Raw genomic sequence first — 72,089 nt, 5'->3', positions numbered from 1 at the left:
TCAAAATCGTTCCCTTAAAGTTGCACCTCAGCAGTGCAAGAACAGGTGAATTGAACTAAAGTAAATCAATACTTTATAAATCTTCAACGTGACCAATATTCGCTGTGGCATGAAACAATGTTAGCTAGCATCATTTTTATTACTTGAAATTACTAGCCGCAAGAATGTTATTCCTTATTTCGTTAAAGCTTATTTTAAAGGTCATTGAAATGGTAATACGCGTACCAGAAATGTGAGCTACACTTGACCAATTTCGTTCGTTACTCACACTATTTTTTGACGACTACAGCAGAAAAATGCACCTTTGCCAGGTTGTTTATGACTTTTCTTTCGCCTAGCGTACTGGGCTGGCGCTATCTTCCACATCAAAGTATAATATGTAAAAGCAGTGCCCCATTCCTGGAATGCAATTTGCTACGGCCGCTTCGCGCAATCGGACCGCTACCGCTGCGCCTACTGGCGTTTCACTGTCGAGAACGGCGATTAAATTTTCTCGAAGACTAAGGCGCCGACGCAAAGAAAACGGGCAGGCATGTCGCAAAACAAACAGAGCAACAGAAACTTCGCTGGCGGCACTTCTTTTATTTCATTCGTTTGATCCAATACACTCACGGTCGCTTCTCACGAGTAAACACCCTTTTTATGTGCCTGCGGGTGGCATCTCCTTCGTTTGGTCAAACGTATTATTGCCGTGGCTAGCCCCCTTGTTTATACCGTTACGTTTCTGTAAAAGTTGGCCTTTTCCTCATTTCATTTTTTTACCTAATAGCAACGACGCTGTCGGGAAGGAAAGGAAGCCATTCTGTAGGAAGAAAACTTGGTTACGTTTGCTTGCCGTGAGCAGGAGGGAGCTACAATATCTTCTTTCGTTGTTTTCCTTGCTTTGCCGCTGTATTTTTCTTCATGTTCCCTTTTTTTTTTATTCAGTCATCCCTTATGTGCAATAAACCGTCCTCGTGAGCCGACTGCCAGATAATGCGGCAACAAGCTAATGTTCTCACAAGAAATAAACACAATATAAGCAATCTTAGAAGAGCCGCCCAAGAATGTGCTTCGCATTCTCGCATATTGCGGAACCTCGTTTCCCCTACCGTTGCTATCCCGCTGGGCGACGACCGCTTCTCTCTAGGAAACCATTGCAATTCTTAAGCGCTTATTTCGCATCTTTAGTCTTGCTAGTGTAATATTTATTCATCGTACATCTCTTGCGCCATTACAACATCTAAACCCATTTAGAGATTGCTCAAGAAAGAATGCGCGTCTGCTTTTCCAGCTCTTGACAGGCTTTTTCTTATTTCTGTCATCTCTATGTGTAACATTTGTGATCACAGCCTCTAGCAACTTCCGGCGTGGGAGACTCGCTACTTCTACTTAAGCAGCCTCCGTCTTGGGACCACTTGGGGCACGCCACCGCACCGAGCATGGTCATGATGCCGACTTTGTATGCGCAGGCGCTGCTGCTCTCGTCAATCACTTCGGCTGCCTTTCTTGGTGGAACCTGCCCTTCATCTTTTACTCGCAACTGGAATGTCATCGCCTGCCAACTTCCCCTGCCTTCGGACCAAGAAACCATCTCAGCCTCAAGCCCGCCGCTTCTAACCCAAACCGTGCTTTCCACCTGGCCACAGCGAGCAACTTCCGGCGTGGGAGACTCGCTACTTCTACTTAAGCAGCCTCCGTCTTGGGACCACTTGGGGCACGCCACCGCACCGAGCATGGTCATGATGCCGACTTTGTATGCGCAGGTTAGTTACCTACCTTGTGCAAGATGTGTTCGTTCTAGCGACCGAATGTTTATTGCGGTGTCGTGCCCCTTTGACACATTTGATGCCAATCGGAAAGTTTTGTGCCACTTGCTATGTTCATTTTGTGTGAATGCTCACCTCACTTTCCTTTTACTAGCCCTTTCTGGGGACATTGAGCTTAACCCCGGTCCTGTTAATGACATCCCCACTCCGGTATCCCTTGAATCCATTGCTAGCGCCCTGTTCCGTTTAGAAACCTCTCAGAACACCGTTCTGTCTGAGCTCGCTCTAATTCGTGCTACACAGGCCACCATTGAAAACCAGGTCGGCCGTCTATCCACCCGTGTAGACGCCCTTGAGAAAATTGTAGACGTTGATAAATCAAATCACTCGATACCTGCATCTAGTGACAATACTGAAATAATTAAACTCACTTCCCAAATAAACGACCTCGTACAGAAATGCGATGACTCTGAAAACCGCCTTCGCCGGGACAACCTACTTTTTTTCGGTGTTGAGGATGCGCATGATGAAACTTGGGAGCAATCAGAGTCTCGCGTTATTTCACTGTGTGCAGATAAACTTCTAATTTCCATAACCAAACATGACATAGAACGCGCACACAGGCTTGGCCGTTTCCAGGCCGGTAAACACCGACCAATTATAGTAAAACTTGCGCGGTACAAAGATAAGTGTAGTATTCTGTCTGCCGGGCCAAAGCTTAAAGGTACGGCAATTTCTATCCGGGAAGATTTTTCATCGCGCGTCCGGCTTGCAAGGAAAAAGTTGTACGCCTATGCGAAACAAAACAACGCCTCCACTTTCAAGATACGCTTCGATAAACTTCAGATGAATGATAGACAGTTTTTATATGATGTGCAATCAGACTCAGTTTTACAAGTTAAATCCTAGCCATCACTTCAGGCTTGCCCAGCACTCTCCTTTCCCTCCCAGCCGCTACTAAACCCTCTTGAAACATCACGCAATCGCATACTTTCTGTTATACTGGCTAATGTTCGCAGTTACATGTCAAAAAAAGATACCATTGAAGCCCTTCTCGAGGATAATAACACAGACATGGCCATTTTCACTGAGTCTTGGTTAACCCCTGACATAGATAGCACTGAGCTATTACATGCAGATTCCCCCTACACTATTTACAGACGCGATAGGAGGGAACGAAGGGGTGGTGGCGTTCTTGTCTTCACGAAAAACAGCATTCCTTGTTACCAGCTCCCTAACAGTTGTACTCACGAAATTCTTTGTGTGCACATATCCATGCCCACACGCACCTGCATTCTCATATCATGTTATCGCCCACCCGATTGTGACCCTTCCTTTATCGACGAACTTAACACTGTTATTTTAGATGCATCCTCTCAATTCCCGCGTGCTAACTATATTATTTGTGGTGATTTTAACTTTCCGGATATAAACTGGGACACTCTAACAGCATCATCCCGCCAGTCAAAAGATTTCCTTGATTTAGCCTTAAACTTCAACCTTACACAAACAGTAAATTTACCTACACGTGGCTCAAACACCCTTGACCTGGTCCTCACTTCCCAACCCGAATACATTCAGTCTATAGCATGTGTCAATGGGCTGAGTGATCACAGTATTGTACTTTTCAATTTCGAAATCCCAGTTCCAGTCAAACAGCTTTCAATAAAACTAATTCGGGACTACAAAAAAGCTGACTTTTCCATAATTAACACTGAACTGAATATTTTTTTTGAATACCTCAAAGCGACTGCCTTCAGAAGGTCTGTTGATACAAACTGGCTGTTGTACAAGCATAAGCTACTCAGCTTAATCAATAAGCACGTACCTCTTGTGTGTATTCGTGGTGTCATGGGAAAGCCTTGGTACACAAACCAACTAAAAAAACTAGCACAGAAGAAAAAGCGCCTTTTCAGAGTGGCAAAAAAATGTGGTTCCGCCCCTAAATGGAAGAAGTATTTCACCTGCCTGCGCGAGTACAACAGCCTTCTGAAGCTTTCTAAGAAAAAATTTTATCACCAGGATCTTCTCAATATCATCCGTGTAAACCCGAAAAAATTTTGGAAAATACTCGCACCAAATAGAAATCAGTCGCATAACATTACCATAACTAATCCTAATGGGTCCCATGTTCCAGTTGAAAAGCGTTCTGACGTCTTCAATTCATACTTCTCTTCCGTCTTCACTTGTGAATCTTCCACCAACATTCCTGTTTTACCAAGATTTTGCGGCACTGAAATGCCTCCCATTGATGTAACTGCTGAAGGAATCGCAAGCCTAATCAATAAACTTAACATATCTAGCTTCCCCGGACCTGACAACATACCGGTGAAGATACTAAAAGGCACTAACGTCATTTCTAGCCAGATGTTACAAATCATTTTTACCCAGTCTATAGCGAGGGTACTATTCCCAAAGACTGGAAACTAAGCAAAGTAACCCCCGTTTTTAAATCTGGTAAGCGCTCCGACCCATCCAACTATCGCCCGATCTCACTTACATGTATTGCCTGTAAACTTTTAGAACACGTCATTTATTCCCAAATAGCTTCCCACCTCGACAGAAATTCTTTTTTCTTTAGCAAACAACATGGCTTTCGTCCAGGCTTATCATGCGAAACGCAACTTTTCGAATTCACCACAGATCTCCACCTAAACTTAGATTCTTCATTTCAGACTGACGTAATTTACTTAGATTTTTCAAAGGCTTTTGACCGCGTCCCTCATCACCGACTAGTGTCCAAACTTTCATGCCTTCACCTCGACCCACTAATCCTATCATGGATCATTTGCTTCCTGACAGATCGCCTCCAGTTCACCTGTGTTGGCGGTCGCTGTTCAGATACTACCAAAGTAATATCCGGTGTACCACAGGGATCCGTCCTCGGCCCACTCCTTTTTCTAATATACATTAACGACCTTCCAACAGACATATCATCCACAATACGTCTATTCGCCGATGACTGTGTTATTTATCGTCGTGTCACTACTAACACTGACCAATCCATTCTGCAAAATGACCTAAATTCTATTGACAAGTGGTGCTCACGCTGGATGATGGAACTAAATGTCTCCAAATGCAAGTTAATGCATGTATCACGTAAACGCTCTACATCCACATTTCTATACTCTTTGGGCTCTGTGAATTTATCCGAGGTCGACAGTTACCGCTACCTTGGCGTTATCATCACTAACAAACTAAATTGGTCGAACCACATCCAACAAATAAAAACCGATGCTTCAAGACCCCTTAACTATATTAAAAGATCCCTATCCTTGTCTCCTCCGTCGATTCGTAAACTAGCATATGAAATTTTCATCCGTACCAAATTAGAATACGCGTCTACAATTTGGAATCCACATCAAAAGTACTCGACTGACACTTTAGAAGCTACTCAAAATCGTGCCTCCCGCTTTATCTTATCGAATTATGACAACACTATCAGCGTTACTAACTTAAAGTTATCCATTGGTCTACCCCTTTTAGCATCAAGACGCATAATTTCGCAACTCTGCCTATTCCATAAATTGTACTATAACATTCCTGACCTTCGTTCCTCACTTTTATTTCCACCCATTCGCTCATCACATCGTCTATTCAATTCTTTATGTATCCAACGCCTTCATGGTTCTACAAACGCTTTTAACAAATCATTCCTTCCCTCTGCAATAGAACAATGGAACTCGCTCCCGGAATCCATTGTTGTAGAGCGAAACCCTTCGAAATTTCGAGAGTTACTAACCACCCATATTTGCAGCTAATTATGCAAAAACCTGTTCTTTTTAGTGTCTTTTCAGTTGTTGCCTTTTTTCTTCTTTTTTGCTTTGTACATGACTATTCATTCCATGTTTGTATTATTGTTTTGCCTCCCCCTTATGTAATACCCCAAATGGGGCCCTTAAGGGAATAATAAATGATGATGATGATGATTTATGATAGAACTCAAGAAAATCACTTAGCGTAATTTTCTTAACTACATTCCTTAGCACCTGTTTTCTGGTTTCCATATACGTAGATGTATTTTAACATCTTTGCCGACACCACTTTTCTTTGCGGAAAACACACACGCACACGCACGCGCACACACACACGCGCACAGTCTACTGTTTATATACATTATTGCCGTGTGCTACAAGTTACTGCAGATACCTAAGGTCGCTTCTCTTTTTGAGATAAAATGTGGATAATAATCTTCCCTATTTCTTCTGCTATTGAAGAGGAAGCCAGCCTCAGGCTTTTATGACCAAAGCAGTTAAGCATTCCGTCAACCGACGTTTAATCCCACAAAAATGAGCGCGCTTTGTACTGAAAACTCGGAATGAATAGAATGAACTACACAACAGCCTACATTGGTGAATACCAAAAATCGTTGCCGCTTAGGCTTCAAGAAAGCTTTTTATTCATCACTGCATTAGCGTCATTCCTTCAATGGCGAAAGTAAAGGTCCGACTCTCCGTATACCTTTGTACGAAATATAGTCACAAGCTACGACGCGATGTTAGCCCGACACTGAGAACGATTCGTCGTAGACAACTTCGTCACATAACCCTTTAGAAAAACCTGCGCCCTTGCAGCGTAAAGAAATGTCGTAAGCACTGTTTATCAGTTAGAGTAGGTTGGCATTTAGCGCAGTATAAGAGAAACGACATCATCTGTAACAGCATTACATGTAAATAAGTTTTTCTCTTCTTTCTGAGACGTACTTCTATTGCAAAGGAAATAAAAATAAAGGTAGTTCTGCTTAATGAACTACGGAAAAATAGCAAGGCAAAGTTCATGTCACCGAAACGTCAACGGCGACATCATACGCAAGTTTCCCTAACGCCATGACAGGCGACACTTCACCGTGCCGCGACAAGAACCGGGGTAGTCAACTCGTACTAACAAAATAAATAAAATGCGAAAAGCCTCTTCTTAGCCAATCCAAAGGCGGGCCTGGTCCTTATTACGTATTTTAAGTCATCTCATAGTAGTGGCCGTCGTTGTAGTGTGTTGTATAGCATCAACAAAAAAAATCAACTTGACACAGTTCTAGCGCAACGCTCTGTATCATAAGTGCCGACGGTGCTAATTTCTTTACGTTTATTCCACATCAACTTCACTTATAAATGATGCTCGGAGAGTACGTAAACCACAACCACTCAAAAGATTTAACTGAATCGGTAACTTGAAAGGAATATTCGTGGTGAATTACGCGCTCAAAATTCGGTCGCAGTTCAGCGTGGTCAATGTTATCGTCGTTTCCAGCTGAATCACGGTAAATTAGTCTTTGTTTTAAATAGTATTTGCAACACAGCCATCCTCTGTGAATAGTTTCCACTATTGTCGAGCGCTCACAATTCTTTGAGTTGCTACGCTGCTGCATTTTGTCTGGTTGCTATAAGTTAGCGCCTCGTTTTTGGTTATTAAGAAGCTGATGTTTTGGCTAGCTTTCCTTGTACCTTCTCGTCGAACTACGCCCATACTATGAAGAAGAGCCGTCTTTTATTTTAAACCAGAGAGCTACTTCGTTGGAGCAGATGTTTATCAGGACACACTGAATCTGTTTTGATGAGGAATAAGAGACGAAATAACCTTTCAGATATTCAAGCCATTCAAATAGCTAGCATAAATAGATACCAATCAATGCGGATCTGACCATGGCATCTTGTTCAGTCAGGGCTATGCGGTGGCACAAACATATGATATTCGGTAATGAACACGCGATGTTTAGTCTAATAGGCAGCGCTTCTCCATAGCACAGAAATAACATGACGATGAGTTGCTTATCGGAAAACATTATAACGACTTGCATAATAAGACTTCACAGAACCGCAGTTTATCTCACATGATTGCGCTTGCGAAAAACTGCATCATGTACCTTTGCCTCACAGTCAACATGACCAGCTTCGCAAGTTAACCACAATACTCAATTGCAGAACAACACGCAAGTATACCAAGTTAACACATCTCAACCCCTACTTTTTTTATTCGACGGCAGAACCGATCAAAGATTGATGTCAGCGATGAAGATAGGCCCACGAAATAAGACAAACTACGAGTTGCAGCCCTGTTCAAAAATTAGGAAAAAAATAAAAATTTCGGTTGAGTGTACTAAGGACACAGGAGTAAATAGAGGAAATTAGATGTTTTTCTTATGAGTCACAATATATTGACTAAGACTGTTCAAACAACTGTTCTCCCCTTACTTAATAAAACAAAACAAAAAAAGAGTTTTCTCGCTTTCAATGTCACCTTAGGGGTATTGCGAAGAGTATGCGAGCGAATTAGCTGAAAAAGATATCGCAGTTTCATTCACAGTGCTTCGCGGTGATAGGAATAGCTAGAGAGACGTTGCACGTAACAGAAACACAATATAATCTTAGAGACATCATCTTGTTAGTCCTGCTGCCGCTCTGCCAGTTCTTAAGACTCCACGTATCATGCGTCACCACCAGCTGGCACAGACACAACGTGGCCTTGGCGCCTCGGGCGTTGAGTTGCAGCCTTCCTGGCGCATTCTGTTTTTCGTTATTTCTTTGCCGGTCGCTGGTTAGGTATGTTCTTCTTCGGCGTGATAGGTCCTGGGTGGCTGCTCTTCCCCATATGTCCAGACATCACACCATATGTGCGTTCGCCGCACAGGCTCTTTGGCAGCACGCCCATGCTCTTTGGCAGCACGCCAAGGTAGTTGGTTGCCTGTGTGATCTCTGTGCTTCCTATAGAAGCTAACGGTCCATTCCCACTAGGCCGACACGACACCGATTTCTGTCAGGCAACTGTCGGCGAAAGCGTTTTTTCCTTCGTGTCAGCGCCTCTGTCGCACTGTATCGATGCCGACAATCTGGCAACTGTCCGTGGAGAGGTTGGCGTCGGTACAGTGTGACAGAGGCGCCGACGCGAAGGTAAAAACGCTGTCTCCGACAGTCGGCAGACCTAAATCGCTTAGAACGACAGAAAGCTGAGCTAGTTGGTAAGAATTTATTATGCAAAAATGAGGTGAGGCGTGCAGACAGGACACAAGAGTAGACAGGACACTCTTGTGTCCTGCCGGCACGCCCCACCTCTTTTTTCCAAAATCGCTGTCGTGTTGGCCTAGTGTGAATGAGCCCTCTGCGATGCTACCTGCGCTTCCACCAATGAGAAAAGAGCGTTTCGTGACGTGACGCAAAGCTCGGTACCCTGCAGATCTTCTAGATGGTCGGGCCCTCCATGTATCACAGGAGCCGGAATCCACTGATTGCGCTCGCAGTAGCATGGAAGTTTTGCCATTTCGTGGCCACCTTTCTCCTTTCCCTTAGTGAGTCGGTGGTGGCACGAGCATGTGTCGCCACGTCACAACACTGAAATCTCATGGACGAATCTGGAGCCTCCAACCATCAATCGATTCGGTGAGCTCTACATGAGGAGCTCAGACGCCTAGCCCATATATCCCCCCCCCACCTAACGCCTAAATATTCTCACTACGCACTCGTAAATGTCGGGCGATATTTCATCATTTTTGCACTTTGTCATTCGGCTAGACGCAGGCATTGTTGGATTATTAGTTTTCAGAGGAATGGGTCCAAGTTAACGTACAGTACATGCGCTTTCTTTTATTGTTTTATGCTTTTATCATTGTTTTTTACACGTCGACGTGATGAAGGCACCAATTTACCCTACCTAACTGCTGGAGATACGAACTCATGGTGGTGGTGGTGGTGATGTTGAAGCAGGCGGGGTTAGCCTGGCATACATAGCCGGCAATTGTTCCGCCTGATCCTCCTTCGAGTTGAGATCAGGGGTGTGTCACCAGGTGTCGATGAGCCCCGTGTCTCGCAGGAAGGCGATCAGCAGTCGTTGCGCTCTCTTCCTGAATGCCGCGGGCCCTCCAGGGAAAACAACGTCTTCAAAGGTACTGTGCGTGAGACCGCTTTTTTGCAGGTTGTCGACCAACGCTTTTCTTTCTGTGTCAAACTGTGGGCATAGCCAAATGAAATGTTCGATGTCACCAATGTCACCACAGAAAACACAGAGTGGGGAAGCGCGAAGCCCAGTCTTGAATAACCAAGCTGGGGTGTATGCGGAGTCGGTCCTGATGCGGTATAAAAGCGTCGCTTGTTCGCGTGTAAATCCATGAGTCACACAGAATTCGTGTGGATTCTTGTGCATCTGTCTAAAGTGAAGGCAGATTGCATCCTTAGGGTTTTGAAAAGCTTTTGGAGCTTTCACTTTTGGGACGCATGTCAGCGCTAGGCGTGCAAGGGCGTCAGCTTCCTCGTTTCCATCAATTCCTACGTGTGATCGAATCCACTGAAACCTTATGTTAAATCCTTTGCTCGTTAGGTCGTCAATCAGTGCCAGAGACTGTCTTGTAAATTTCTCTAGAGGTAGGCCCCGATGTAATCTTTGTAATGCTGACTTGGAATCCGTCAGCACCACGACATCTCGTGCAGAAAAGGCACGCAGTTTCCGCAAAGCCACGGTGATTGCGGCGCTTTCTACTGTTGTAGAGGAAACTACGCGATCCAGTCGGCCAGACCATGACACATCAAGGGATGGTATGCAGAATGCCGCTGCACAGCTATCTGTTTGTGCGCACACCGAACCGTCTGTGTACACTTGTAGATGGCTTTGAAACACAGTGCTCAAGTGGTCCAGCACAATAAACTTGGCTTCGGCAGTTGAAATGGTGCGTTTCGTCGGTAGGTGGGGTACATTGAGGCTGCAGGTAACGTCCGGAAAAGACCATGGCGGGTCAAGGCGACTTCGTTTAGGCCATTCCAATCCTAAAAATCGGAAGGCGTTCAGCGCCGCATGGAAATGTGAGCGAGTTCTTGATCTTAGCCGCCGGAGGAGCGCCGAGCCTGCGCGTGACTCGCCCAGCCTTAATAGCTGCGTCAGCAAGGCCTGAGATGCCAAGAGGCGGAGTGGAAGAGACTCTGCCTCATTAGTGACTTTCTTGTTTGAAGCCGCCGTTGGAACTCCCATCGCCAAGCGAAGTCCCTTTCTGTGCACTGCCTCCAAGCGCTCGAATTGACTCGATGACGGTGATATCAGAGGGAGCTGATAGAGAATGCGGCTTGTTATCAGTGCAGCGTTCAGTTTAAGCATGGATATAGGATTGTTTCCCCAACGTACACCTGCCAATCGACGAAGTGCGTTGATTCTTTGCACTGATGCAGCCACAACACTTTCGACCGCACCATGCCATAGTAGCTTGTTGTCGATGGTGACGCCCAGGAATCGAACATGAGTTGCACGAAGAATTGAATGCCCTCTGATATTCAGCGTCAGACGTGTTGACTTGCGTCTCACTCCCGGGAAAAGCATGAAGGCTGATTTTTCTGCTGATAAGGATAGGCCAAGCGTCGATAAGTGGCGATCGATAGTGGAGATTGCGGCCTGGGCTATCCGGGCCAAACGTTTGTGTTGGTACCCCGAGATCCAAATGCAGATGTCATCTGCGTAGATGGACATTTTAACTGCCGTCCGACCTACTTTCAGGGCATCTGGAAGGCTGGCCATGCCAACGTTAAAAAGCAAGGGGGATAGGACACTTCCTTGTGGGACGCCGAGGGAAATGCGTCGCTTGACACTCATTATACTTCCCAGCTTAACTTGTACACATCGATCACTGAGAAATTCATGGACGAATCGAAGAGCATTTCCCGAGACGCCCACGGCTCGGAGTCCGTTGATGATGCCTGTAGAAGCACACAGTCGTATGCCTTGGCAACGTCTATAAAGATGGCGAGTGTGGAAAGGCCGTCTACGCGATGGTGCTCGATATGGCTTAGTAGATCCAAGACACTGTCCTGGGCACTCAACCGTGGACGAAATCCGGTCATACATGATGGCAGTCCATTTCCTTGCTCAAGATACCATGTTAACCTCGTACATATTAGTCTTTGCATCAACTTTGATACGCATGATGTTAGCGATACTGGCCGATATGAGGTGAGATTTGCAGGATCCTTTCCGGACTTGAGCACTGGAACCACCCATGCTGTCTTCCACGCTTCTGGGATCTCTCCTGTGCTCCAGACGTGATTAAATATGTCCAGAAGTGCTCGTTTTCGTTCATATGGCAGATTTGTCAGCATCTGATTGCTGATCGAATCGGGACCCACAGCACAGCGTCTTCTTAATTTGCTAAGCGCCAAATCCAACTCACTAAAGGTGAACGGCGTATCCATGGTATGGAATGCTTCAGACAACAGAGGGTTCGATACTCCTGCTGATCTGCCAGATGTGTACACGTCTGCAAAATCTTCTGCAAGGGTTTGCAAATCTTTTCCTTGCTTTAAAGCAAGTGCTTCGAATGGCCTGTGTAGGCGAATCTTTCCGGATAGGCTATTCATTACTCCCCATATCCTTGTCATGGGAGTAAACGCCGATAAACTCTCACAGAAAGCAGCCCATTGAACTCGTCTTAATCTTTTTGTGTGACGACGGATGACAGCATTTATCCTGTTGTATTCAGTTTTCGCAGATGGATTTCGCGTTTTTCTCATTAGTTTTCGCTCCGCTCTCCTACGCGCTGCGCAGAGGTTCTTTAGTTTCAAATCAGGAGTAGGGAAATGTTCTGGCAGTTTCAACATTGAGGTAGCCACTCTTTTGCTCCGCAGCATATCTGCGAACAGCTCACCAGGGGATTCGTCCAACGCTTCTCTGTATGTGTCCCAGCGGGTAACAGCACAGAATTGTCGCCCAGCAGTGTGAAATCCGGTGATGTTGGTGAAGATCGGAAAGTGGTCACTGCCCATCCTGTCTGGGGCCGTTGTTGACGATACGACAAGGTCTGTAGAATGGATCACGAGGTCTATGGCACTCCATGAATCTGGTGGTCTGAAGAAAGTCGGTTTGCCATCGTTCGCGATACACAAGTCAGCAGCTTCCGCGGCTGTGACTAGTTCCTTGCCTCGGGAATCTGCAGTCTTATCTCCCCAAAGCGAATGATGTGCGTTAAAGTCCCCACAGAATATTATAGGAGAGGGGCAACGAATGCAAAGGTCCTTTATGAACGCCTCCATGGAGACCTTCCTGCGCGGACTTATATACACCGACACCACACTGAGTTTACGTTTTCCTAGGCACACTTGCATAGCGGCGACTTCCAAGAAGGTAGATCAAAGGTCTTGCACTGGTAAGGTGACGTGAGGTATTTGTCGCCTGATGTATATCATCGCACTTCCATTTGCAAATGATGGTATACTCGGATTTCCATGTCTGATGTACCCTGGGATCGTCCTTCCATTTGGGAGACCGGCCTCCGAGAGGGCTAGAATTGGTATAGGTATGTCTCGAAGGAAAAGGCTGAGTTCAGAAAGACGGTGTAGAATACCGGCGCAGTTCCATTGTATTATTAAGGGCACTTTTGGACGACGGAATGGACCAAGTGGGCGAGACATTGCCATTATGCTACTGAGTGTATGTGGTAGTAGAGCAGCGTATTACTGACTCAAGAGCCAGCACTGCTTCCAGCATATCCTTCGTTTTACTAGCAGGCATCTTCGCGACGTGGGAACGTAGTGCCGTGAACACAGCGCGTATCACATGCTGGCAGTTTTCCTGCTGACTGTTGCCAAGTGGTACTTGAGGTCGGTTTACTGCGGCCGCATAGGTGCGCTTTTCGGACTCTTTTCCAACAGGTTTCTCAGCCGCTGTGACCGTTTGCGTTGGCTCAATAACTTCGTTTATCGGTGTGAGACGCGGGAAATGAGATGCGTGCTCTGTTTCCAAACCAGTTAGTTGTGGCGCTCTGGACGTATTCTTCGTGTTCGATGGTGCGCTTGCACTCTTTGGACCCAGAACAAACATCTTATTTCTTCGCTGAGCAGCTGTCCGCGCCGGGCATCGACCGTAGCTAGCAGGATGGTCACCGCCGCAATTCGCACACACAAAGTTGTCTTTAGTTGCACACGTCTTAAAGTCATGAGGTCCCCCACAGCGCTTGCACCTCTGTTCTCCACGACAGTACTTAGCGATATGTCCGAAGCGCTGACACTTAAAGCAGCGTGGTGGTGTCTCCACGTAGTCGGCAAGCTCGTGTCTGGTGAAACCAAGGTTGATCTTCTCCGGGCGTTCAGAATTTGGAGCAAATGTGAGAACCACCGAGTTAGTGCGCCTTGACTCCCATTCAGATGACGAGGTTTGGACCCGACGGATGATTCTTCTTGCATGGAATACTCCCTGAGGTCTCAGGTAGGTGAGCAGCTCCTCATCCGAGTACCATTTAGGGACTCCTCTAACAATGCACGTGTTTTTCATATAACTGTGTGGGACACCGGCAGATATGACTATGCCACCGATATTCTTAGTCTCTAGAAGGACGTTGGCTTGTCCTTCTGTCTCTACATTTAAGAGCAGTGCTCCCTGTGCTGTGAAGTGGCTCTTCACTGGTGCTCCACCGAGAATCGTTTCAAGCTGAGAATACAGGACAATAGGGTTTACTTGCCTTAAATCATCTCTTTCGGATGTTGCAGTGATTAACACTGGAATGCCCTCCGCCCTGTCTTTACGACGGCGCACAATTCGGAAGCCACCCTCGTCCATGTCTAGGTCGGAAGCGTTCGCCACGTTGTCGTCATCGATGATAGTTGCCTCGTCTTCAGATTCACCAGCGTCTTGTCGCTTGCAGTCAGGCTGGCTTGTACAAACCAGCTGGCGTTTCTGACCCGGTGTCAGCCCTTGGGAGGTCATGGCGGGGTGCTCGTCGGTGCCAGCTTGGTTCCTTCTAGCACCTTGTGAGGTGGCGGGTGGCGCAGCACCCGTCGGTCTCCGATACGGAAGGTACCTTTTCGAGTCGACAGACGTCTTGAACCGTTCTGACCAGTAATATTACCAGAAAATAACGAAAATAACGATAAATGTAGGCAGAGCTACTCAGACAGGCTAGCAGCAGGTTCTTCGTCTTCGTCTTCGAGATACGAACTGAATACACGAGAATACAATTCACACTTCTGTTGGATTCAGTTTTAAGAGTTCAATTACAAGGAACATTATGATGACACGAACAATGCTTTCTATATAATAAAATGAACGCAAGAATAGACAAAATTCACATAGAACCGAAGTTTGAACGCACGAGATGCTCAGGTCAGACACAATGTTGGCGTAATGTTATTTTTCCTCTATGTGCACAAGAACTGCGCCTTGCTCTTTACATAAAAACACACGCGTGGCATATTGACCTACGCACCTTCTCCTCCAAGTGCAATAGCACTAAAGGGTTCGTTTTCCTATATCAGCATTCGTGAATTCATGAATCCATGATGACCATTGACGCCCCACATAACATACCGAGATGCAAACACAAAGAAAATTTCAGAGAATAACGTTGCGCTGACTTGGTCACAGTTGCTGTGCGACAAGTAGAGACGCCGGCTCGGAAAAGAAGGTTTCAATTCGTGCACAAGCAACGAGCTGCCAGAACGACGGTGGGTAATTCAGAAGCAGGGGCAAGGTTGGGGGCCGAATCAAGCTGTGCGATTCTGGCGGCCGAGGCATACTTTATAAGCAGCAGAGTGCCGCAAATCGTGTTACTGTGCTGCCCTTGGTGGTGGTTCACGCAAACTTGACGCATCATCGGTTTTGACTGATATTCGTTCGTCTTCTTTGATGCGGCGGTAGAAAGAATGCTTGCCTTAGGTCGTGAACTCAAGCTGCAACAGATGTCGGCAGAGCGACATGCTCATTGAAAATCACTGACAAAGATGTGTGCTGCTAGAAAATTCCTCTTGCCATCCGCGGCATAACGCATTCTTTTTTCTTTTTATTATTTTTTTTACTGAATTCGTTTCTTTGCAGCAACCGTTTCCACGCCGATACAGGAACCGTTTAGCTGGATCGTTCCCGCTGGAGAAATGGCACGGGAGAGTCCGCCTTCCTCCCTCCTATGGTCTTTCCGTCTCCGATATCCTTCACTATGCAGAGTGGCATGTAGGTGATTACATATACGGAAGAATTCTCTGCATACCATTACATAGCTTTCTATCTCTCTCTTCCACTGAACTGGGTTCTAAATATTTAGGACTAAAGTTAAACCAAATTCTGGGGTTTTACGTGCCAAAACTAAGATATAATTATGAGGCACGCCGTGGTGGGGGACTCCGGAAATGTCGACTGCTTGGGGATGTTAACGTTGCTCCAATGCACCGGGACACGGGCATTTTCGCATTTCCCTCCCATCTAAATGCGGTCGCTGCTGCCAGGATTCAATTCGCGACCTCGTCCTGAGCAGCGCAACACCATAGCCGCTAAGCCACCGCGGTGGGTCTAAATATTTATAGAAGTAAAAGATAAGAATAGTGGCTCTTACCCCGACAGCCTTTAAAGCTTGCCAGTAACTTGCGCCTATATATTACTTGAGTAAGGAAAATGAACATATGCGAAGAACATTTCGCAATCTTGTGAAGGACAATCAACTGGATGAGTATGAACTATGTCGTTAACGAATACGATATAACGAGTCCGAGTGGTCCTCTTGATAGACATCGCTGAAGAATTTGATCGCGTCAATTTCAAAAAAGCAGAGAGCGCGGCTTTCTTGTGCGCCTGCAAACGCGTTAAGAAATTAATGCTGTGAGCAGGTTGTGAGGAACAATCAAGAAGAGCGACAATCCAGAACGGCCGTACTTGTCTTGGTGACAACGACGCCCTTTATGGCCCCGTAACGAAGTGAAACGTCGGCATGCTATCCAGCAGGCGAGCGCGCTTCAAGAATTAAAATGAGGTGTTTAGTGACAGACAACGTAAATATCATGCCTGTGTTTCTACACACGTTGTTGTTTAATAAATATTGGATAATGAATAGTGGGGAAAAATGATAATCTATTGACCAGGTATCCAAATCTTCTAAATTAACCTCAATCCTATAGGGAATGCATGAAGTAACAAAAATAAACGAGATTAAAGAGACGGAAAATAAGGAAGGAAAAATAGCGGAAAATATAGCATCACCTCAGTGCAACGTTACATGCTAAGCAATATTGAGGGCGCGCTTTATCAGCTATATGCGAGCGACCAGTCACAGTTTAGCTTTGCAATACAGTGCCTGTCGGTACAGCCACATTATACCAGGTGTTTCAGCGAACACTTTAAAATTGCCTGTGGCAGATAACACAATTCTAGTTCCTGAGCTGATCTACTTGAAGAGGCGGACATTACTTGCAGAAACATTGAAATGCAAAATCGACAAATTCCCCAAAATTTTTTATTAGATTTTTAACTGATTGCCTTATGGGGCATATTGAAATTCGCGAATTCCAGCCGGGGAATTTGCAAGGCGGATACACTTGGAACAAATGCCCAGGATGACGCGGATTTCGAGATAATTTAACTTTGCCCAGAAATTCATTAGCGTCCCAGTTACTTTTGTGATTCAGTGCATAAAACGAAGTTGTGTTAAGAAAGTGACTGGAACAGTGCATTTTTACGGTAAGTTTGGCGGCACATGTCTCGTAAATGGTCTCATCCACATAATTATTTTCTAGTAGATATGCCTTGCAGTCTCACCAGCTACAATTTGAAAATTGCAATATGTGCCATAAGGTCATAAAAGCTTAATTAGACCATTTTTGTTTATTTTGTTGATTTTGCATTTAAATGTTCCCTACTAGGAATGTCCGCTTCTTCGAACAGACGATTTCATGGGCTAGGATTTTGCTACCTGCCACAGGCAACTTTTTTGTATATTTTGAAAGGGTTCGCTGAAACACTGTATAGCAAAATACAATGAAGGATAAAGTCCCATACAAATTGCATAAGTTCAAATAAACGCCTCCAATGTCAGATAGCGAGCACGTTAACAATAAATTGACATTCAAGGAGATAGTGCTTAAAATCACTATCTGTCAGAAAATCGCTAAGAGCTGTGACAGCGTGTCTAATTTTTTCGAGTAAGACCAAGGTCTAAGGACTTCCTCCACATGAAATATAACGCCTGTCCTGCCGATTCAAGTGGCTGCACAGTGACTCTCGCTGTCGGTCGTATTGATAAGACTCGATGAGCAGGTGTTTCAAAGGCGAATGGGGGTGGTCATAGTGAGGGCAAGCAGCGATTATCCCCTTCTTGATCGCGTGCGAGAAGTAATTTGTGTGGGCCAACTCCAGATGAAGTCGATGTATGAGTATGTTAAATGTGCGATCAATGTGCTGTTATGTTGCGAAGTGCCAAACCGTGTCAATCCTATGTAGGGGAGATAGACTCCCCGTCAAACCAGGTTGATTGACTAAGCTATTGTCGTAGTCTAGATATTGATAATAAGTACTTACTGGGGATAAATGTATCAAACATTATGCGACGCTATCACTAATCTGTCTGTCGACTCATTTTCTTGATTACAAACATGGCCTGTAGTCTACAGGAAGAGACATGACGGCCAGAAGAAGGTGCAATTTCTAGTGTTTCTGAGATTTCGCAGGTTAATGAACGCACGTATCATTTCAAAAAATTATCGAATCAATGTCTTCACCTTCATCTCTTCTGAAGTAAGATACACTTCCACTCAACATGTCTGTTTACTATGCGTCAGTGTAAGCTCTTCAGTCACAACGTTGCTCATCAGGTTCAGGACGGTCGCATTTTTCTGTAGAAATGAACGTTTTGAACACACTCTAAGCTCGTCAGCTTACGGTTTCCATAATTTGACAGAGTGCGTCGAATATATTTGGCAGAATAAATGCGTGCAAACATTGTAGCTTTTTCATCATACTTTTAGATAAGTCAAATGACGCCCCTCGTCCACACGATAAAACTTCCACCTACTTCGAATTTCGCGCTGGCTTGGAACATAAAAGCGTCATTTTCGGGAGTCGCGACGTCATCCACAAGCGCACGAAGAAACGTTTGTACTGCTACAGACAGCGTGATGTATCTTGTTACCACCGTTTCTTACGTTACGAGCAGAAGAGAGAATGAAAAGATATTATCGGAAACGTTTTCTCCCGTATAACTTGCCAAAAAATGCAATAAATATTCTCTTGAGTTGGCTTTCCCCCACATATATGCACAATGAGACGAAGCCAATTGCGCCCGCCCGCCCGCCCGCCACGCGCTGGGCACCACGCGCACGCGAAATACTCGTACAGCTAGGGCGTCGCACTCGACGGCGACTTCTTCGTCGGCCGCGGCTCCCCCTCGAGTGGGTCGATGGGCGCGTCTCGCCTAGCGGGGACTTCGGGAACCGAGCGCGGTCCAAACCCACCACTGTTACGTTCCCTGGTTTTTATTCGGCAGGCAGCGGTGGCGGTCGCGACTGCTCCTCGCGGCCCCGCGATCTCACGCGCGCGCGTGCCGAATATGCGGCTGCCTGTAATTGTTTGCGCCTCGCCGGCTGATTCCGGCCACGCTTACCTTCGTTGCCTTCGGCATACGCGATCGCCGTCAACGGCGGCGGATGACGGCGACGACAACGGATAGGGTGTCGTGAGTGCCCACAGCATTGCACTGCATTCCGGTTCGTCTTCTCTCTCTCTCTGTCTCTCTCTCTCTGCCTACACGTCTATATTGTTCAGGATTGGAGGCATGGGACTGGGACACTCTGGCATCGTGCACTCTCCTTCCGCCGTCACCGCTGTTTCGATGCTCCTGTGCATTGTCGGTGAGTTTCAACGTGGAGAATACTTTGCAAGATTGTTACTTAAAAATAGTTCTGCGTGTCATTCTTACACTAATGCCGGAGTCAAGACAATATATACAACTGGCACGTAAAGCCTAGGTGGTGCAAGACGTGCCTGCTCCTTACTTAAGAACCTGCATTGTTCAAAGCTATTGAACACACACTGAGGCAACTGAGGCTAACCCTTCGTGGTTTTTCTATTCAGACGTGCGCTTCACTCAATTTCTTGTGTACTTAACAAAGGGGGCAGCTGGACATGAGGTTTTTGGTTCGATGCCTAGTCGTGTCGGCCACATTTCGTTAGTAGAGGAGTGAAACATGTGCATGGTGTGCATGGTGAACTTCAGGTCCAGTAATTCGGGTGCGAAGGAGAAAACTACAGATGATCGTAATTCATCTATAAGCATCCACGAAGGTGCATGGCCAAATTTCGTTTTTCAAGTTACACTAGAACAAAGAATTTGTCAGTCGGTAATAGAACATGATATCGCTTGTTTAACATGTTGCAGCAGTTATGCCTGCAATGTGGAAAAAAAAGAACATATCATTGTTTCGCCGTGAGGAATACGACAGCAACATGTTAGAATATTACACCAATAATAAAACTCGTTGCTGTAGTAGGAATATAACTGAAGTAAACGTGAGCTGACTAAGCAGAACCGAGTAGTGCTTAAAGGTTCTCTGTATCCTGTCATCGGACAATTTCATTTTTATATTATATAATTAAAGCCAACGTCTTAGGTAGTGATATTCGTAACACTTGTCCGTATCGGCTATATTTTAAACATCTTGCTTCGTTGATCCCGGAGGTCGCGCATAGCCGTCCCATTAAAATTACGTCATTTTTCAGGTTTTAGCAGTTATTGTTTCGCGCTTTTAATAATGAAGTCTGAAAAGAGAGAGAGAAAGCAAGGACAGGAAAGGCAGGCAGGTCAACTAGAAGGGCACCCGGTCTGGTACCCTACACTGGCGGTGGGAGAAAGCGGAATAGAAAGAGGAAAAAAGGGAGAGAGTGAGCACTGAGTGCGTGTGGGAGAGACAGTATACAGAGGGACGCTATAAACGGTCTCTTAATCAGGTGCACTTCCAGTATTGCACTAGTGCACGAATCGCTTTTCGTGCCAGTCACGGGTGTGGCCACGGTCCGAGTATATTTGACACGGTGAACGGTCTTGAGAACAGTCGATGTAAAGTCGCCCGCAGAGAGAGGCATTGTACATCGTAGCGAGTGCGGGTACACAATAGGTGTTCGATGGTCTCCTCGCACCCACAGGAATCGCACATCGGGCTCTCGGCCATTCCCATACGATAGGAGTCTGTGTTCGTGAACGCCACTCCCGGCCACAAACGGCACAGCAAGGTTCTTTCGCCGCGGGAAAGGCTAGATCGCAGTTGTAGCCGTAGCGAGGGGTCCAGTTTACGTAATCGGCCATTGGAGGCACTTAAAATCCAGAGCTCTTGTGACTTTTTGCGTGCAAGTAGGCGAAGTTCCCTGGCAGCGTCCGACCTCGCCAGGGGAGTTGGACGCGTCTGGGTATCTTTGTGGGCAGACCGGGCAGCCTTGTCAGCTAGGTTGTTGCCGACGATGCCACAGTGAGCAGGAATCCATTGAAATATGATGTTGTGCCCTCTTTCCAGAGCACGGTGGTGCACTTCCCTGATGTCAGATATCATCTGCTCGTATGTTCTGCAATGTAATGCAGACTTGATACTGTGAAGAGCTACCTTAGAATCGCAAAATACGACCCATTTCTCTGTTGGCTCTTCGGTGACGTACTTCACCGAAGCGGCATAGAGAGCTGCAAGTTCTGCCGACATAGATGTAGTCGTGTGTGACAGTTTGAATCTAACTGTAACCTGCTTAGCTGGAACGACGAATGTGGCACTTGAGCTGGTAGATGTGGTCGAACCATCGGTATATATATGTATGCGGTCATGATACGTCTGGGTGCAGTAATAGGAGCGTAAGTTACTTCAGAGCCGGCGATGGATGATTGGACTTTTTTGTAATTCTAGGAATAGCAAAATTTACTTGAGGCTGACGCAGGCACCACAGTGGAGATGATGGCTTCGCTGCCGGTGTAAAAGATGACGGTATGCACTCTTGATGAGCATTAATCACTCTTGAAAAGTTCGCTTGAGGTCTCTCGGCTGGCAGGGCGGCCAAATGATGGTCTGGGATCCTTAACAGATGGCGAATGTTTGCTCTGAGAGAGTCGGCAGCTACATGTGTCTGGATCATATGGTCTCCCGTGACGGCAGTTGTTGCTGCTGTTGAGGTGCACCGAGGCCACCGTAAACACGTGCGTAGGGCTTGACCTTGAATATTTAATATAAAAGACAAGCGCTGTCGGTGTTTCGTTTCATGACATTCGTTTGTGGGCTGCCATTCTCATAATTCGGAGGAATGATGTCAGGAATGTAAGACCTGGCATGAGCAACTTTGGTGATAGAATGGTTTGGCAATGTGACTCGCATATACCACATTTCATATAGCACGGCATTGTTTATAGCATACATTTACTAAATGTACACGGAATCACACGGTGATACGGACGGCAACGACGACGGCAAAAATTCGCTTGGAGTGTCCATATAAGTGTTCAATGAAGATATTTCGCGAAACTTCTATGTGCGTGGTGAAATGCTCTAAAATTGGGTTGACGCTGAAGTCAGTTAACGCTCTCGGAAATATTATTATTCCCAGAGTGGCTTGTGAGAAGTACAACATCTGAGATATGCTTCAGCGTAAATGATTACAATTATGTTGAAAGAAAATAGACACTCCGATTACTGTTATGAAGTAGAACGTGGTAGGCTCTTTCAGTAGAACTTTTACGGGCGACTGAAGTACTTGTTACCAAGAAGGTGCGTTAAGAGAAATCAAGAAGCTCCGGTGTTTTTCTTAAGTGCACATAAAATTGAGCGTAGCGCAAGTCTCAATAAGAAACCCGCGAGGGGTTAGCCTCAGTTGCATCAGTGTGTCTTCAATAAGCAATTAGTATTAGCTTGCACTTAGTCTACCCTCCATCTGTTTCCAACGAACATTTCTGGGTTGACAACAGATAATTTGGTCCAGACGAGCCTCAGTGCTCATTGTTTCGAAAGATGCTCCACCTAGAATTTCCCTTTATTCTTCTATATACGACTTACAAGGCTTCAAATGTGTCACTTTCATTAAATTATGCACACAAGAAATCTTCATCAATAGTCCTAAATAAAAGCAGAGCTTTATGAATTACTGTCTCGAATACCCAAATTAAACATAAACAGCTAGCTCAATATATTTCCGTAGTAGTTCACATGAATTTAGAAAGAAAAATATCCTCTTTTCTAGCGCAGGACATTACAGACTGAATAAGCATGGCAGGAATGATTACATTATTCCGTAATATAGTCTCTGAAAGGGCAAAAACAGGCTTTTTTGGGAGTGTTGCAAAATTACAATCATAAACATTTCTTGAAAGCCAACACTCCTAATCGGTGCTGTGAATTTCGCGTTACGGTCTTTATTTTATATAATGCCTTTAAGTCTTGAAGACCCGCGTTGGTGGCGTACTGGTTTTGGCGTTGCGCTGCTGAGCCGGAGCGAACGGGATCAAATTCCGGCCATGGCGGTGGCATTTTGGTGCGGGGTTAAATGCCAATACGCTGGCGTGTCGCGCGTTGGGTGCACGTTAAAGAACCCAAGGCAGTCAAAATTATTCATGCTTGAATTAGTAAAGGCAAGGCACAGAAGAACAGGACTTAAGAAGACCACACACAACAGTGGCGCCGGTCCTGTCGTGTGTGTTTTTCTTGAGTCCTGTTCTGCGCCTTGCCTTTACTAATTCAAGCATGAACCAACTAGCCCAAGCAAGAGTTTTACTTCAAAATTATTCAGTAGTTCCCATGGATGGCGTGCCTCACAATTTTGCCATGTTTTTGGCACGTGTAAATTCACATAACTGCATGGCAAGTCTTAAAGCAAGAAGAACCATTGATAATTATGAAACTTAATTAACCATTTGCCGTGCCATTCTGTAATATTGCCAGCTATGGTGACCACTCTCGCTTAAAAACGTTGGCTTCAAGTTTTATATCCTAAGAAAATTTACTCAGCCAGAATGCGTTGAAGGAGAACTGGTGCAGTTTCGCACTCTGCCCTATCTTCAAAGTTCCGAGCTCTAAAAAGTTGCAGCAGTAAATTTACTGGGCCAGCAGTCGAAGATATATTAGTCTCGGGCACTTTTGTTCTTCAATCTATTCTTTACTCGGCGTCCAAGGAAGGGCGCAGGTCCACGTGATAGGTAACGTAAGCACAAGCATCAGAGCAGAAAAAACAAGAGTGACGTGGTTTTTTATGGTCTTATAGCAGACGGTAGAGAAACATAAATTATAGTGCTTTATCAAAAATTCTCGACACTGGGTGGGGCGTCCCGAAGGAGCAATAAAAGTGTAGAGCCAAAGCGAGTGAATGGCAGTTATTTTTTCGCCTATTTTGTCGTGGCGTATATATATGTATATATGTATATATATATATACTTAAAAAGTGGCGGAGACCTAAGTCCACCACTTTAGCTCAAGATTTATTTCTAGCGCACAGTAAGTAGCCGCTGAAAGCTGGCGGAACTAATTGACCTCGGGCCCGCTTAGAATTCCTTTTTTTGCCTGTCTGGTGATAGGAGCTTACTAACCACTCTTCAACAAGTTCTTAACTAAGCATAGCACCCTATATGAGTTGAAGGCTTCCATCGCTCCTTCTCGGTTATTCACGGTTGCGCTAGGAGCTTTGGCTTCCGTCCATTTAGATGCAGTTATTTTTCAATGCATTTAATTTCTTTCGAGTCGTAAGTGTTGAAAAGCGGCCTATAGCATCTTACACGCGTGCTTCTGTGTTTTCAGGTCTCTTTCATGGAGCTGCTTCCTAGCTGTGTAGGAGCGCCCTCTATATGCAAAAATACCTTTACGCTAGAGTTGTTCGTAACAGCAAATTGCTAGCAGTTTTGATAATACACATAACATTAAAGATTGCAACCAGACAATGGTGAAGAGCACGTACGAGAGAAGAGCTACGTGAATTCGACCCCATATTGTTAGCACATTTCATGAAATTCAGCTTATGTGAACAATTGAGCTTTCTTAGACGTATACTGTGATTTCTACCGCACAGATAAAAAATTTCACTTATAGCGCATATTCATGAAGGGCCCTCTTCGCAAAGTCTGAACTCTGGCTCAGTGCAGAAAGAAACACCGGGATTGGCGGCAATAATACATTCGTTTGTAACGTAAAAACCTGCAAGAAATTCAACTGGTTCAAGCAAATCACTCAAATATTTCGTAAAAAGAGGTATCATCGAAAGAAAATGAAAGAATAGGCAGTCTGGAATTTTTTTTTTTTTTTATTGCGATAAAGGCTTGCCCTTAAGGCATAATTCTTGGAGCGTATATGTCAAGTCCCACGGCACCGCTTGTGTACTTTTGTACTCATTTCCACTAAATCGTGTACATTCATCGACTTCTTTTGTGCCCACGGTGGTTTGCGTGCCGTACCTTCGGGTGCTCAAAAACTGTACCTCCCTAATATTTAAAAATTTATAAAATGAAAGAAATGTTACACACCCACCTAAAGCACCAACACGAAATAGACACGTAAAATGAAAGGTTTTCTTGTTGTCAAATTTTTTGATACAGTCGAGGGAAGGTTTGTCGCTTTTATATTGCAGTAAAAATTGTTTCAGTTCTGTTTCAGTTTCATCTTGCAGCTAAATACATTACGCGTTTTACACAAAATGTGCTCCTTCAAGCACATTTCAGGTATGTGTTGTAATTTTTTTTAACATAGCCAGTTATAGGAAAATTTTTAAAGAAAGAATCAGATAACTAGACGAGAAATATTATAATCGACTTTGTGAATGATGCGTGATATGAAATCGTTATTGCAATCATGAAGATGAAAAACAGAGCGCCCAGACTAAATGCCCCCCCCCCCCCCCCCCCAAAAAAAAAAGAAAATATGGACACTGCTTAAACAGCAATACCTTCTCTTTGAGAATGCCGCCTCCGGCGCAGACTGAAAATCCCTGAATGCCGAAAAGAGCTCGTTAAGCTTCTTCACATTCTGGAATCGCATTAGCTGGAGCAGCGACCCGAAATTGAATTCTGGGGAGATCGTTTGTTTCTCCGTCTCCGGCACGGTGTTCATTGCGGCGGAAGCAAACGCGGCCATATATGGAATGCCTTTCTCTAATATTACGCATTGTGCAGCAGTAAACCTCATTAGGGTAACGATGAAATGTCCTTGCTTCACGGGTCGCCTCAAAACTTTTATTGTCATGCTACTAGCATTCTTTTTCTAAAAAAGTACATTAAATTTTAATTCGTGTTATGCGTTGAATATCTTACATGAAAAGAAAAAAAAATGATAGAAGAAAGGTTCAGACGCTCCACGATAAAATCGATTCGCTTTTTCGGGGAGATGGTAAGGAAAGACGTCATCTCCTGTTTACTACCGGCAAATATGTGAGCCGCTCGATACAGGTGCGATATCTCCAACAATGAAATCTCTGCACGGGCTGGCTTATCGACAAGCGGATCAGGAGCGCTCGGCGTTAGCCTGGCAAAACTTTCTGCGACACTTTCACCGCATGGTCGACGTTGCGCTGAAAAATACATTTCATGAGATACGCGCTAGCGCAGAGCTCCAGGTTGACTTTGACGACGTGGGGCTCCTTCACAAGCAAACGAAACATGGCACACGAGTTTCTTTTTCTTTGTTGTTGTTCTTGTTGTGGTTTTATTGCGACAACAATTACTTAGGCGGGTGCTTGAGATGTATTTACGCCGTCGCCGTGCTGTAAGAGTGGCAACGGTGCACGTTCACACCACGCGTGGAGACTCAGAAACTCTAGAACAACATGCCTCTACACGTAGTGCGTTTGGCTACAAAAAAAAAAAAAAAGAAAACGGCAAAGTGGAAGCACTGTAATGGTCCGCTTCATCGTTACAGCAGCGAAGCGAAGGTGTAGCGTTCTCCCGTCTGCTGCTAACACACGCTAACGTTTCTGCTGAGGCGAGTCGTGTATACAGCACCATGCATGGTGCATACGCTGATCTGAGTGGACCGGACAGTATGTGTCAAGCTATAGTTATCTCATGTTTCACTTCGGCGCTGACAAACGCCGACGGTTTCTCGTCTAGCGCTCAACCATGGCGCGACGCCTGTAACGAAGCAGTCACCGTTCCTAATCAGCCAGCGTTGTGGGACGCCTGGTATCTGGCACGACACTGTTCCTGCAGCACTGTAGTGACTCTCTTAGGTGGGACCTCGCGATATCACGTCGCTTTCGTATACTGTTACAACACCGTCTAAGGAGCTCGAGCGCGAGGCTGATTTCAATGTGTCGTATGCATTAGTGCTAATCCTAACACAGCTTGAACACAGCCGCCTTAATAGCTACTTTGTTATGCCTTGTAAAACGTAAAAATGCTCATCCATTAACAAATACGTTTCAGCTGTGAAGTCTACGATATCTTACAGCTTTATGATATAGATCTCTGGTAACGTAATAAGCATAGGAGTTGGGAGACTGAACGTCAACCAATAACAACGTGAACATACGCCAGAAGCTTCCTGCTCACGCAAATGTGAATGAGCCTTATTCATATTTATCTTAATGGCGCAGCGAACTCGCTTATCAAAAAGGCTTGGAAAAAATAAACGTTGCCGCAAGTGTCCTGTGTCAGACGAGAGCATTCAACTTGAAAGGTAAGCAACTTACGATATTTATGTGTTTGACGAAGGCTGACGTTCCGTTGAACAAAAGTAAAATAAAAGACAGCTGATTTCTTTCCTAATGCAGAGAATACATGTTATTCGGGACTTCTTAGAGCCTGTAGAAATAGTGAAACAAACCGCACAAGCTGAATAGTAAACGACGCAAGCTCTGTAATAAATAGGAAAACTCTAGCAGGTTCTTTCAAGAGTGGCACAACTTAAGTACAGAAAAGGTACACCGACCATCGAAATACTCTACCTATCCGAAAGAAACATAGTTGGCATGAGATAATAAGGTGGTGAGACTATGTAGGAGAATTTCCTGCTGCAAACAAGTTGAGTATGAAGGGATAAAAAGCTCATAAAGCGCAGTATTCAATATAGAAAAAAGAAACAGAGAACGTGGCTTGCTTTAGTCAGCTGATAAAATGAAGAAGAATCACCAACCATCATTTCTTTTTGCACGTCAAAAAATTTCTTCAAATACCACAGCGTTTTCATTATTTGTGGTTTGATTTCAAATTGGTTAAATCGATAAACAGCAGCTATGGCAAGCTCCGAAGAACAACTGCGTGTAACATCTGCGGTCATGTTCATTTGTTGTCTTGCGACGTGGGCTCCAGGACCCGTTACGCTTGGGTGATAATGCGCTGATAAATATAAACGTCGTTTCTCTGCTACGGCGAGATTAATTACAGCAAAGGGCCTAACGACCCTATACGAGCTGGAGAGCGTAAATAGTCTTTCTTTATACCAGGCATTTTGAGACGACATCTGTTCACTTTGTGTGCTGTATAGTTGACACCTAGTCGTTTCGACGTGAATGACATTGGCAGATTTCATGAGCAGTAAAGAGACATTGATATACCACAAAGAGAACATGTTAGAATAACATGTTTTGTTTTCTTTTCCCCCCACTTAATTGTCGATGCACCCTACAACACCACTTATTTTATTCATTGTTTGTCTTCACTCGGAAAACTGACTTTACTCGTACTTTAATAAAAAAAAATGCTTTGTAACTAAAACACGTGGCTAACAGATATAACAAATGGGATTTCTTTTGTAAGAATTGGCATCGCTAGGGTAGCATGGTGTCATAACATATAAATTTTCCAATATGTCTTTTCTCTCAACCTTCTGACATCAAGTTTACTCAAGCGTTGAAGCAAGCATCGATCGGTCAGTGACCCGCAGCGTTGTATGAGCCGCCCAGTCACACGGTCCTCTCGTTAATAGCAGGCCAGTTCGGTTTGCATTCAGAGTGAATAGCATTGCCTACCTGGGCCGGTTATTCTTTTGTAATGGTCTGAAAAGAGAAAAGGAGCAACCCCGATGTAGAGAGGTTTTTGGTTCGGCTGAGCTAGTCCAGTGAAAGTAGATAACTGGATGAGAAAGGTGGTGCTGGTGTCTGCGACTGGCCCGCTTCGCCTTACTTAGCTTGTGCTGGCTCGACGCAAATCGCGACGCCATGCAAGCCAGAAAGTTAAAAATGCCGCTGAAATGGATCCTTAGCGAAGAAGAGTCAGCGCAGCAGTGTTGTATACGTGCCCAAAGGGCTCAAATATGTAATACTTCCAAGCAAAAAAAAAAAAAAAATAAACAACTATGAGCAAATAAATATATTCTCCCTTGCAGCTCCGAGTAGCCAGTGTCAGAGCGATCGTTGGGCATGCATCTGCTATTATATTAGAATGGGGCAGACTCCGGCTATACTGAAAGAAAGAAGAAAATCTGTTTTGTTCAGTTTAATAATGCATCTTTAATGCGTACACGTCGCTATCACATGGTGAGTTTTCGGGGTTTTTAGACTTCGCTGTAGAGACAGGCGCTTTGGTTTCTCCGCCGTAATTACTTCGGTGACCACTCACGAGATCAACGAGATCAGCCAATTGAAGCGGCTACTTTGTTAACGGCTAGTGCAAACAAAGGGTGCTCGTCGGTTCCACAAGCTCAGTGGCTGAAGCAATCACCCCGGTTTCTCTGCAGCATGCAGCACTGCAGACACGGCTGTTCCGAATGGCTTCTTCGAACGATTAGGACCCTAACGATCCTTTGTGAGCGAGTGACTTTCTCTCCACGCTTGCACGGAATGCGCCGGTGGCGCTGTCCGTTTCGCCACACGCCGTCGTTTTCGCCTCATCACTCGTATCCATGGGGAGACCAAGAGGGATCAGAAAGCCAATTTCTAGGGAATTTCTACGGCGTGGCAAGCTCGAATGTCTAGCTGGCGGAACAAGTGGCGCAGTTTCAGCGCTGGCGGTAACTGTCTTATCGGAGAGGAGAGGAGAGACAAAGAGGAGGAAAGACAGGGAGGTTGGCCAGTGTAAGTACCGGCTGGCTACCCTGTGCTGGGGAAAGGGGTAAAGTGAATAAAAGGAGAAAGAAGAAGAAGAGGAGAAAAAAAAAGAAATCAGAAAATTCACGCAGTAACGCGATAGTACGCCATACAACACTCAAAGGCGATCGCACAATTCGCATGTCCTTAAAAACTTCTGCAAAGCTCTTAAGGCCTTGAGAGCCGAAGCCCGTCTGGACCAGTGTCCTAGAGCTTTTTCCGCTGTAAAGCGGCGATTGTCCAGTTTTTCTAGCGCGGTCACGAGCACTGTTCTTATCGGAGTGATTCACAAGATAAAGGGAATAATTTGGAAGCTCATCGTCATGATAACTTAGTGGACACATGCTATTTTGGCTTCGATCCAATTGTGTTCTTTAATGACTAGTTGCGCAAATGATTGCCGTCACTCTGTTCTTTTTCTTTTCTTTTTTATTGTTTGTTCCAATCTAGGTCTGCAAACTCCTTTCATTCCGCCAGCCCTGCGCGAATCGCTTTCGCTCGACCACCGTCGAGCCGGTGCTTTGTTCGCTCCTCAGGCTTTGAGTTCTGCTCGCCGTTTTTCGCTTCTCGTCCGGCCTAAAGCAGCCGTCATCGCCTATTATACTGCTTTCCTACTTTTACCGATTTCTAGCTTTTTACTTGCTAATTTAGAGCTCTTGTCTGACGTGGCCAAAATACCGTGGATTGCCCCACCCCTGCCATCTTCGAGTTTGCTTCGATTTCTGTGTGCGTTCTCCGTCGATTTCCAATACAGAAGGGGCGTCGTTGAACTTGCCGCCGGGCTTCACTGGCATCTCGGTTCCTGCCATTCTTTTTTCACCGTTTCCCAACCTGTCCCTGCCGCGTACTTCCTATATGCTCCTTCGCAAAATAAAGTTCCTTGCGCCTTTAAAAAAAATAGTCACGGTTCGGGCGATCGAAGTCTCAAAGTGCAACGCCCAACTGCCCTCGTGAGGCTGGTACGGGGAGGACGTGACCTCCGTGTTTCGGCTCGTCGATGACCACGAGCGGGGGGCGGAAACAGTTGGAGCAAAATAAGGTGGCTTAAGAGTAACGTGGTTCCTAATTTCCCTCTTATTCCATTTTTCTCTGTCTTTGTACGAAGGCTGCAGGAGCTCTGGCGTGGCTGTGGGTAGTTGTAAGGAAACACGGCACTGGTTTTAGTATACTACTGCATCCTTACTCTTTCTTCCACGTTGTGAACGAAGTTAAGGAAGAACACTACCCGCAGGAGAAAGTGGAGACAGCGTCATTGAACCATTTCAGAAGAGAGACCTAATTGTCTAACCTCCTCTTCCTTTCCTGAACCCCTACTGTAATGACTCCATAACAGATATCAAGCCAATACTTATTTAGAGCACGGAAGTTATTATTCGCGCATATTGTTTAGTAGAATATTAGGACTCGCTGACAATGAACATTTACAGCTTCGCTTTTCGCCAAATCACAAGAATCCGAATTTAGAAGCAGGTCATTGCCGTTCCGCTGTAACCTATCTTGTTTGGTAGGTACTCTTAACAGCTATGCAATGCTACCATGTGCAAAAAGACAATTTGCGCTGTTGTCTCTAAAAATTGCGAGGGAACAGTGACATCATCAAAGCAGTGTCAGTCTTTCTAGGCTGCAGTTGGTTCACGAGTGCCTAGCATCCAAGTTGAACAAGATGTCGCACATGAGCCGTAGTGATTGGAATGAGCTTCTTCAATTTTCTCCAGAATTAGCGTTTTATATAATGTATTGTTCAAAGCAGTATGGGCAAATGAAACAGTTTGATGCTATTGTATGTTAGGAAGTAGTATACGGCAGCTGTCCTGGAGCATCACTTCGGTCTACGTTGCGAACATCAATGCAGAAAACACGTAGAGTACGCTCCGTCCGATTTTGGGCAGGCATGTAATTCATAAAATCCGAATAAGCGCTTCGCGCCTCAATAACATAGGACCGCTTTTGTATCCCGTCGACTGACCATTTGCAAATCTGAATAATAGAATTCATGATATATTCTCACCTTGTCAAGTAGATGGTATGTTCTGCGGTACACCCAATGAAAAAGAAACAAGAAACAAAAAATAAGGGAAAATACGATATACCAGTCTCTTCAACAGCACTCGCTACGACGCCTTGACGTGTTTACCTATTTTTCGTGACGTCCAAAGCCAATAGTTGCTGCAGCGCGCTATTTTCTGAAAACGACACGATTCTGCACCATCGGGCTCCAGCAAAGGTATTGGATGAGATGACTTCGCAATCCCCATGTTTATGCAGACAGATATAAAACATTATACTTACCAATTTGTTGTGTTCAACGTTTTCTTCATGAGGCGGTTTCAATGCACTAGAGCGTACACATGCCCCGTGGCGCAATTAATGTTGCAATTAGTCTCAGCAGCACCTTCTTCGTGAAGATCTCACCTGTGAGCGAGCTCTGGATAGTTTCCGATGTTTATATAGAGCTATTTGCAGTGAAATGCATTAGGATGTTTACGTAATCGTTGATCATATTGAATAAGAATAGCTATTGCTGCGATGATAGACGTTGGCGCTTTCTCTGTGCAATTCTCATTTCGCGTAAGTATATATCTTCGCTTTAGGGAAAATTTTATTATTCCCTGTTTTAAACTAAGCGTCGAACACGATTCCACTGTTTAGCGTCACTGCTTGCGATTGTGTTTCCGTCCATTCAATGGGGCGTTCACCATCGTGCAATGTTTATGTTTATCCCCACAAAAGTCGCTGCTTTATTCTAATGCAGGTGTGTCCACAGAGTAATGTGTTAGTTATTTTATTTCTCTTCATTATATTTATTTTCCCAGCCTAAATCGTGTTGTCTTACTTTTATTAAAGCCACATAATCATTGTTCCGGCCCCGACCTCTTTCAATTCTATAGAAACAGGAAAGACACGACCAGCTTTCATTTTATCCGCAGGCGGGCGCTCTAGTTTCATCGGATTTCGGACGTCCGTCCATGTTTTTCAATTTACGAAGGTCCACAGTGTGCTCCAATCGCTATTCTATCTTCATTTATTGCGTTCTTTGGAGTTCCGAAATCCTTATACAAACACTGCGAACAGCGTCTCTACGTTATTCTATTTATTCTGAAGTTCAGGCCTATCTTTTCATTTCCTTCTCCGCGATGCACAATCGGCTTGTCCGGTTTCTAGAAAGCAACCGCTTTGCCACGCTTGCTTTTTGTCTGCATTGGTCGCAGTGCACAATACTTATATATATATATATATATATATATATATATATATATATATATATATATATATATATAAATTGGCTATCCCACTTTGCGCAGGTGGATCGCCTGCGAAGCGGTAGCACATCACAAAGGTTTAGACAAGGATACATACATTTATTTGCTTCATTCGGTAATGGTATTGACGAAAGCTTTCGGCTTACTGTGATATACATTGATTAATTTGGTTACAACCTAAGACAGATTCTTGGCCAAAGTTAAATCTATACACAACCTTTGTTGAGTAGTTCAGTGACTTTTATTGGTGTGGCACTTCTTGCCAAAATCTAGCACAAACTGAATAAACCATTTCTTGTCTGGTCCCGAAATGTCCACATTGAAGTCTCCAACGATGATCACTGTGGTAGTGTCATCATGGCTAACCCATGCAAAGTGCGTGGTCATTAACTTCTAGGGCGTGTCTATAAATATATACACAATTGATTTCACAATTTCGTCTTTCGTTTACACGGCACAGACATCTCCACAGTCGGTGGCACGTTGATCTTGCGAGTTAAGGGTGTATGGTTGTACAAACATTTTGTCCATTGTATATATGGCAATGCGTCGTGCTCGTTAGTCCATGTGCTGTTCCCAAATTATTCCACCACACCCATCGACTTGGAACAATGGATCTTTATTTACTTATTTTATTTAATAATATTTACTATTATTACTAATAATGTAATTATTACTTGAAGCAGAGTGGGCTTGAAGCCAGTTTCATTTTTGACGCAGGTAGGCCCGGTATTGTAATATCTCCGGGATCGGCCCACACTCACGTATTTTATTGTTGACGCACAAACCCGAAAAATACATGGAAATCTTGATGTATTTATATGATGCATTATTATTAATATTATTATTATTATTATTATTATTATTATTATTATTATTATTATTATTATTATTATTATTATTATTATTATTATTATTATTATTATTATTAGGGGCGGAGTGATCAAAGCCTGCTTCACGTCCGCCGCGGGTTGGCCTGGTATTGCACTACCTCCAGGATCAGCTGAAATTTTTGCTCACGGACACGACAAATGCATCGATAGTTAGAAGGTATACAGCCTCGCTGTAAAATGGTAGTGTCTGTCCATCGCCACATGGGATGGATGTGACAACTTAGCAGCCCCGCTTTTCAATAACAGAGCCAAGACAGTGGGCTGAACGTGACAGCTTTTCAGTTTCGGGGAAAACAGGAAGCGAAGAAACCCGTTTCCTGTGGGTAGCCGCGAGTCTCAAAACAAAAGGTGTTGAGAACAAGTTATTCGTATACCTCATTTTGTTCATTTTCAGCCTGCCGAATGACACTAGAAGAACTATCCCCAATGATGCGACGATAATCCGTGACCAAAATTTCAAGCTGTTGGCATGCCGAGAAATAATTCAACACCGAGGTCAATACGAATGCCAGATACCCGAGCTACACGTATTTGCGTGTGGAAGGGAAGTAAGATTATCCTAAGTGTCATTCGGACAACTGAGAAAACGAGCCAGAATAAAGCTTTAGACACTTTTACACACAACATATACAATTTAGGGAGAAACAGCGGAAAAATTCTAAAAGGAAGAATAAGGAAGGGCAGGAGGCAAGAAAGACGAAAGGCAGTGATGTTAACCAGAAATGCGTCTGGTTAACTACCCTGCATTGGCGGACGGGAAAGGAGGAATAGCTGAAATAGAGAGAAGTGTGGAAGGGAAGGAAAGACGTGGTGAATTCATGCATGCGAGCCGTGGGCCTCACCAAATCAAAGATATTCACACAGGCCAGTCGCTGTAAAGAAAAAGAAACAGCTGTGCGAACTTTAGAATATAAGTAGTGGGTGTTAAAACATCCAGCTTAAGGCTTCTCCCTTGGTGCGATGACTTAAGCGCTCTATGAAACCACTTAGAAGTGATCAGGGGCTTCGTAGTTTCCAGAACATTAAAAAAAGTATTATGGGGATTTAAATAGCAAAATCACCATCCGATTATGAAGCACACTGTAATACGGAACTCCGGTTTAATCTTGACCACCTGAGGTTCTTTAACCTGCACCTAAACCTAAGTACCCGGGTGTTCTTGCATTTCACCCCAATGGAAATGCGGCCGCCGTGGTTGGGATTTGATCCTGCGACCTCGTGCTTAGCGGCGCAACACCAAAACTAAACAACCACGGCGAATTTTCCCATAAGATTCAAGTGTGTGTACAGCATGAGCAGCAACGTCAAGGTTTGAGGAATCGCTGGCGTAGTAGATTCGAGTGCGGACAGATTATAAAAAAAAAAAACGGAGACGCACGGTGCCGATGCCGTCCACATATAACGATCTAAAGCCACAACATTTTCAGCACATACTTCGTCATTCCCTTCAGTCCTACGAAAGCTCTTCCACGGTCTTATCGTCTTCCTATTGATTATGCACCCGCGAGGCGGCGTTCGCATTGCGACTCCCCCTGTCGGAAGTTTTGCCTCCAGCAGTGTTCTGACACACGGGGCGTAAACCTCCGATTGGCTGTAGTAACTCTTGCACCACATGTGGTGGCCACTCCCTTCGAAGTGGGACAGATGTGAATTGGTTGCTGCATGTCCTAGTCTCCTGGTTAACTGGTGGCCCTTGGTTACAGAGATAGTCAGATGCACCTAACCAGCAAGTCAGCTGTGTTTAGCATCTTCAGGCACCTGGGAGTTATCGAACGGCTCGGACCAAGATTACCCTGCCCTCCGTTTCGATAGGAAGCGACGTCTTGCCTGGCAGGAGGCAGCAGCTCGGTTGCACCTAATCGGGAGCCGGAACTACAGGCTTTGCGAAAGAAATGGCAGTGTGATTATTCAGCCCTATGTTGTACTATAATTCAATCATGATGCACGGAGAAAATTTGCATTTGTTAAGGCAGTGCTCTGGCACGCTAGCCATACTTGGAGGTCGATATTTACGCACGCATTGTAGAAACGCTCCGAGCTATGGAGGTTTGGTTGCGGTTTCTCCAAAGAGCACTGTTATAAAAGGGCACGCGATAGCTGTTATCTTATCACCATCATCATCAGCCTGGTTACGCCCACTGCAGGGCAAGGGCCTCTCCCATACTTCTCCAACTACCCCGGTCATGTACTAATTGTGGCCATGTTGTCCCTGCAAACTTCTTAATCTCATCCGCCCACCTAACTTTCTGCTGTCCCCTGCTACGCTTCCCTTCCCTTAGAATCCAGTTCGTAACCCTTAATGACCATCGGTTATCTTCCCTCCTCATTACGTGTCCTGCCCATGCCCATTTCTTTTTCTTGATTTCAACTAAGATGCCATTAACTCGTGTTTGTTCACTCGCCCAATCTGCTCTTTTCTTATCCCTTGACGTTACACCTACAATTTGTCTTTCCATAGCTCGTTGCGTCGTCCCCATTTGAGTAGAACACTTTTCGTAAGCCTCCTATGTTCTGCCCCGTCCGTGATTACTGGTAAGACACAGCTGTTATACACTTTTCTCTTGAGGGAATAATGGCAACCTGCTCTTCATGATCTGAGAATGCCGGCCAAACGCACCCCAGCCCATTCTTATTCTTCTGATTATTTCAGTCAGAAGAATAGGAATCGGCTGGGGTGCGTTTGGCAGGCATTCTGAGATCATTATTCTCAGCTGTTATCTATTAATGGTTAAACTGACGCACTTCCCTTACGGCCCTGACTTGAGCAACGGAACGGAGAAAGCACAAACAACAGTTGTGGCTAATTTGGTGTAAAACCTTAAATATAAATCGATTGGCCTGGCTTGAATCCTATAAAACAAACTGTTTGCAGCCACGTTTCATCAAATTATTGAAAGCAGCATTTCGGCTACCCATGCATTCTCGTCTTGCTAGTTCCTTGAGCGTTTGTGAACAGAGTGTCGAATGTTACAGTTTGGTGCTGTTCTAGAAAAAGGAAAGTATAGCGATTTCATACGGGCATTTTATTTTATTTGTGGAGAATTGCATATGGCGGCTATCGGACGTATATTTATTGTGAAGCTCCATTTTAAACCTATGGCCTGATGCATATGTCTAAATTTCAGTTTACAGACATTATCATTGATTTTCAAGTAAAGCTATGGAAAATTCTTTATGTAGTAAGCTCTACAATGCTTATTCTAACTATGTGCTTTGCCTGCCCTGCGGTTATGAACAAGGAATCCATACAGAAAACAATATGTCATTTTTTTCTTTCGCTTTGGTCAATAAAAACCATTTTGTTTCTTCTAAACTTCCAAATAAAAAAAATTAAATTATGGGGTTTTACGTGCCAAAACCACTTTCTGATTATGAGGCACGCCGTAGTGGAGGGCTCCGGAAATTTTGACCACCTGGGGTTCTTTAACGTGCACCTAAATCTAAGCACACGGGTGTTTTCGCATTTCGCCCCCATCTAAATGCGGCCACCGTGGCCGGGATTCGATCCCGCGACCTCGTGCTCAGCAGCCTAACACCATAGCCACTGAGCAACCACGGCGGGTTAAACTTCCAAATCATACCGACGTATGGTTCCCAGCGAATTCGGCATACATTCCGAGAGTTTGTGTTCAAGAGAACGCGAAACTTGAACATTACACATCTTTTCCCAGTACTGCGCCCAAATTATTGAGATGACCTTTCATATATACAACCCAGCGCTCTAATACTTTTTCTTCGCTAACTTCAATAAGGGCCAAGAAGCGCTGAAGAAAGCTTTTTGTTAAAAAAATTTGCTCTGCCTCTTTGTCAGCGCGGAATCAAAGCAAGACAGACACAAAAGAAAGGAAAGCACACAAAGTGCGACGAAATGACTGTTTTCGTGAGAGCACAGCAACGTAATAACTGCTCGCAAGAGGTTTCTTTTGTGTTGGAGAAACGATGAAAGCTGCAGGCGGTCCGTGTAGCATAGACAGCGGACCGGAAATTCGATCACGGTTTCCTTGCACGCTGCACATATAGGCTGCATTAGGAGGTCACCGATGCTGCACCCAATAGTGATTTTCTTTCATTCTACACGGGTAGACGCACAAACAAAATCATCAAACGGTGCCAACTGAAGAGAGTTAATTAATCAAAGTATGTAATGCTTTCTTCCTTTCTTTCCACAACCCCGCCCAGGGTAGATCACTCGCTTTTCGACTACTCACTTTGACAGTCGTTAAGTCCTGTGGAGACGAAGGACAAAAGGCCTTATGGCCTTTTGCAATGTGGTTGGATACCAGGGACACACTGAGTCACTTTCTAAAGTGCGAAGCCAAATTACAGTATTTCGGCTGCGTGCAACGTCGCTTGAAGAAAAAACGTTCTAATAAATACCCTACGTGCTTAGATGGCTCACCATTTTTTTTTTCTGACCAGAAAGAGAGAGCATCAAACCGTTTTTTTTTTAATGCGGAAGTAACAAGGCGGCGACCATAGGCATCTGGCTTTTTTTTAAAGAATAGCAGCGTTGAAGATGTCTCCAAAGGGAATGATTGCGTACACTAATGACTGTGTTGTTGCAATAAGGGTCATTATGACAAATAAAAGAAATGCACTACACCAAACAACTTGAAGTGTCGTCCTATTTACGAAAAAGCGACGCGATGGCTGGCGCAGTAATATATGCAATAGCTCTTGCACTATTTCGCCCTGTATCGGTTGCAGTAAACAAACATTCGCAGGTGCGTGCGATCAATCTCCTTTCACTTCATTGATGGCGAAGCTATAGCATTCTACGGTGTTGAAGAGACGAAAGAAGTATGCTTCTTCATCCGTTTTGTTATCTTTCGTTCAGTTTTTGTCGCTTGCTTTGTTTCAGCCTTTTCACCTCAGTGTTGCTTTACAGCTAAGCTACAGACGCGAGTGGCTATGACTGGCGACAGCCAATCAGAACAGCTATTGGGGTAAGCCTGCTCCCTAGGTCGAGTATTCATCACGGCGTTACAATCGGTGGTGTGGCTAAGTGTTTAGTGTTGCCGTCCATTTCCTTGAACATCATGGCCCAACATGCATGACTAGTAACTTTGTGAGATGCTTTGTATGTGTCTGCGTCTCCGTGCAAGGGAAGATACTCAATAATTCGTTTTTGTCTTTCTTTCCCTCAATTGTAATTTCTGCTCTGTAGTGCACAATAAAAAGAAAGAAACTAGTGATTTAGAGGTAAACTTCCGACGGTCGCTCTGTGAAAACTTACTTGGAATGCACTCATGCTAGTACGTAATAGTTCTGCGGAAACCCGCAAGGTGGAGAGAAGTAATTAAGGGAAAATGACACATCCGCCTAGTCATAGAAATTCCCGGAGCAGAACGAATTTTTCTTCAACTGCAAGGCTTTTCTTTCAAGGAACCTGTATGGGTTGCCTTCGTAGCAATTGGGTGGCTGTCTCATTTTCCCTTAAGCAAACACTCAGGATACCTTGGACTATTTTTATTTCCTTATAACATTTTTGCAAATAACATTGTATTTTTGTGAGCAACATCAACATACCTCAAAACGCTAGGGGTAGACAGCCTATACCCACTATCACTAACACTAACGAACTATCACTAACGAACTATCTTGAGTGAGGCAAGCTTAGCAGGCGTCTTCGAGGAATTATGAGGCATTGCCTGGGATATTATTATCCTTAATATGGTTAGAAGAACTGGTGATGCTTATAAAGAGCCGACTGCCAATAACATCCTGTGATACGGAAGTCTTCCAAATAAGAGAGAATACGGGTTAGGATCTCAGCTCCATAAGGCAACAGCGGACAACAGTGATGAATTATACAGCATTATTAGCGGGCAGAAGTTATCGTAATAAAGCTGAATGTGAGGACTGCAGATAGTATAAGCCTACGCTCTAACCTCCAGTCATGATGAAGAAATGGAATAGTTTTTTAAGATGTTGAATTAGCAATGAGAAAGGTGTAAACTTACTATACTATAGTCATGAGTGACTTCAATACAAAGTGGGGAAAAACAGACAAGGGGAAAAGCCAATTGGCTATTACGGCATGTACTCTAGGAACACTACAGGAGAGGTGCTGTAGAATTCGTGGAATTCGTGTTACACGGGCTTCACGAAGCCCGTGTAACAGTAAGTGGAACTGCAAAAGCCCTAATGGAAAAACAAGAAGTGAAATATATTCTATACTCTCTGCGGATCCAACCATACTGAGTAATGTAGAAATTTCAGGTAGGGTTAATGACAGGGCCCACGGATTTTTCTCTCAACTTAAAACGAGTAAATTTAGTCAAGAATAAACCGGCCAACCTAGATGCCATAACGGTAAAAACAGACGAATTTAGGCTGGTGGTCGCGTAAAAATGTGCAGCTTTGGAAAAAGAAGATGAAGATAACGTTGAGTAACTGACTAAAACTATAACTAGGCTGATTTGAGAAGCAGGAATTGTAGTGGCAAGTGAGGTACCAAGGCAAAACGTAGGTAAGCTCTCCAAAATAATAAGGAACCTAATAAACAAACGACAAAGAATGAAAGTGTCTAACACAAGAGATCAGATAGGACCCGCTGAACTGTCAAAACTGGCCAACAAGAAAAAAGTAAGGGATATTCAAAATTATCACTTGCGGAAAATTGAGGAAGCAGTAAAATGTGACCGCAGTATGAGATCAGTAAGAAGAAAACTTCGCATAGGAAAAGACACGACGCTCTTACTGAAAGACAAAGCAGGGTAATGTCATCAGCAATTTTGATGACATAGTAAAAGCAGCAGAAGAATTCTATATTGACCTGCACACCATCCAGAGAAGCCACGCTACTTTCATTCGAGGTAGTGACGTACAGGATGCAAAGGCTGTTTCTAAAGCTAGCGATGGAGTTAGAGGGGCCTTGAACGATAATACCGGGGCAAACGCAGCAGGAGAAGATCGAATAGCAGTCGATTTAGTTAGAAATGACGGAAATATCATGTTTCAAAAAGTTGCGGCCCTTTATACGCAATGCCTCAGGACTTCAAGTGTTACACAGAACAGGAAGAGTACTAACGTTACACTGATCCATAAGAAGAAAACTTTAAAGAATTGAGTTATAAGCCCATCAGCTGGCTTTCAGTATTGTATAAGATATTCGCGAAGATAATTTCTAATAGAATGAGGGCGACACTTGAGTTCTATCGACCAAGTGAACAGGCTGCCTTTAGGAAGCGATATTCTACAATGGATCGCATCCATGTATCAGTTACATCCACTGAGGCAACTGAGAATGCTGCATAGTACAATCAAATTCCCTATAGGGCTTTCAAAGGTTATGAAGTGGCATTTTATTCAATAGAGATGCCAGAAGTTACATAGGCATTGCGTAATCAAGCAGCAAAGGAGGAATACGTAAATATCTCCGGAAACATCTAAAAACATTCCATAGCTACCTTGGTTCGCACAAGTATAAATTGCCTAACGTGAAACGGGCCATAAGGCAAGGAGAAAGGCAAGGAGACAATGCATGCCTAGAAGGGGTATTCAAACTATTAGACTGAGAAGGCTCAGGATTGAGGATCAACGGCGTATATCTCAGCAGCCTTTCGGTTCTAGACCACATTGTCCCGTTCAGCAACACTGGAACGAATCACAACCATTAATTTTGGACCTTAGCCAAGAAAGAGTAAGAGTGGGATTGAAAATGATTGTGCAGAAGACAAAGGTAATGTTCAGTATCCTTGCAAGAGAACGTGAATTCATTATCGGCAATCAGCCTCAAAGATTGTGCAGGATCTGTGTTTACATAGCTCAATTACTCCCAGGAGACTCTGATCAAGATAAGAAAATTTAAAGAACAAAAATACTTCGAGTGCGTACGGCACGTATCAAAAAATCCTGACTTGGAGCTTACCACTTTCGTTGAAAAAAAAGTACACAATAATTGCATTCTACCAGTTCTAACGTATGGGTAAGAAACTTGGAGGTTAACAAAGCAGCTCTACTACAAGTTAATGACCTATCGAAGAGTTTAATTATTAATTATGGGGTTTTTACGTGCCAAAACCACTCTCCGATTATGAGGCACGCCGTAGTGGAGGGCACGGGAAATTTCGATCACCTGAGGTTCTTTAACGTGCACCTAAATCTAAGTACACGGGTGTTTTCGCATTTCGCCCACATCGAAATGCGGCCGCCGTGGCCGGGATTCGATCCTGCGACATCGTGCTCAGCAGCCTAACACCATAGCCACTGAGCAACCACGGCGGGTTATCGAAGAGCGATGGAACAAAAATGTAAGGAGTATCGTTAATAAAAAGGCCGAGAGCGTTATAAATCAGAGAGCAAACGAAAATAGCCGGTATTCCACTTGATATTAGGCGAAAAATATGGAGCTGGGCAGGCCATGTAATGCGTAAGGTAGACAGCCGGTGTAATGTTAGAGTTACAGAATGGGTGCCAAGGGAAGAGAAGCGCAGCCGAGGAAGGCCGAAAAATAGATGGTGTGATAAAATCAAGAAATTTTCAGGCACTGGTTGGAATCAGCTAGCACAAGACAGCGGTAATTGGAGATCGCAGGAAGAAGCCTTGATACTGCAGTGAACATAAAAATTGGCTGATGATGATGATGAATGAATGTTAAAGCATGATTGACTTGAGGGGTCTTGAAGTTGGTACAACGTCGCAAATTTGTAGCGTGCTACGATGAAAGTACTGATGACAGTGGGCAAATCTCGGAGAGAGTGAAATCTAACACGGTTCCTCACAGAGCGAGCTGTCACAAGCAGATACGACGAGCAAGTGGCATGAGGTGCATGCGCCTATCGTTTCAAAGAACTGGGTGGCGATGGGACCAGAAAAGAACGCATGCTATCGTGGCCTCTTGACTGACTGGTTACCTAAGTTGGAGGCCGAGGTAGACGCGAAAGAATTTTTAAATGACAAAACCCGCCATGAAGTGGGTAACTGTATTGGGACAATTTGGGACAAGTTGGGACAATTTCAAAGAGAAGCTACGGGAACTGTTCGGCGACCCCATTGGGCGCAAGGCTGCCGCGAGAAAGGCTCTTGCGTCTCGTGTACAGTCATCTACGGAGCCGTACGTTTCCTACATCCTCGACGTCTTAGCTCTATGCCGCAAAGCTGACGATGGTATGTCCGAAGCCGATAAAGTGTCACATATTCTAAAAGGCATCGCCGACGACGCTTTCAATTTGCTTGTTTTCGGCAACGTCTCGACTATCGACGCCATCATCAAAGAATGCCGTCGCCTTGAGCAAGCTAAGAGCCGCCGTATTACACACCACATCACACGGCTACCCAACACTGCTGCTACGTCGACATGTGAGGGTCGACCACGTCAGACCACCACCTCTGACGATGTCACCAGTATTGTTCGCCGCGAACTCGAGGCCACCTGTTCGCCAGCTTTCTCCACGACGCCTCCCGATCCGCCAGCAACCACCATTGCGATGATCCAGGCCGTCGTCCGACAGGAATTTCAGAACATGGGTCTGAACTCTGTGTGTTCCACGTCTCAACCCAACGTTTCCCGGTTCTCTAGCGGCCCTCCTCGTCCTCGGCAGTCCTTTTCCGCCACATCTCGCCGCAACCCGTCCGATTGGCGTACCCCTGATGACCGGCCGATCTGCTTCCACTGCTGTCGCATCGGCCACGTCGCTCGTCACTGCCGCAACCGATGGCCACCAACTCCTCGGACATACACCACCGCTATTTCCCGCACCTTTGGACCTTCCATTCCCTATACCAGCCGCCATGAATCCACTGCCGCTGATGCTCCTGCTCCGAACCTTCGGTACAGCCGCTCGCCCTCACCTCGACGCCATCAGTCTCGTTCGCCCCAATTTCTTAATTTCTTTTGGGTTTATTATTTCTTAATAAACCGAGGCAGGACAGGTATCTAGCTACCTAGCTAGCCAACTTCCTGGAAGTGCCAAGAAGGAGTCACTGAATGCTTCGCATAAAATACTTTGCGGATAATTTAAGTTTCTATGACAGATAAGAGTTCAGGTGTTTCAGAAGCTATGCTGTGTACGCCTTCGTAAATGGCGACAACGTTAGGAACGAGTGGAAACTAAATTCTATCGAAAAAAACAGCTCTAAATTTAAGACACGGACGATAAAGGATGAAGACAGGACGAAATCTGGCTGCCGACGATTGCTTTTATTGTGTGCGCACAAATACATACCTTGAAAAGGAAAGAAGCAGGAAGGAAGCAAAAGAGGGGCAGAAACTTGCAGTCGCGCATGCGTCTGAAGATCAAAACCAACCACTACATCATGATTGGTAGTGTAGTTTGCAGGGCCACTTGGTGCATGGTGAACGCATAGGGGGTCTCAGCAAGTACGGACGCGAGCACAATTAAAAGGAACAGACAAGACAACGCTGCACTTACAATTGAAGTTTAGTTAAGTTGTAATCTTAAACTTCAGATGTAAGTCCAGCGTTGTGCCGTCCATCCCTTTACTTTCGCTCCCCTCCATACTTGCTGGAGCCCCCTATAAGTTCACATCACGATTAGGCCCCGAGAAATCTGTACTTCTTGTCGGTGACGACGAGTGAGGAGGTGCTCACTTATGGCGGGCCTTTGCACATCATCATGAAGGTTTCAAAGATTTCACTGCCGCAATTGTCGCCATACCTGCGCGGAACTTTTGCGTCTTCAAGTAACGGGGCGAACGCGCAATTTGCGCAGTGAATAGCCAGACTGCCTCCTTTATTTACGTTGTAGGCATGCTCCCGGAAAACCAAGAACGTTCAAATTTGTGAACGGGGCGGCAGCAGTAATCTAAAAGCCGATAATTCGTTTGCTATAGTTCTACCGACTGCTACACAGTACGACGCACGGCAGAAAGATAACTACGCCATCTGTACGAGAGCGGGGTTCATTCATTGATTTTCGCTTATGCACTGGCAAGATTCCCTTTCTTCTTTTCCTTTCGTTTTTCTTTTTTGCTGATCCATAAGTTTCCGTTCATTAGGCATTCGGTAGCAATCGAGTGGGCAGCGCTTCCAGCTCGAATGAGGGTACGCGCTCATGCTCTACTTTCCTGCCACTTAGAAATCGAACTAATCGAAGGTTTTGCGCTATGAGAGCGATTTGAAAAATGTACATCAATAAAGGTTTTTCATCCTCCCAGTGCTAAGACATTATGCTTTCTTTTCCATTTTGCCTTTATTCTTTTTTCTTTGTAAAAACTGTGCGAGCTCTTTTTAAAATTGCTTGACTTTAGGATTTTTAGCAAATTTGTTCTGTTTTTTTTTTTCGCTCCGGCCGATGAGCTTTGCCTGGGCTATTTTTTGTACGACCTTTCTATTGATCTGTATAGCTCCACTCAGTATATGTAGCAAGAAAACGCGGTGCCGTGGGCTTCGTAATCACTGGAGTGGTTTCTTTTCCTTCAAGAAGCCAAGTACTATAACTAAATTGTTGCCCACTTGTGGTGATTACTTTTGGTGCCGAAATGAGCAATCCTAATTAACTCTGATGTATGTCAGTATCGAGTGCACCCAATTGATCTTTGCGTGAAAGGGGAAGCGTATGCCACCATTTTTATTTTACTAATGTATATGTCACTGTTTCAACAGTGTTTCCGCGTGGACAGCTCTGAGTATTGGGGTCACTCATGCTTGGACGTGTCATGAGTGCTTCACTTTTCTTGCTTGTAGTTCCTCCACATAAATGCGAGTACGCCTGAGACTTTCTCTTTTGCTTCATATTCAACAACCGTTGGCTGAGAACATTAACTGGAAGAGTTTGTGAGAACAAAAAAAAAAAAAAAGCACTCTGCCCTTTATTTCAATAAGTGAGCGTTCGCTTTGTGCATTGAACTGTAAGCAACGGTGATATCAGACGTGGATGCCCATAAAATGAAACGATAATGTAGTACTGCGCAATTGTTCCAATGACGTAAAAGGTTTAAGTAGATAAATACCAAAGGATCAGATAACTCAGTAAGAGACAACCCTCAATAATTATACGCTCTTGGTAGCCTCAAGTGAAGCTGCAAATACAATATCTGACATGCTTATTTGCCTCTACACATATTTTTATTTCAACCTCAACATCTAAAAAACGCTGCTTACTGACAACAATGTTTTCAACTTCCATTCCCCATGACTATCTATCGTGTGCAATTATAAAGTGACGCAGAATTGTCTGTACACTTGATGGTGATACCTGTGGTCTTTAACGTATGTAAGGTGGCTTGTACATGAAACGTGTCAATGAGCATGCCATAATTGATCGTGTTTCTTCTTTTGTTCCTTCATCTATTTAATAACAAAATTTCATGTGTCTCAAAAGCTTTCTCCGGAAACAAAATAGAGACTCAAGCGTGCTCTGAATTAGTGTTCGAGAAAGCAATATGAGGTGTAGCACCTACGCACGATTAGAAAAGATGTCTATCTTGTAACGGCCGTTATCTTTCGAATCTATATATAGCGTAGCCGTCGTGGTTGGTTAGTGGCTTAGGTGTTGTGCTACTGCCTCGGGATCAAGTACAGGCCACGGGGGCCGCATTTCGATGGAGGGAAAATGCGAAAACACCCGTGTACTTAGGTTTAGGTGCACGTTAAAGAACCCCGGGTGGTCGAAATTAATCCAGAGTCCCCCACTATGGCATGCCTCCAAATCAGATTGTGGTTTTGGCACGTGAAACCCCTTAATTTTATTTTTATATAGTGCTCAAGCTACATGCTACCTGATGTGCAGCTAACCTCAGCTTTTTCTTTTAAATAGCACGAGATCAAGTAACTGCCATTACGCAGGGTAATTTACGAAACTACCACTACAGTAAAATAGGACATTTCCAGTAAATAGAGTATTGTAACTAAGTAGTATCTGGAATGACCAAGTCGAATTTCACGTAGAGAAGGTATTCACAAACCGCACCCGCAAGGGATGCTGCAAGAATTCATATATTACCACTCACTTGTGCCTCCTTTCATGAGCCCAGGCGCGAATGTCGGAAACATGGGAACTAATCATATTGACAAGTGTACTTATATTTATCGGGCGACCACGTTTCGCCGCCTAACAAATCATATCGCACCGCGCGGGACGCGCTTGCATGTATCCGAAGTTTCTGGAAAGTTATCGATGCTTCTATCCGCAGTCTGTTGTCGCCGCACCTTGTGTTATCTGATTTATTCGCCTGACGCGAATGGTGTAGAACTTTGTGGAAGGCACGCGGGTCCCAACGATTAGTCTGGAACATTCGACGATTCTGTATAAAAGCCGACGCGCTTGACCCGCTGATCAGATTTTCGACGATCGCCGACCGTGTTCGCCGCTATCGTTGTGCTATAAGTGTAGCCTCTTTTGTGGGCACAGGTTCGCCCAATAAAAGTTAGTTTTGTGTTCCACAGTATTGCTACTGTGTTCTTTGACGTCACGACCACGTGACATCTGGTGGAGGTGCTTTTCGTCCATGTACCGGACGCCCCCGACAAGCCGTGATCCAAGCCCGGACCGCAAAGAGAGCACCAACGTAGTACTGGACCAGCGAGCAAGCCGTCGTCTACAACAGCTGCCCCCGGAGCACGGACTTCTACCTGAGAAGCCCAAGAAGATTGTGGCCAAGACAACCACGATGGCTGCCCCAGTGTCACCCATCGTACTTCAACAACCCAGGGAGCCCCCTACCTTCCGTGGAGCTACGTCAGAGGATCCTGAAACCTGGCTCGAAACCTTCGAAAGGACCTCGACCTTCAATAACTGGACCTCTGAGGATAAGCTACGACACGTGTACTTCTCCTTGGAAGATACCGCGAGGACTTGGTTCGAAAACCGGGAGTCCACCCTAGCAACATGGGACCTATTCCGCAGTAACTTCCTGAGGACGTTCACGAGCGTTGTCCGAAAAGAAAGGGCCGAAGTTCTACTGGAAACACGAGGCCAACTACCCAATGAGACCATCGCCATCTTCACAGAAGAGATGACCCGTCTTTTCCGGCACGCCGACCCGGAAATGTCCGAAGAGAAAAAAGTGCGTTTCTTGATGCGAGGCGTAAAGGAGGAACTTTTCGCCGGAATGGTAAGAAGCCCACCGAAGACCGTCGACGAGTTTCTTCGTGAGGCGACGAGCATCGAGAAGACACTGGAATTGCGGAACCGGCAATTCGACCGCCGCACCAAGCCAACAAGCTACGCCGGAATTCAATCACTGGCCACGGACGATCTGCGCGAGACCATCAGGGCCATTGTGCGCGAAGAACTGCGCAAGGTCTTGCCATCGTCACAGCCTCAAGCGACTACGATTGCCGACGCCGTGCGTGAGGAACTCCAACAACAACTTGGAGTAGCCCCTGAATCGCCGCAGCCTGAGCCGCAAGCGATGACCTACGCCGCCGTCGCACGCCGTCAAGGTCCCCCTCCGCGACCGCGCCAGGGCCCTGTCACGCCGCAATTCCGTCGTCCGCCGCCGCCGCCGCCAGCACGACCACCCGTCGCCCAGCGCACCTACGCGAGGAAGACGGACATTTGGCGCGCTCCTGACCACCGCCCGCTCTGCTACCACTGCGGCGAAGCCGGCCATGTTTACCGCCGATGCCCATACCGCGAGCTGGGATTGCGAGGCTTCCCCGTCAACGCACAGCGCTCGAGGGAAGGTGAACGCCCTCGTGACATCGCCGACTACCTCGCCGCCACTCAGTGGAGCCCTCGACGACCGTCCCGTTCGCCGTCACCAGGCCGCTACCTGTCGCCACAGCGCCGACCATACACTGGCCCAGCCCGGGGCCGGTCCGTCAGCCCATATCCGGAAAACTAAAAGCAGCAACCGATGGAGGTGCGGTTGCTGTTCGTCGAACTGACGAAGATCCTCCGCCGCCGACGAAGACGCCGAAAAGCCTATCTCGACGACATAACAACGACGACACACCGCCGTCCCGACGAAGTCTGGCAGGAAAGAACACGCTGACGAAAGACCACCTAACGACGCCACGTACCAACCACAGGTCAACACGACGCAGCCGTGATCCGACGCCGAGGCGTAACTGCAACGCAAGACAAAGAACCACCGACCTCGACGTGCTTCTCGACGGCCACGCAGTCACCGCCTTAGTAGACACCGGAGCCGATTACTCTGTCATGAGTGGACCCATTGCAGCCCAATTGAAGAAAGTTAAGACTGCATGGGAAGGCCCGTTAATTCGGACCGCTGGAGGACACCTAATCACGCCGAGTGGTATCTGCACGGCAAGAATTACCATTCATGACCGGACTTACCCTGCCACCTTCGTTATCCTGCAACAGTGTTCACGAGACGTCATTCTCGGCATGGACTTCCTGAACCAACACGGCGCAATCATCGACCTGAAGTCGAAGTCAATAACGCTGTCGGAAGATCAAGCGATACCGCCGGAGAGCTGTCGTAGTCACCACGCCTTGAGTGTGCTCGAAGATCGAGTGAGCATCCCGCCTCGCTCCAGCATTTTTATTTTGGTCGGCACCCAAACACCCGCTGACGTAGAAGGCGTCATCGAAGGCGACCAACGTTTACTGCTCTACCGTGAAATTTGCGTCGCAAGAGGGATCGCTCGACTGCACGGAGGAAACACGAAAGTGTTGCTGACAAACTTCAGCCAGGAGTTCAAGCACATCAACAAGGGCACGACGATCGCATACATCGAGGAAATTCAGGAAACCAGCGATGCCTTTGTCCTCTCGGATTCTGTTGCATCTACCCCGACGACCGTAGTTCCCGAGCCAGACTTCGACATAAATCCAAGTCTCCCCGTGATTAAGCAGCAACAGCTCAGAAGTCTGCTTCGACGATACAAAGACTGCTTTTCGACGTCATCGAGGATTCGACAAACACCAGTCGCAAAGCATCGCATAATAACCGAAGAGTGCGCTCGACCACTACGCCAGAGCCCTTACCGAGTTTCGACGCGAGAACGCGAAGCTATAAGACAACAAGTCGACGAAATGCTGCGCGACGACATCATCCAGCCGTCGAAAAGCCCGTGGGCGTCTCCAGTTGTTTTAGTGAAGAAAAAGGACGGAACCCTACGTTTCTGCGTCGATTATCGTCGACTGAACAAAATCACGAAGAAAGACGTATACCCCCTCCCACGGATAGACGACGCATTGGATCGGCTCTGCAATGCTAAATACTTCTCATCGATGGACCTCAAGTCTGGCTACTGGCAAATAGAAGTCGACGAAAGGGATCGCGAAAAGACCGCCTTCATCACGCCAGACGGCCTCTATGAATTCAAGGTTATGCCATTTGGACTGTGCTCGGCGCCTGCAACGTTCCAGCGCGTGATGGACACGGTTTTAGCAGGATTGAAGTGGCAGACCTGTCTTGTTTACTTGGATGACGTCGTCGTCTTCGCCGGAAATTTCGACGATCACCTTAAACGGCTTGCGACAGTATTAGAGGCCATCAAGTCATCAGGGCTCACTCTGAAGCCGGAAAAGTGTCGCTTCGCTTACGATGAGCTTCTATTCCTAGGCCACGTCATCAGCAAATCTGGAGTACGCCCCGACCCGCAGAAGACAGCTGCCATCGCAAAGTTCCCGCAGCCAATCGACAAGAAGGCAGTGCGCAGATTCCTTGGCATGTGTGCCTACTATAGGCGCTTTGTCAAGGACTTTTCACGCATCGCGGAGCCGCTAACACATCTAACGAAATGTGATGTCGAGTTCAAGTGGGGAACGCCGCAGGCCGACGCATTTCAAGAACTCAAACGACGCATGCAGTCGCCGCCGGTACTTGCACACTTCGACGAGGACGCCGATACTGAAATCCACACTGACGCCAGTAGCCTAGGCCTTGGTGCCGTCCTAGTCCAGAGGAAAGACGGACTTGAACGGGTGATATCTTATGCTAGCCGGTCGCTGTCAAAAGCGGAAGGCAATTATTCTACGACTGAAAAGGAATGCCTCGCCATCATTTGGGCTACAGCAAAATTCCGCCCTTACCTCTATGGCAGGCCATTCAAAGTCGTCAGCGACCATCACGCGTTGTGTTGGCTAGCTAACTTAAAGGACCCTGCAGGACGGCTGGCGCGGTGGAGCCTCAGATTGCAAGAATATGACGTCACCGTAATATACAAGTCCGGAAGAAAACACTCTGACGCCGACTGCCTGTCACGCGCCCCCATCGATCCCCCGCCGCAAAACGACGAGGACGACGACGCCTTCCTTGGAATAATAAGCGCGGAAGACTTCGCCGAACAGCAACGAGCAGACCCGGAGCTAAAAGGCCTCGTCGAGTACTTGGAAGGGAACACCGACGTTGTCCCTAGGGCATTTAAGCGTGGGTTGTCTTCGTTCACGCTACAAAACAACCTGCTCGTGAAGAAGAACTTCTCACCAGTCCGCGCCAGCTACCTTCTTGTTGTACCGTCAGCGCTGCGTCCAGAAGTACTGCACGCCCTACACGACGATCCAACCGCTGGGCACCTTGGATTCTCCCGGACGCTGTCGAGGATACAGGAAAGGTATTACTGGCCGCGTCTGACCGCCGAAGTCGCCCGTTACGTCAAGACATGCCGAGACTGTCAACGGCGCAAGACACCACCGACAAGGCCAGCAGGATTATTACAGCCGATCGAACCTCCTCGCCGACCATTCCAGCAGATTGGGATGGATTTGTTGGGGCCGTTTCCGATGTCAACATCCGGGAATAAGTGGATCGTCGTGGCGACGGACTACCTCACCCGCTTCGCTGAAACTAAAGCTCTACCAAAAGGCAGCGCAGCCGAAGTGGCGAAATTTTTCGTCGAGCACATCCTGCTGCGACATGGTGCCCCAGAAGTCCTCATCACCGACAGAGGAACGGCTTTTACAGCAGAGCTCACCCAAGCCATTCTGCAGTACAGCCAGACAAGCCACAGGAGGACAACTGCCTACCATCCGCAGACGAATGGTCTCACGGAGCGCCTGAACAAGACCCTCGCCGACATGCTAGCAATGTACGTCGACGTCGAACACAAGACGTGGGACGCGGTCCTGCCGTACGTAACCTTTGCGTACAACACGGCGGTGCAAGAAACAACGCAGATCACGCCGTTTAAGCTGGTTTACGGCAGGAACCCGACGACGACGCTTGACGCCATGCTGCCGCACGTAACTGACGAAGAGAATGTTGACGTCGCTAGCTACCTCCAGCGCGCCGAAGAAGCCCGACAGCTCGCCCGCCTGCGAATCAAGAACAAGCAGAGGACCGACAGCCGACACTACAACCTCCGACGACGCTTTGTCGAGTACCAGCCCGGTGACCGTGTTTGGGTTTGGACCCCTATACGCCGACGAGGACTGAGCGAGAAGCTCTTGCGTCGCTATTTCGGACCGTACAAGATCATCCGACGTATTGGCGCACTGGACTATGAGGTCGTGCCAGACGGCATTTCGCTGTCACAGCGGCGCCGCTCACGACCTGAAATTGTCCACGTTGTGCGACTCAAGCCGTATCACCAGCGTTGACGAACTTTGGGACTTCGCATAACTGACCTTTGGACTTGATTTCTTTTCGTTGTTTTGTTACTTATGTTTAATAAGTGTCCTTTTGTGTTTCGCTCTCTTATATTTGTAGCATCGGGACGATGCTATTTAAGAGGGGGGTATTGACAAGTGTACTTATATTTATCGGGCGACCACGTTTCGCCGCCTAACAAATCTTATCGCACCGCGCGGGACGCGCTTGCATGTATCCGAAGTTTCTGGAAAGTTATCGATGCTTCTATCCGCAGTCTGTTGTCGCCGCACCTTGTGTTATCTGATTTATTCGCCTGACGCGAATGGTGTAGAACTTTGTGGAAGGCACGCGGGTCCCAACGATTAGTCTGGAACATTCGACGATTCTGTATAAAAGCCGACGCGCTTGACCCGCTGATCAGATTTTCGACGATCGCCGACCGTGTTCGCCGCTATCGTTGTGCTATAAGTGTAGCCTCTTTTGTGGGCACAGGTTCGCCCAATAAAAGTTAGTTTTGTGTTCCACAGTATTGCTACTGTGTTCTTTGACGTCACGACCACGTGACAATATAGTAACCCTATTTCCTCCATCATGTGTGTGCCAGTCGCTAAACAAAGGTTCACGAGGGAAGGCCCTGGGCTTGGGGTACATAAAAATCATTTTTGGGTACTGCCATAAAAAATCTCTCCATAACACTTTGGGCCATAAAATTTCTGTCTTTCGGTTTCATTGGTTCGACAATTCGGCGTAAAGCGACGGTGATAACATAGTGTTCTTCTTCCGCAACGTACTGCCCCAACGATTGTCTTAGTCGACAATATTTAAAGAAAAAAAAAACTAGTTTCATGAGCGTAATCGAAATGATCTAAACTTTCTGTTTGCAGCAATCCAGTCGTCGAGTAGTGTGGAGATCGTGCGGTTATCTGTGCCCACGAGGATCGAGAACGGCACCGAGGACTCAGTGTTGTTGGACTGCGAGTACGCGTACACTGAGCGCGACGACTCACAGCTGGTGGTCAAGTGGTTTCTGAACGATGACCCAAAGCCCATCTACCAGTGGATACCCGAACTGGAGACACGCCACGTCTCTCAGAGGCTGAAGGCGCGCCTGAACACCGACTTCACGGTCACCGCGAACCACTTCACAAAGTTCCGTGCTCTCAACCTGTTGCGACCGACCACCGAGCTGAGCGGCAGGTACTCGTGTCACGTGACCTCGCACAATAGCCAGGACCAAAAGTCGCAACTCATGACCGTCTATGGTGAGCAGTGCGCGTTTCTATTTAAGCTAGATTACTTCCTTTTCTGCACTGTCGCATATGAGTAATTTGTGTGCGTATGTTTGTCAAATCTGACAAAGACGAAGTAAGCTCTGAAGACAAAAGAAATGTATTAGTTTTAGTGCATAACAAAGCACACCAACTTGTTCACTATGAGGCAGAAGATGTGAGTTGTGGCTAGTTGTCTGCCTCATTAAAATCTTTTTTCCTCTAAAACGGTTGGTGCTCGCTAAAATGGGAAGAAATGCCCACTCTTGAGTTTCTGTTTTGTTATTAAGCATAGAGCAAAAGGAATAGAAAATTGTTGAGAGGATTTATTTCATTAGTCTTGAGAAGTTTGTTACGTATCAAATCTACGCGACAGCTGAATCGCCGTAGTTCTAGCTTGGTGGACGTAAAACAATACATCACTATGTTGGCCGCATGCGCGAGTGAAGGCCGATAACTTGAAATGTAGGCTGCTTTCCTTGGCTAAAGAAGTAGCGTTTTCTGTAGATTTCTGAGGCGCACTGTACGACTATAGATTTCTTTCTTGTTTTTTTGTACATTCTGCTGCAGTACGTCCGAAGCACTTCGTGTTCAACTTCTCACGAACCGCCCAAGAATCGGCGACCACCTTCGTTTGCGAGGCGACCGGCGCATTTCCTTTGCCCACGCTGTCGCTGTACCAGTTAGACGAAGGATCTTCTGCTTCCCCACCACGGCGCCACGCCCTCACCCCAACGCAGCGGGTGACGCCCCGGCAGGACGGATCCTACATCACTCGCGTCTCCAGCCAAGTGCCGGACGAACAGTTCTCGCTCTCGGGTCGGCACTTGTTCGTGTGCCTACTCTCCATACCGGGCACGGACTTCAAGAAGCAGCGACTCATCGAGTTCTATCCAGGTGAGCCATAGTCGTCGTTCTCATGTGTGGTCTAAGTTCACATTTTATTCATGTTTACATTTAAAAGATGGTTCGTACCAGAGTCCTTAAAGGTTCAAATGATGCGGGAAAGCCCGGATTTCCGCTTAGACGCATAAGATCCCACAGTGGATCGGAAGTGACTGACGTCTGGCGCAACTCAAAGCTGTACAGCTGTTGAATCATGGCAGGTGCGAAACTCCTCGTAGGCACGCATATTTCATAATGCGGGTCACATGACATGTGAAAAGGGTGCCATATGTTTATTGTCGCGCCACCTATCAATAACACAACCAACTATAGAAGCGTCACATTGACGCTACATGAGGTAGGCGCGGAGAATGCCTGCAGTTTGTATTTGCATCAGTATGATTGAAGAACATTGCCATAACTGCAGAACTTTTTCATCAGCAAACCAGCTGTGGACACAAGTGCGACTGGAGCAAGATAAGAAATCTGGTACAGAATGTAAATGAAAAATGGAAAAGAAGGTACATGTCTCCAGATTACAGAACTGGTTTTATTTATGCAGTTAGCAACTGTGTTTCTCTAGAGTGGGTGTACTCTATATATTGGGTGTATCTCTATATCTTGAGTGGGTGTAATCTATATCTAGACAGGACACCCTGTGCAGCTTCGTACACTATACTACAGCTCCAGGCAATTTCTGTCATAGTCTGCCTCCCTTAAAAGGTAAGCTCTAAAGAAGAGCTTGTGCTAGATGGACAGTTTATGATTTTTTTCAAACACGTTTCACCAGCTCGAGTATAACTGAGTGAGAGTGCTCAACTGCCCTAATTTGTTATGAACCTTATATATAATTTGGGAATGCGAAAAGTCATGTGCGTAGTACGAACAAGTGCGACGATCTGTGTGCTGTAAAATACTACGCACCCACCATTTAGAAGATTTCTTGGGCTATGGATGATTTGCCAAAACTAAAGTTTTGGCAAATCATCCATAGTCAGATCATAATTCTGCCACGTAAAACTGCCACAATTTATTGTGTTCGGCTTAATATCTCCTAAAATATAAAAAACATGGACATTAATTTTATCAGAGTCGCTTTTACAGCGACGACAACCTGCAATATCAAGCTCAGCCGTTTTAGTGCTACATCATGCTTGGTCGCGCATCAGGAGCACATGAACGATAGAAAAATGTTGCGTGCTCCAAGCAGAACACGCAACTCACCGACAGTCATGTGGCTCCTGCACTTGCACGCCATAATGAATAGAACGAGCACTTGCTGAATTGTGCTTCTGCATAATGAGCTTGGAAATTCTTCTCCGATGGGCAGGCACGATTCTTCATTAACACAGCCTCTAGCACATTCCAAAGCTGCTTCGCCCACAGCGTGGCCACGCTAATGCGAAACAACACCTGTACCTCGAGGGCGTACGCAGAAGAGTGCCACGCCACGTCCCGTTACTGTCTTTCACCAGGTTTGCTCGCTTGATTGCTGGGGACAAGAGCGGTTGAAGAGAATAGGAGGTGTGGAGTCGGGCATTGCGAACGGCCGAGAGTTGAGCGGAGTGATTTGGTGCGCTGAGGAGCAGGGGCCTTATTGGGATATAACTCCTTTGAACCGCCTCAATCAATTACAACCCGCACGCTTTACGCACTCTCTTAGCGCCGTACACACTTCTCCACGCTCAGGCCTTGTACGTTACCACGTTCAAGGGCACCGAAGTTCCTGATGGGGCCTTCGCGACGTGGCAGCTGAACTGCGTAGGGCCTGTGTTTGCGTTTACAGGTACACACAGACAAAGACCAGACAAATCACAGACACACATACACGGGCACAAAGCACAGACACAGGCACAGACAAAGGCGTATAATTATGCGCCGCCTCGTACGCCATGTACACACACACACGGGGGAGGGGTACCGTGCCTTCCTCTCAGCCGTCCTAGCGGCTTTCGAGAGGAACGTAGGAGTGGCGGCGGCAAACGCGATTAACACGAAGATTCATGCGCGCTGTCGCGCTCACGGTGCAGTCCGTGTCTGCACATTCCTTGAGGCCCAGAAAGAAAGGGAAGCACCAAGAGCATATGAAGCTTGGGGAAAGCTCAGAAGTGTTTCTAGAACATGGCGCTGCATGGAAAGAAAATAAAAAGAGAGGAAAGACCTATAAATGAAGCGAATGAGCGGGAAACGGGGCTGGACGAGGTTGGAGAGAAGGGTTTGGAAAGAAGCGGAAGTGTTCTGTTTCTTTTCTAATTTTGGATGGGTTTGAGACGCGAAAAGACCATTACTAGCGCTTAAGAGGAACGGATTGAGGAGAAAAAAGAGGAAGCTAAACTGAGAGTGAGACAAAAATGACAGAAAGTTCGCTTCAAGCGAAACCGTTGCACACACAAAGAGAGGAGCGCGGGCCGCACAATGTGATTTGCGATTTACGTCCTCGCGGCGGAGACATGCTGTTTTCAGCGCCACTAATTGCTAAGAGATTCAGCAATTGGGCCCTCTGGGAGCCGTAGGCGGCTACGGGCGTGCGTCGCAAATAGCGGGCTCTCTAGGCCCTGTCTGCTCAAGCCACAATCGTCCTGCTAGACTGCAGAAAAAGGCACAAACCAAGCACAAGAATTGTGAAGAGGGCTAGAAAAACAACCTGGCGCTAACAAACGATGGGAACGCGTTGCCACGCGCCGCTATTGTGAACGTTAATCGGCGTCGTTACAACCACTGGTATTCTGGCATGCCTTGCTAATAGAACGCAGCCCATCGTTTTGCTGGAATGAAAGTCTGCTCGTTATTCAGAAGCGGGCGGTCTTACAATGTACTGCTCGTGAGGATTCATGGTACCGATGACGCAATGGCGGGGCTTTGTTTCTGACTGTGTGCAACCGGTTTAAGTGGTATTATGGTATTCACTTTGTGCGGAACGCCCCCGCAAACATGCATCTCTGTTTTCTGTGAAATGGGCAATTTTAGTTTTATGAATATGTCATTGCCCAGGGCTACGCAAATTGCAACCATATGCAGATAATGTCTGTTCACAAGTGCGGTGCAGGAAACTTTGGTGACGAGACCGCCCCGACAAGTTTCGTTCATTCACGATTGAATGATTCCAAGCTTATAAGTTTCTTATAGCAGTCAAAAATTCAATTATTATTTAGGGTATAATGGTACATTATTTTAGAGTGCAGATTTTTTCAAAATTTGCAACCAGAAATTCCAACCCACACTATCAACAACAATAACCACGATTACAATGTGTGTGCGCCTTGTTCTTTTGCAATATAATAGATGGAATAAAGTTGTTTGTCTAGTGTTTTCTGTGCTTACAGTAAAGAAGAGGTGAGCAAATCGTTCAGAAGTTTGGATTGTGTAAGCAAGTTATATTTCATTCTGCTTCGTGATTCTTTCATCCACGACTTCCTTCCTCATTTATAAGCTGATAGCTTATTTTACAGCCCTTAAGTTCAGTAATTATTCGTTGATTCCTTTCCCCCAGAGCTAAAACTTCGCGTTCTTTATGTATTCCACCTGACACGAAATGCATGGGGAGCATTACCTATGTCCTGATATCTAATGAGGATGGCAATCTCACCAGCAAGGTTCTGATGCCAGGCATTGAAATAACCTTAACAAATCTATATCATTGGTCAAGACACGATGGGTTACCTAAATGCGAGATATGCAATATTTTAATGCCCTTTGCAGATGTTTGAGTGGACCGCAGACGCTGCAGTAAATCGAAAGGTCCCTGTCGCGCTATTTATTTATTTTTTACTAACCAGCGATGTTTAATGCGCATTTGTGTGCAGATGAGCAACAGCCCAAGGTGATCTATTGGGAAGTGAGCGCCGCTTTTATATGTTGCATCAGTTCCGTAGTGGCCTTCTGAAATATGTACCACTTTCGAGGCAAATTTATAGGTCAAAGCGTAGCGTGCTCAGTGGAATTTGTGGAAATTCGGTTCACATCAAAGACGAACCACGCTATACTGGCAGCACATGGAGCACCGAGGCTGAAGGGGCTGTACGGCTTCAGAGTTCCGGCGGAATTGCTTTCCAGCGCATCACGGATAATGACGAAGGTGAAGAGAGTGTGAGCCGTAAGCGGCACCCCTGGGCCTTTGTGGAAAAGGTTGGCGGTGTATAGCTCTTCTCGTTTACTTGGGTACCCGTTGCTTCGGACCCGGTATTTTTAGTGCCTGACCGTAGGAGAAAGCGTGAAGGCAGGAAGAAGTTTCTGCTCGTGAATTATGGATGAACAGCCGCCAGCACAAAACAAAGCACAGACAACCGAATGACCGTCAGCGGTGCCACTGAAACCAACATTTTCTTTTTTCTCCGTTATCATTCCTTTTCACCCTTTACCGAACTCTCCACGATTTTCTTTTGCTCGAGTGTATGTGCTCCAATTCATTAATTCTCCTGAGTGATTGGTGATGTCTTAATGGGTGCGACAATCGGATGAGCTTTTGATGCCAAATTGTATCGATTTTGGGCTCCGTCGACCTACTGTTGCCCAGGATTTTTTTTTTCTTTTGGCTGCTTGGTTAGTTTTTATTAGGCTGGCTATGCCCGTCATCAAAATGGGGAAGGAATGTTTAAGCAGAAGTGTTAGTCAGGTTCATAGAAGCGCAATGCTTATCAAGCGATATTCCTTCGCATTTGTTGAGAACGCTGGCACTCAGCAATTATATTTGTCGCACTTTGTAAGCATAATTTTTCCTTCATCCTTTCGGTCTTTCCTTCCTTTACTCTTTCGTTCCGTTTCTGTCCTCATTTAGGATGCGTTGATGTAGCTTTACTACGCCTTAAAAAGTGAAAGAAACCGCCACCTGATCAATCTGTTCCGAACAGTATCACTCCTTGGCATCCAGACAAACTGACGCTAACATAAACTGAAGGCTAAATTCACAAGGGTTATTATTTGCCCAAATATAGTTTTCACTAGCCAACTGCCTATTTAACTGTTTACACAGTATGCAATACTTCATCGCGTTATTTGTCACGAAAACGCGCTCACTATCGGAAGTGTTCCTGCATTTGTTGTGATCTGAACCAGCGTAAGACTCGTCTTGTGCAGAAATGTCTATATTCTTTTGGGAAAAGCAAAAATTTCCATGTCCTTCTCTCAGATCTCCAAACCATATTAGTACAATGCCGTTTCGCCTGAAGGAGGTGGTCAGCAGTAAGCCCAACACGACACTCTCTGTTTGCTAGTTCCTATGAGAAATGCAAACAAATGCATTTTGTTGCATTTTTGGAATAAAATTTTTCTATCCTACGTAGGGTTAGTGGACACTCCTCGAAAGGCTTTTTCGGAGGGTGCCAATTTACTTCTTATGAAGGGGAGTGTTTCTATAACAGGAACATCGATAAGTCTTTGAACTTTCAAAGTGTTGTTGCATGCATCTTATTTCTTTCATTTCGCAGAATACTACATGGACAGCGCAACCTGCCGGGAGATGAGTTGGTGTCTGGCACTGACTATGTTTGCACTGATCTGGGCCTCACGATAAAGGCAACAAGGGTCCGCCTACGAGGTAAGCAAGTTATAGTGGGTAACCTGTGGTAAGCACTCTTATATACTGGTAAATACGGATAGTGGAAAATGAATAACGAAGTTACCACGAGCCGATAAGCTTTATTCTGGACACTTCACATACTTGCAAACCCGCGCTAAGCGCCGATAAATATGATATGCGTGTGTGGAGTTGTCCTTCTCTTTTTACGATGTACATGTGCAACCCGATACAATAGCGGGATTCAAGAAGGTTTCCTGCCTGGGGACTGTTTGGCAATACACAGCCACATTCACACAGTATCAGGATGACCGAGTGGTCTAAGGCGCAAGACTCGCAGCCACATTCAGTTGTACTAGCTATTAGGGCTCATAGGAACCATTCTTCCGTACGAACGTGATTGCATTTAACGTGGCAACTTTCTAACATGCCGGTTTTCTGTATTTCTGCCCAAACATCTTTATAAATATACAATATGCAATTTTTATTGACATTTTGCAGCTTCCGGTGATCTGCTTTCGTGACCAAGTCAACTTTGTTCGGGAAAACTCCAAGCCCGGATTAAAAGAAGAGAGACGTCGTACACTCCTACCGCATCAAAACCAAGTGGTAGTGGAACATTCTCTGGGAGCCTATACAACTCTAGGGGTACCTCGTCCGCCACCATCAGCTGCTAAGTGAGACGAAGGCCAATAACGTTGCAGGAAGAAGGCTCAAGACAGAAATGGTTCCACTCAATGAACGTGCACAAAGAATTTCCTGTTATTTCTGCTTAATTTTTCCTGTTTTACTTCTACGATATGTTTCGGAGGATATAAGTTCAGAGTATAACTATGCCCGCTGTGTAAATAATATAGCGCCTTGTTAAAATGACAAAGAAAGGTATGCCCAGGTGAAAATAAAAATATCATATTTATGAATGAGTTGCTTTTTATTTGGATTATTTTCGTCCCAAACGGTGGCGAAAAAAGTTCGGCGGACTCAAAACATGTTTTTTTTTTATACATGTGCACCAAGAAAGTGGCGCGTTACTTGAAAAGAAAGAACAGTGCAGGACTACACAAAGAAAGGAGCACTATTAACATATGTCTTAATTATAGCCATTAGAGTTGTTTTCTTTAGCCAAGACAACTCTGCATAAGATAGCTGGCGGAAGCTATTATTTCACTATCACCACTGTAAGTCGTAAAAATCGAAAGAGGCACGAAAGTGTGAGTAACACCAGCAATAATGTCTGAAAACATAGCTTTATGTTATTTCACAAGTCTAGGAAAGTAGGCAATTCGTGGAGTACTGGGTTAGTTGTTCGTGTAGTACTGTCGTTCGGAGTCACTCGCCGGACTACAGTGAGAGAGAAAGAGAAAGTAAGGAGAGGCAACGCAGGAAGTCAACCAGGCGAGCCTCCGGTGTGCTATCCTACACTGCGGGATGGAAGCCCTTCGCTGTTCTGGCCCTCTTCCAAGGCCGCTCTCATCTTGAAACGGTTGAAATGTTCTGTGCGCGAGTTGTTGGGGTCATAGTGGTCAGTGGCGACGCAGCACTGAGTGACGTCACTGAGGCATGTGTACTAGGAATGAACGTGCCATTTTTTCACTCGAGGAACTCGACGCTGCGTTGGCGACCTACAGGCGTTCTTCGTCACAGGGGGCCAGGTGACATTACGCACGCAGCGACGTATGCGGCGGGCTGCTCAAGTACCAAAGGAGATCGAAGCGCTTGATGCCCAATCTGAAACCTTGGAAGTCTCCGTTCGTGTTATCACCATGTCGCCCGATTGTGCTTTTAAGATGCGACGGCAAAATGGTGGAAATAAAGATTCTTGCTCGGCAGGAATGGTACCTCAAGTGCTTCTACATCCATCCGGATGCTATGGCAGGCTTTCATCAAGCTCTTTCGTTCATCGGCTGCGCCATTCACCTCTATACGTGGGCTCACTAACAAAAAATCCTGACGCGTCTATGACTGACACTTTTTCTCGGTGTCAAAGGAGCATACGACAACGTCAACCATGAGGCCATACTAAACTCACTCGAGACTGCGGGAGTTGGTTATCAGCTGTATAAATGGATTCGGGATTTTTGACTCGGAACTATATTTTTTTCTTACAGACCGATGACGGCCAACTACGTAATATTAGGTCAGCTGTGGTATCGCTCAGGCTGGAGTGTTGAGCCCCATGTTGTTCAACCTCCTCCTGGTAGGACTTGGTCAATAATTATTGCGGACAGTTCAGGTTTCAATATAATTAAGCCAATGGAATTTTCACATGCGCCTCTGCGGTAACTCACCCTAAGGACCAGGCGTGGATTCAGGGGGTGGCAACCATGACGGTGTTTTATCTCCGAGAACAGGCCTCAGTTTTATTACCAAAAAAAGGTGCGCATTGCGTGCCTTTACGCACAAACAAATGTCATCGTATCACATTTCAATCAAACGTATATATATATATATATATATATATATATATATATATATATATATATATATATATATATATATATATATATATATATACACATACATCTGTGTGTGTCTGTTAAACCCTTTCTTCTCAAGCGTGCCAGTACCGAGACCAAGACTACCACGTTGTTCCTCCGACACATGAAATTGATTATTATTATTATTATTATTATTATTATTATTATTATTATTATTATTAATTCAAGTACGAGTTTCTTCACACAGTGAGATAGAGACTCAGGCTAGGAATTCTCTCCTGAATCGTTAACCATGCCCCCACGTTCGGAAATAAGGAGGCAAAAGGGAACAACGCATCACATCACACACTGACTATAAGCAATACAGGCGATAGCCTAGTTCTATAGTTGAAACGGATTCTGTTAAGGATTCGTCACCATCGTATCGAGTTGAGGCGCAACCTTTTGGCAATAACGAAAAGGAAATTAGGCAACAGCAACAACATCAATGAATGGAGTCGTAAAATGACCAAAGTGCAGCGCGCTACGTTGTTTCAATAAAAACAGACAGTAGCAATCACGAAAGTTACGAGCAGTGTGACGCTCCGGCAGAGAACACTACTGAAGGCGACGGGAACAAAATGAAGGAGAGAAAAAGATAGGTAAGTGAATGTATTTAAGCTCGTAACTTACATTTGGCGCGGCCGGCTATGTGTATCGGAGCAACTTTCGTGAAAAGACGGGATAGACAGGCGGCGGTGAAGTTGACGTTTGATCTTACAAGGTTGATGACGAAGACACAGTGGACTTTAGGCAACTGTGCAAGTTACCAGTACTTTGCAGAATACCTACTACATATTTATACAACTCGAAACAAGTAACGCTGAACAATGGCATGGTACGCAATGCAAAATTTATTTGCCTAGTATTTCGTGGGATCCTTGTGTTCAGCATTTAGATTTCAGAATCAGCGTTAAAAATATAAACAGTGAGAGAAAAAGAGAGAAAGGTGAAAAGGAAGGAAGCGCAGCGATATTAAGAAAGGTCGTGCCAAGTTGGCTTTATGAAAGGGTAAAGGAGGATAGCTAAATGACAAAAATGGCAGAAAAAAAATAATAAAGAGGCAGTAAGTGGGAACACACAAGCAGAGGAATGTTCACTGAAAGTCACCTTGAAGGAGCCCAATGGGGCTTTTGTGCCCATGTTAAATAGGCACACTTTGATAGCAAGCTGCGCAATAATCACAAGCATGACAAGGTGCTCAGTTAGTGATCATCCATGATAAACCGTATTTTGTTAAGGAAAAAATCAAGAATACCATACCGTGCTGAATTTCGACATATTATATGGCTTTTCGTAATCATAAATTTATTCATTCACATGAACAATTTTATGTGTTTTTTCTGAAGTAAAACATTATAAAGGTGGTGAGATGGAGTTGAAGTTAGCTTCAGGCTTACCGCCTCTGAGTCAACTTCCTTATTAATGATATGAAATGTAAAAGCATAGATCCAAATATGTCAATACATGTGAAATTCATGAAAATAAGTTAATTAATAGTGTGTCCCAAGAACGCCTGCTTTTCGGATAATCCGCGCTGGTTTTGATTATTAATTATCCTTGTTCAAGAATTTCTGGCTGGCTGTGCCGGTTCAATTATATCCTTATCGACAGCAGTGCTCAAAACAATGTCATTACTTAATATGATAGCATTTGCGTAAAAGTATGAGCTACATGAAAACAATCTCCACATTGTCACGTTGCAGTGACGCTGAAGGACGCAGTTGCGACAACTGTGAACACGTAACTAACTTTTAAAAGGGCGAACTTCTGCCCAGAAAAAAATAACACACAGGCGCTATGACAAGGGCGAGTAAAGCTTGCGATCGTCAAAATTCTGATCTTAGGGTCAAGCGCATAGGTATTTATACATGGTTAGTGGAAGGTTCCAGCATAATCGCTAACCCCGCGTGCATTCCAAAAAAAAAAAGGAAATGCTATAATCACACTAAACAAGGTTAGGTGCACAACAGGTACACGACACAACAGATACACAACACACAGAATCAATGATAACCATCAAGTGTGTTGCAAATAGTGCAGGCCTGTCTTGCGCTGAGCGATAAGTTTAAGTTGTTAGCGGGTGAAATACAGTCCCCAAGAAAAGAATAAATAAGTACACGTGTTAGTATCCTATCAGCAAGACAAGGTATCCCCCCCCCCTCTAAGTTATTTTCATTATGAAGAGTGCACCAGAGAGTTTAGTTCCCGCTTTGGCTAAATACCCATGTAACACAGAATGTGGAACACATAGAATCGTAAGTACCTCCGGTACACATTTTCACTTCTCTTTATTGAGCTCTTTGCCGTAACGCTCGGACTTCTCTCTCGTGCACGGTTGTTTCGTTTCAGAGGCACGGATGATGATGATGATGTGTGGCGTTTTATGGCGCAAGGGCCAGGTTTGACCAAAGAGCGCCATGACAGGTGGTAATGTTGACGATGTATTGTGGATGACATACACAATGAACTCATCATGGTAGATGTGATATGGCTGTAAAGGGGCCTAAAAGAACGCTGCAAGTGGAGTGGAATATATAGGGGCTAAAATAATGGCGGTGACTAGGATGTGATGTGAGCTATGGCAATGGGCTTTCGTTAAAAGATGATGCAATAAAAGATAACACTGACACCAGAGTTTCAAGAGAGTCCTTGAATGCAGGGCTGTTAGTCGTGTGCTTAAAAGTTGCCTGGCCAGATGATTTTCAGTGTGTCCGTTTCCGCTAAAAACACTAAGACTGTTTGCAGATTAAAAAGCGGTTCATCGCTAAGAAAAAATGCAGGGTGAAGGGGTAAATTCTCGCGATATGCAGCAGGGAAATATTTTTTCCTCTCTGTTTCTATTGCAGGGCACTGAATAAGAACATGGAGGACTGTGAGACCATTGCCGCACTTAACACAAGTTGGAGGATCGCCCCCAGTCAAGAGATGAGAGTGGGTACCGTACGTGTGGCCTATCCTTAATCGGCAAAGAATTACTTCCTTGTACCGTGCTATTTTTCCATTTATCCAGTTCCCGAGTTTTGGTTTTATTATGTGAAGCTTATTCATTGCTTGTTTATCCCATTCGCCTTGCCAATGATTCCTCAATTTACTGCGTAGAAAAGGCTTTAGGTCTGCGGCAGGTATGGGGATGTTTGAATCTGCGTCGCTAAAAGTTACTGACCGAGCGCTCTGGTCAGCAGCTTCGTTGCCTTTTATACCTTTGTGGCCAGGTACCCAGCATATAACAATAACTTGATTGCACATATATATGGAGCACAACAGAGTGTACAGCTCCATAAAAACTGAGTTTTTATATTTTTTTTGGTCTAAGTAGGGCTCTGACTACACTTAATGAATCTGTAAATACAATAGCCCTAGCAAGTTTTGTGAGCCTTATGTTTTGAACTGCCGAAAGTATAGCGTAGGCTTCAGCCGTAAATATACTTGTGTGTGGATTTAGTGCTCCGGATACCGAAAACGAAGGTCCCAGAGCTGCGTAGGAAACTCCTTTAGAGGACTTGGAAGCGTCTGTATAGTATTCTGTACAGGAGTACTTCTCCTGAAGTTCACGAAAATGGTATTGTATATGTGCTTCTGGTGCCCTCTTAGATATTTCTACAAAAGAGACGTCGCATTCAATGGTCTGCCATTCCCATGGTGGGAGCAGGTGAATGGGTGCCATTAAGACATTCTCTGGGACTAAGACGCCTGTTTCTTCTGCCAGTGTTGTCAAACGAAGGCTCAACGGAGGTCTAATAGCTGGGCGGTTACGAAACAATCTGGCTGTAGACACTTCATGAATAGATGAGTGAGATGGATGCTGAACATCTGATTTGACCTTGATAGCATAGGAAAAAGTTAAATATGTCCTTTGGAGGTGTAATGACCATTCATTACACTCCACATACAAGCTTTCTACGGGACTTGTCCTAAAAGCGCCTGTAGCCAGGCGTATACCCATGTGGTGAATGGGATCTAGCATCTTCAAAGCACTAGGCGCAGCAGAGCTATATACTATTGCTCCATAGTCGAGGCGGGACCGTATAAGACTTTTGTAGAGGCTCAAAAGGCATCTCCGGTCACTTCCCCAAGATGTGCGGGACAAGAGCTTTAGTAAATTCATTGTCTTCAGACATCTCGCTCTCAGATACTTAAGGTGAGGGACAAATGTTAGTTTAGAGTCTAAGATGATTCCTAAAAATTTATGTTCGTGGCTGACAGATAGCCGTTGTCCATTAAGATAGATAGCAGGGTCAGGTAATATACCTCTCTTTTTCGAAAATAGAAGGCATGTGCTTTTTTGGGGGTTTAACTTGAATCCATTCTCGTCAGCCCACTTAGATATTTTGTTTAGGCCAAGCTGTATATGTCGCTCACAGATAGAAATGTTGCATGATTTAAATCCTATCTGTACGTCATCCACATACACTGAATAAAACATTGTTCGCGGTATGACGCTATAGAGGGAATTCATTTTTACGATGAAGAGCGTGCAGCTCAGTACACCACCTTGTGGCACACCTGTTTCCTGCGTAAATTGACGAGATAGCACCTTACCAACCCTCACACGGAACGTACGATTAGAGAGGTAGCTTTGAATCAGATTTAAGAGATTGCCTCGGACACCCATACAAGCCAGATCCCGAAGAATTCCAAAACGCCAGGTTGTGTCGTATGCCTTTTCCATATCTAAAAATACAGCTAATAAAAACTGCTTGTGCACGAAGGCATCACGGATATTCGCTTCCATGCGGACAAGGTGATCTGTCGTACATCTACCCTCCCTAAAACCACACTGCAAGGGGTCTAGTATTTTGTTGCTCTCAAGATAATGAATTAGGCGTCTGTTTACCATTTTCTCAAAGAGTTTGCATATGCAGCTTGTCAGGGCTATAGGCCTGTAGCTGCAGACCGAAGTTGGATCCTTGCCCTCTTTGAGAATAGGAATAATGATTGCTTGCTTCCAGGCAGATGGAATGTAACTGGCAGAGAATATGGAATTAAAGAGTGATAGAAGTGTTTTGTGTGTTTCGGCGTGTAGGTGTTCTCTCATCTCATAAACTATTCGATCGCCTCCAAGAGCTGATTTATTGCAAGAGTTCAATGCAGCCTGAAATTCCACCATGTTAAATGGCCGGTTGTAAGGTTCATTTTTATTTCCTTTCCGGTTCAGAGGCTGTCGTTCCGCTTGTCGCTGATATCTTAGAAATGTATCTGAGTAATGGGATGAGCTCGAGATGTACTGGAAATGTGCCCCTAGCGAATCAGCTTGGTCCTCAATAGTGTGTCCTTGTATGTTTACTAAAGGTAGAGGGTGAGTTTGGCGGCCTTTTATTTTGTTGACCTTATTCCAGGCTTTCCGTTCATCTGTATATGAATTGATGCTACTGATGTATCTTTGCCAACTTTCCCGTTTGGCCTGGCGGCGTGTTCTTCTACCTAGTGACTTTATTTTCTTGAATTTGATAAGATTTTCGGCAGTTGGAGATTCACGAAGGTGACTCCAAGCCTTATTTTGATTTTTACGAGCTTCTTTGCACTCCGCATTCCACCAGGGAACACGTCGCTTAGTGGGTGATCCATTTGATTCAGGGATACACTGTGACGCCGCATCAACAATAAATGCTGTCAGATATGCCACGGCGTCATCAATTGGAAGTGCAGAGATGTCTTCCCAGGTCATGCGGGTGAGTTCTTTATAACGCTTCCAGTCGGCTGACTCGACTATCCAGTGGGGGACGCATGGGGAGCATTGATCATGTTTTGTTGACATTATGAGAATTGGAAAATGGTCGCTCCCATATGGGTTTTTAAGTACGTTGCACTCTAGATACGGTACAAGTGTACCAGATGCGATGCTCAAATCGATCGATGAAAATGTGTTGTTTGCCACGCTATAGAACGTAGGCTCTTTATTATTTAGTAAGCATGCACCTGTAGTGAAGAGGAGGCTTTCTACTAAGCGTCCCCTGGCATCACAACGACAACCTCCCCAAAGGGTGTTGTGTGCATTGAAATCTCCGAGGACAATATAAGGTTCGGGCAGTTCACTAATAAAACTTTGGAATACTGTTTTTGAAAGATGGCAGTTCGGGGGGATGTATAGTGAGGAAATTGTTACTAGCTTATTAAACAGTATCGCACGGACTGCAACTGCCTCTAGGGGTGTTTTAAGCGGTAATTGCCGGCAAGCAACACCCTTATCTACAATTATTGCCACACCGCCAGACGAGGCAAAGGCATCGTTGCGGTCTTTCCGGTAAATGGCATACTGTCGGAGAAAGTTCGTGTGTGAAAGATTAAGTTTCGTTTCTTGGACACACAGCACCTTTGGATTATACTTGTTTAAGAGTTCCTTAATGTCGTCTAGGTTGTGGAGTAAACCCCTGACATTCCATTGTATTATCTGTGTATCCATAACGTATTGTGTTTCGTGCTGTGTGTCTAGGAAATATAGATTAGATTATCTCACGAGACCTTTCCAGGCCTCGTGAAACGGGATCTCTCTATCTTCCTGGCGCGCTCGAGGGAGCTGCGCCGTTCCTTCGGCGTCTGGGACGCCGGATTTGTGTTCGTATCCATCACCTCATCTGAGGCGGTGGATACTGCCCGCACGGCGGGCACTTTTGCGGGAATCTTGGGCCGATCTGCTGGGGCAGTGGCCGTGGGTCCAACAGGCCCGAGGGTCTGCTGGTCCTCCTTTGCGGGGGCCGGTACAGCGCTGGCTGTTCCAGCCGGGGGGGCTGATGGCGCGACCGCGGTCACACTCCGTGTGACTTGGGCGGCCGCCGAATGATGTAGCGCTGCCCCCCGGCGCGCTACATCGGTGTAGGAAGGACTAGACTGATTGTGGAGAGCGAAACGTTTACGTGCCTCTGGAAAAGATAGGTTTAGTTTGACTTTCAGTTCTATGATTTGTTTCTCCTTCTTCCACGAGGGGCACGATCGCGAGTAGGATGGGTGATCTCCTTTACAGTTGGCACAGCACATTGCTGAAGTGCAGATGTCTGAAACGTGTTCTGTTGAGCTACATTTAGCGCAAGTATCACGCCCTCTGCAGGTTTGCGACCCATGCCCAAAACGCTGACACTTGAAGCATCGACGCGGATTTGGGATGTATGGTCGAACACGTAGCTTGCAGTAGCCGGTTTCTATTGTTTCAGGCAGGTTGGTGGTTCCGAAAGTAATGATTATGTGTTTGGTCGGTATTTGTTTGTCATCTCGCCTTAATGTTATTCTTTGCACTTTTACTACGTTCTGGTCTTGCCATCCTTCTAGTAGTTCACTTTCACTCAGTGCGAGAAGGTCATCTTCTGAGACAACCCCGCGCACTGTGTTCATGGATCTGTGTGGGCCCACTGATACTGGAATTTCTCCAAATGCTACAAGTTTCGAGAGCTTGTCATATTGTGCTTTGTCGCGAAGTTCGAGAAGAAGATCACCACTTCCCATCTTCGTTACTTTATAGCCTGGGCCAATTGCTTCCGTGAGGCATTTTGCTACAACAAATGGTGAGATCATTCTAACTGTTTTGCTATCGTTCTGACTGTGTACAACGTGGTACTTGGGAAAAGATTGCTTTGTTTGCATGAAAAACGTGAAAGTTTCATCGGTGCGCTCCCTCTTGAGGGAGCGATCAGGTAATGGTGGAAAGTTGCTTGTCATATAGCATTGGAAATTTCGGCGGCGATGGTGGCCACCCACCACCGAGCCCAACAAGGGGACGCTACAAGGTTGGAACAATACCTGCAGACGCCAGCCATGCATCGCCGCTATAACCTAATATATATACCCAAGATTGGATATATTACACACGGTTAACCCTTGCCGCCAGGAAATACGGAAGTAAAAGAAGTGAAGAGAAGACAGGAAAGATGTAAATGTGGGAGAGAAAGACGAAGATTGGAGAGGAGGACAGGAAAAGGCAACTGCCGATTTCCTCCAGGTGGGTCAGTCTGGAGGTGCCGTCTATGTGAAGCCGAGGCCGAAGAGGTGTGTTGCCTCCGCCGGGGGGCCTTAAAGGTCCAAACACCCAGCATCGGCTCAACCCCCAGGATCCCCATTTCCCCAGACACGGCGAAGCCGCGCACGGCTACACGCGGGAGGGTCCGACCCTCGTGTGCTCGGGTACGTGGTGTCGCAACACACCAAACGCCTGCTTACGCAGACGCCCCTGCGGGGCAGAGGCACGGACACGAACCTCGCGTGACAAAGGGTGATTTTGTCTCTTCCATGACTTCTGGTGTCCGTAACAAAATGCAAGCAGTTGCGTTCTATTTCCCATAACCATTTCAGGTGGACGAACGAACAAAAAGATTAAGAACAGGAGAAGGGACACTCTCTGAATTCACACTTATGCAAGATGCCTTTACACTCTTCCTCTTGCGAATCTGTTTCCGCAAAATATATTTTACTCAATGCATCATACGCGTCAGTCACTTCGGCAGAGCGGGGAAGTAGCATGCATAGCCAATTGCACACCATTATTTTTTTCTGAGATGAAACTAGACCGGTCAACCAAGTAATAAAAACACGTTTAAGGTACACTTTTATTGTACGTCGTGACCATCTTCATTATAAGGTGAGGAAATATAGTTGTAAACATCTTCACACTGAGCCAAGAAAAGAATTTTGAAGACATAATAAATTAGTTCCCAAAAATGCGGAGCTCCTGAGCAACCATCTAACTTGAAGGATTATAGGAAAAAGACGCGAATAATATTGTGGTAATGTCTAAATAATCAGGTGATATTGCTCCTCCCCTCCCGCCTACAGCGAAATTGTATTACGTTTAAACGGCTGCTAAAGGATTTGTTCCGCACGTCACCGTACATTTAGAACACTGCTTCTGATCTTTCTCCTTAAAAGGAGATAGCAACTTTTTCGAAGGAAATCTGGAAGTCAGCTGCTCATAACGAATTTATGAGGAAAATGAAGCACGAGACGATGATGTAAAATAAGCATGCTAGAAGTTAGGTCTATATTTTATTGCATCGAGTATGTTCTACGTTTCACCAAGAGTGAGAGAAAGCTGAGTCATAAGGGAAAGGTACGGAGCTTAACCAGGCTGAGCCCGGTAGGCTACCCTGCACTGGGGAAGTGGGAAAGGAGAAGAAGCGGCCAGCGGCCCTTGCCAGAGAACTGCGAGTTTGATAGAAAACCCAAGGTAACAGTTCCCAAGAGGGGCCGATAGACGAAGAACGCTAATGCTCAGTGTAACCTTAGCTACTGCCCCACAGGAAATGCGTGAACACATGTTTATGAAAAGCCACAGCCTCGGTAAACGGTTGTAGCGGCGAAAATAGAAAACGCGCCAGGAGAAATATCTCGAGGCGCGTTTATATCGAGTGATAGCGGCACTGTAACATCAGAGGAGTGATTGCTCCTTTCAGTTAGCAAACATTATGTTATATACCTTTATTTTACTTTATCATAAAAGAAGCCATTTTCTCCTTCGCGCCTATGGGTCAATGCCCCAATGGGAACATTAACCTTCACTGCGCAGGTGCAATTGCACGAGACGTAAAAGTGCTAGCAGCTGATGCGCCTAAACGAAACGGCGCAGCCGAGATAAATTTTCGATTCACAGCGGATCTTTTTTTTTTTTTTTTTGATCCCCCGATTCCATCAGCACGTTCGTTACGTCTTCACATAACTGCGTTAATACGGCGCGCCAGACGAGCTTTCCTATGTGTTCGCCCGTTCCTCCAAATATCGTGTAACGACCCGGAGTAAGTCATTTATGGCCACGCGCCATTGTTTCTTGCCTTTCGAGGGGGTTGATACGGGCCATCCCCGAGGCGCATAGGCATAGGCCCGAGTCTCCGAAAGAAGCCTCGTCCCTCTCTCTTTCTCTTCATCGCTCGCCAAATGGCCCTTCCGCTGTCATCGCTGCCGCCTCGAAGGGAAATGGGCTGATCTCCCTGGCGAACAGCGTAATCCGAGAGCGTGCTGCAAGTGGATGTCCCT

The 72,089-nt window shown here is 45.6% G+C and overlaps 1 protein-coding gene and 1 pseudogene across 1 annotated transcript; both read left to right on the top strand.

Annotated features, from left to right (window-relative positions):
* Window positions 1-18,947: 18,947 nt before the first annotated feature.
* LOC126531071 (uncharacterized) lies at window positions 18,948-60,578 on the top strand. Its single transcript, XM_050178458.2, has 6 exons — window positions 18,948-19,137; window positions 19,227-19,312; window positions 52,878-53,255; window positions 53,832-54,158; window positions 59,570-59,679; window positions 60,160-60,578. The coding sequence occupies exons 1-5, from the start codon at window positions 19,109-19,111 to the stop codon at window positions 59,653-59,655; spliced, it is 906 nt and encodes a 301-aa protein (XP_050034415.1). The 5' UTR covers window positions 18,948-19,108; the 3' UTR covers window positions 59,656-59,679; window positions 60,160-60,578.
* On the top strand, window positions 33,560-33,699 carry LOC126532542 (U2 spliceosomal RNA; annotated as a pseudogene).
* Window positions 60,579-72,089: the final 11,511 nt, after the last annotated feature.

Source organism: Dermacentor andersoni, chromosome 5 (genome assembly GCF_023375885.2).
Source record: "Dermacentor andersoni chromosome 5, qqDerAnde1_hic_scaffold, whole genome shotgun sequence".
Lineage (NCBI taxonomy): Eukaryota > Metazoa > Arthropoda > Arachnida > Ixodida > Ixodidae > Dermacentor > Dermacentor andersoni.
Note: the sequence above shows the minus strand (reverse complement) of the source record. Positions and strands in the feature narration are given on the sequence as shown.

Bases quoted from the DNA above. Each gene is read 5' to 3' on its own strand.
- LOC126531071 (XM_050178458.2), top strand. From the start codon at position 19,109: ATGACGGCGACGACAACGGATAGGGTGTC. The intron at 19,138-19,226 runs GTGAGTGCCCAC...TATATTGTTCAG, and splicing joins ACGACAACGGATAGGGTGTC to GATTGGAGGCATGGGACTGG. The intron at 19,313-52,877 runs GTGAGTTTCAAC...TTCTGTTTGCAG, and splicing joins GATGCTCCTGTGCATTGTCG to CAATCCAGTCGTCGAGTAGT.